Raw genomic sequence first — 67550 nt, forward strand, 5'->3', positions numbered from 1 at the left:
TGTGTACGAGGGAGAGTGAGACCAAGCCTCTGTGTGTGGGTGTGTGAGAGAGTGAGACTGTGTGTGTGAGAGAGAGTGAGACCAAGCCTCTGTGTGTGGGTATGTGAGAGAGTGAGACTGTGTGTGTGAGAGAGAGTGAGACCAAGCCTCTATGTGTGGGTATGTGAGAGAGTGGGACTGTGTGTGTGAGAGAGAGTGAGACCAAGCCTCTGTGTGTGTGTGTGAGAGAGTGAGACTGTGTTTGTGAGAGAGAGTGAGACCAAGCCTCTGCTTGTGTGAGAGAGAGAGTGAGACTGTGTGTGTGAGAGAGAGTGAGACCAAGCCTCTGTGTGGGTATGTGAGAGAGTGAGACTGTGTGTGTGAGAGAGAGTGAGACCAAGCCTCTGTGTGGGTGTGTGAGAGAGTGAGACTGTGTGTGTGAGAGAGAGTGAGACCAAGCCTCTGTGTGTGGGTATGTGAGAGAGTGAGACTGTGTGTGTGAGAGAGAGTGAGACCAAGCCTCTGTGTCGGTGTGTGAGAGAGTGAGACTGTGTGTGTGAGAGAGAGTGAGACCAAGCCTCTGTGTGGGTATGTGAGAGAGTGAGACTGTGTGTGTGTGAGAGTGAGACCAAGCCTCTGTGTGTGGGTGTGTGAGAGTGAGACTGTGTGTGTGAGAGAGAGTGAGACCAAGCATCTGTGTGGGTATGTGAGAGAGTGAGACTGTGTGTTTGAGAGAGAGTGAGACTAAGCCTCTGTGTGGGTATGTGAGAGAGTGAGACTGTGTGTACGAGGGAGAGTGAGACCAAGCCTCTGTGTGTGGGTGTGTGAGAGAGTGAGACTGTGTGTGTGAGAGAGAGTGAGACCAAGCCTCTGTGTGTGGGTATGTGAGAGAGTGAGACTGTGTGTGTGAGAGAGAGTGAGACCAAGCCTCTATGTGTGGGTATGTGAGAGAGTGGGACTGTGTGTGTGAGAGAGAGTGAGACCAAGCCTCTGTGTGTGTGTGTGAGAGAGTGAGACTGTGTTTGTGAGAGAGAGTGAGACCAAGCCTCTGCTTGTGTGAGAGAGAGAGTGAGACTGTGTGTGTGAGAGAGAGTGAGACCAAGCCTCTGTGTGGGTATGTGAGAGAGTGAGACTGTGTGTGTGAGAGAGAGTGAGACCAAGCCTCTGTGTGGGTGTGTGAGAGAGTGAGACTGTGTGTGTGAGAGAGAGTGAGACCAAGCCTCTGTGTGTGGGTATGTGAGAGAGTGAGACTGTGTGTGTGAGAGAGAGTGAGACCAAGCCTCTGTGTCGGTGTGTGAGAGAGTGAGACTGTGTGTGTGAGAGAGAGTGAGACCAAGCCTCTGTGTGTGGGTATGTGAGACAGTGAGACTGTGTGTGTGTGTGAGAGTGAGACCAGCCTCTGTGTGTGGGTATGTGAGAGAGTGAGACTGTGTGTGTGAGAGAGAGTGATACCAAGCCTCTGTGTGTGGGTATGTGAGAGAGTGAGACTGTGTGTGTGAGAGAGAGAATGAGAACAAGCCTCTGTGTGTGGGTATGTGAGAGAGTGAGACTGTGTGTGTGAGAGTGAGTGAGACCAAGCCTCTGTGTGGGTGTGTGTGAGAGAGTGAGACTGTGTGTGTGAGAGAGAGTGAGACCAAGCCTCTGTGTGTGGGTATGTGAGAGAGTGAGACTGTGTGTGTGAGAGAGAGAGACCAAGCCTCTGTGTGGGTATTTGAGAGAGTGAGACTGTGTGTGTGAGAGAGAGTGAGACCAAGCCTCTGTGTGGGTATGTGAGAGAGTGAGACTGTGTGTGTGAGAGAGAGTGAGACCAAGCCTCTGTGTGTGTGTGTGAGAGAGAGTGAGACTGTGTGTGTGAGAGAGAGTGGACCAAGCCTCTGTGTGTGGGTATGTGAGAGAGTGAGACTGTGTGTGTGAGAGAGAGTGAGACCAAGCCTCTGCGTGTGTGTGTGTGAGAGAGTGAGACTGTGTGTGTGAGAGAGAGTGGACCAAGCCTCTGTGTGTGGGTATGTGAGAGAGTGAGACTGTGTGTGTGAGAGAGAGTGAGACCAAGCCTCTGTGTAGGTGTGTGAGAGAGTGAGACTGTGTGTGTGAGAGAGAGTGAGACCAAGCCTCTGTGTGTGGGTATGTGAGACAGTGAGACTGTGTGTGTGTGTGAGAGTGAGACCAAGCCTCTGTGTGGGGGTATGTGAGAGAGTGAGACTGTGTGTGTGAGAGAGAGTGAGACCAAGCCTCTGTGTGTGGGTATGTGAGAGAGTGAGACTGTGTGTGTGAGAGAGAGTGAGACCAAGCCTCTGTGTGTGGGTATGTGAGAGAGTGAGACTGTGTGTCTGAGAGAGAGTGAGACGAAGCCTCTGTTTGTGGGTATGTGAGAGAGTGAGACTGTGTGTGTGAGAGAGTGAGACCAAGCCTCTGTGTGTGGGTATGTGAGAGAGTGAGACTGTGTGTGTGTGAGAGAGAATGAGAACAAGCCTCTGTGTGTGGGTATGTGAGAGAGTGAGACTGTGTGTGTGAGAGAGAGTGAGACCAAGCCTCTGTGTGGGTGTGTGTGAGAGAGTGAGACTGTGTGTGTGAGAGAGAGTGAGACCAAGCCTCTGTGTGTGGGTATGTGAGAGAGTGAGACTGTGTGTGTGAGAGAGAGAGACCAAGCCTCTGTGTGGGTATTTGAGAGAGTGAGACTGTGTGTGTGAGAGAGAGTGAGACCAAGCCTCTGTGTGGGTATGTGAGAGAGTGAGACTGTGTGTGTGCGAGAGAGTGAGACCAAGCCTCCGTGTGTGGGTGTGTGAGAGTGAGACTGTGTGTGAGAGCGAGAGTGAGACCTAGCCTCTGTGTGGGTGTGTGAGAGAGTGAGACTGTGTGTGTGAGAGAGAGTGAGACCAAGCCTCTGTGTGGGTATGTGAGAGAGTGAGACTGTGTGTGTGTGAGAGTGAGACCAAGCCTCTGTGTGTGGGTGTGTGAGAGTGAGACTGTGTGTGTGAGAGAGAGTGAGACCAAGCATCTGTGTGGGTATGTGAGAGAGTGAGACTGTGTGTGTGAGAGAGAGTGAGACTAAGCCTCTGTGTGGGTATGTGAGAGAGTGAGACTGTGTGTACGAGAGAGAGTGAGACCAAGCCTCTGTGTGTGGGTGTGTGAGAGATTGAGACTGTGTGTGTGAGAGAGAGTGAGACCAAGCCTCTGTGTGTGGGTATGTGAGAGAGTGAGACTGTGTGTGTGAGAGAGAGTGAGACCAAGCCTCTGTGTGTGGGTATGTGAGAGAGTGGGACTGTGTGTGTGAGAGAGAGTGAGACCAAGCCTCTGTGTGTGTGTGTGAGAGAGTGAGACTGTGTGTGTGAGAGAGAGTGAGACCAAGCCTCTGTGTGTGTGAGAGAGAGAGTGAGACTGTGTGTGTGAGAGAGAGTGAGACCAAGCCTCTGTGTGGGTATGTGAGAGAGTGAGACTGTGTGTGTGAGAGAGAGTGAGACCAAGCCTCTGTGTGGGTGTGTGAGAGAGTGAGACTGTGTGTGTGAGAGAGAGTGAGACCAAGCCTCTGTGTGTGGGTGTGTGAGAGAGTGAGACTGTGTGCGTGAGATAGAGTGAGACCAAGCCTCTGTGTGTGGGTATGTGAGAGAGTGAGACTGTGTGTGTGAGAGAGAGTGAGACCAAGCCTCTGTGTCGGTGTGTGAGAGAGTGAGACTGTGTGTGTGAGAGAGAGTGAGACCAAGCCTCTGTGTGTGGGTATGTGAGAAAGTGAGACTGTGTGTGTGTGTGAGAGTTAGACCAAGCCTCTGTGTGTGGGTATGTGAGAGAGTGAGACTGTGTGTGTGAGAGAGAGTGATACCAAGCCTCTGTGTGTGGGTATGTGAGAGAGTGAGACTGTGTGTGTGAGAGAGAGTGAGACCAAGCCTCAGTGTGTGGGTATGTGAGAGAGTGAGACTGTGTGTGTGAGAGAGAGAATGAGAACAAGCCTCTGTGTGTGGGTATGTGAGAGAGTGAGACTGTGTGTGTGAGAGTGAGTGAGACCAAGCCTCTGTGTGGGTGTGTGTGAGAGAGTGAGACTGTGTGTGTGAGAGAGAGTGAGACCAAGCCTCTGTGTGTGGGTATGTGAGAGAGTGAGACTGTGTGTGTGAGAGAGAGAATGAGAACAAGCCTCTGTGTGTGGGTATGTGAGAAAGTGAGACTGTGTGTGTGAGAGTGAGTGAGACCAAGCCTCTGTGTGGGTGTGTGTGAGAGAGTGAGACTGTGTGTGTGAGAGAGAGTGAGACCAAGCCTCTGTGTGAGGGTATGTGAGAGAGTGAGACTGTGTGTGTGAGAAAGAGAGACCAAGCCTCTGTGTGGGTATTTGAGAGAGTGAGACTGTGTGTGTGAGAGAGAGTGAGACCAAGCCTCTGTGTTGGTATGTGGGAGAGTGAGACTGTGTGTGTGAGAGAGAGTGAGACCAAGCCTCTGTGTGTGTGTGTGTGAGAGTGAGACTGCGTGTGAGAGAGAGAGTGAGACCAAGCCTCTGTGTGGGTGTGTGAGAGAGTGAGACTGTGTGTGTGAGAGAGAGTGAGACCAAGCCTCTGTGTGGGTATGTGAGAGAGTGAGACTGCGTGTGTGAGAGAGTGAGACCAAGCCTCTGTGTGTGGGTGTGTGAGAGTGAGACTGTGTGTGTGAGAGAGAGTGAGACAAAGCCTCTGTGTGGGTATGTGAGAGAGTGAGACTGTGTGTGTGAGAGAGAGTGAGACCAAGCCTCTGTGTGTGGGTATGTGAGAGAGTGAGACTGTGTGTGTGAGAGAGAGTGAGACCAAGCCTCTGTGTGTGGGTGTGTGAGAGAGTGAGACTGTGTGTGTGAGAGAGAGTGAGACCAAACCTCTGTGTGTGGGTATGTGAGAGAGTGAGACTGTGTGTGTGAGAGAGAGTGAGACCAAGCCTCTGTGTGTGGGTATGTGAGACAGTGAGACTGTGTGTGTGAGAGAGAGTGAGACCAAGCCTCTGTGTGTGGGTGTGTGAGAGAGTGAGACTGTGTGTGTGAGAGAGAGTGAGACCAAACCTCTGTGTGTGGGTATGTGAGAGAGTGAGACTGTGTGTGTGAGAGAGAGTGAGACCAAGCCTCTGTGTGTGGGTATGTGAGACAGTGAGACTGTGTGTGTGTGTGAGAGTGAGACCAAGCCTCTGTGTGTGGGTATGTGAGAGAGTGAGACTGTGTGTGTGAGAGAGAGTGAGACCAAGCCTCTGTGTGTGGGTATGTGAGAGAGTGAGACTGTGTGTGTGAGAGAGAGTGAGACCAAGCCTCTGTGTGTGGGTATGTGAGAGAGTGAGACTGTGTGTGTGAGAGAGGGTGAGACCAAGCCTCTGTGTGTGGGTATGTGAGAGAGTGAGACTGTGTGTGTGAGAGAGGGTGAGACCAAGCCTCTGTGTGTGGGTATGTGAGAGAGTGAGACTGTGTGTGTGAGAGAGAGAATGAGAACAAGCCTCTGTGTGTGGGTATGTGAGAGAGTGAGACTGTGTGTGTGAGAGAGAGTGAGACCAAGCCTCTGTGTGGGTGTGTGTGAGAGAGTGAGACTGTGTGTGTGAGAGAGAGAGACCAAGCCTCTGTGTGGGTATTTGAGAGAGTGAGACTGTGTGTGTGAGAGAGAGTGAGACCAAGCCTCTGTGTGGGTATGTGAGAGAGTGAGACTGTGTGTGTGAGAGAGAGTGAGACCAAGCCTCTGTGTGTGCGTGTGTGAGAGTGAGACTGTGTGTGAGAGAGAGAGTGAGACCAAGCCTCTGTGTGGGTGTGTGAGAGAGTGAGACTGTGTGTACGAGAGAGAGTGAGACCAAGCCTCTGTGTGTGGGTGTGTGAGAGTGAGACTGTGTGTGTGAGAGAGAGTGAGACCAAGCCTCTGTGTGGGTGTGTGAGAGACTGAGACTGTGTGTGTGAGAGAGAGTGAGACTAAGCCTCTGTGTGGGTATGTGAGAGAGTGAGACTGTGTGTACGAGAGAGAGTGAGACCAAGCCTCTGTGTGTGGGTGTGTGAGAGAGTGAGACTGTGTGTGTGAGAGAGAGTGAGACCAAGCCTCTGTGTGTGGGTGTGTGAGAGTGAGACTGTGTGTGTGAGAGAGAGTGAGACCAAGCCTCTGTGTGTGGGTGTGTGAGAGAGTGAGACTGTGTGTGTGTGTGAGAGTGAGACCAAGCCTCTGTGTGTGGGTATGTGAGAGAGTGAGACTGTGTGTGTGAGAGAGAGTGAGACCAAAGCTCTGTGTGTGGGTATGTGAGAGAGTGAGACTGTGTGTGTGAGAGAGAGTGAGACCAAGCCTCTGTGTGTGTGTGTGAGAGAGTGAGACTGTGTGTGTGAGAGAGAGTGAGACCAAGCCTCTGTGTGTGTGTGAGAGAGAGTGAGACTGTGTGTGTGAGAGAGAGTGAGACCAAGCCTCTGTGTGGGTATGTGAGAGAGTGAGACTGTGTGTGTGAGAGAGAGTGAGACCAAGCCTCTGTGTGGGTGTGTGAGAGAGTGAGACTGTGTGTGTGAGAGAGAGTGAGACCAAGCCTCTGTGTGTGGGTATGTGAGAGAGTGAGACAGTGTGTGTGAGATAGAGTGAGACCAAGCCTCTGTGTGTGGGTATGTGAGAGAGTGAGACTGTGTGTGTGAGAGAGAGTGAGACCAAGCCTCTGTGTCGGTGTGTTAGAGAGTGAGAGTGTGTGTGTGAGAGAGAGTGAGACCAAGCCTCTGTGTGTGGGTATGTGAGAGAGTGAGACTGTGTGTGTGAGATAGAGTGAGACCAAGCCTCTGTGTGTGGGTATGTGAGAGAGTGAGACTGTGTGTGTGAGAGAGAGTGAGACCAAGCCTCTGTGTGGGTGTGTGAGAGAGTGAGACTGTGTGTGTGAGAGAGAGTGAGACCAAGCCTCTGTGTGTGGGTATGTGAGACAGTGAGACTGTGTGTGTGTGTGAGAGTGAGACCAAACCTCTGTGTGTGGGTATGTGAGAGAGTGAGACTGTGTGTGTGAGAGAGAGTGAGACCAAGCCTCTGTGTGTGGGTATGTGAGAGAGTGAGAATGTGTGTGTGAGAGAGAGTGAGACCAAGCCTCTGTGTGTGGGTATGTGAGAGAGTGAGACTGTGTGTGTGAGAGAGAGTGAGTCCAAGCCTCTGTGTGTGGGTATGTGAGAGAGTGAGACTGTGTGTGTGAGAGAGGGTGAGACCAAGCCTCTGTGTGTGGGTATGTGAGAGAGTGAGACTGTGTGTGTGAGAGAGAGTGAGACCAAGCCTCTGTGTGTGGGTATGTGAGACAGTGAGACTGTGTGTGTGTGTGAGAGTGAGACCAAATCTCTGTGTGTGGGTATGTGAGAGAGTGAGACTGTGTGTGTGAGAGAGAGTGAGACCAAGCCTCTGTGTGTCGGTATGTGAGAGAGTGAGACTGTGTGTGTGAGAGAGAGTGAGACCAAGCCTCTGTGTGTGGGTATGTGAGAGAGTGAGACTGTGTGTGTGAGAGAGAGTGAGACCAAGCCTCTGTGTGTGGGTATGTGAGAGAGTGAGACTGTGTGTGTGAGAGAGAGTGAGACCAAGCCTCTGTGTGTGTGTGTGAGAGAGTGAGACTGTGTGTGTGAGAGAGAGTGGACCAAGCCTCTGTGTGTGGGTATGTGAGAGAGTGAGACTGTGTGTGTGAGAGAGAGTGAGACCAAGCCTCTGTGTGGGTGTGTGTGAGAGAGTGAGACTGTGTGTGTGAGAGAGAGTGGACCAAGCCTCTGTGTGTGGGTATGTGAGAGAGTGAGACTGTGTGTGTGAGAGAGAGTGAGACCAAGCCTCTGTGTAGGTGTGTGAGAGAGTGAGACTGTGTGTGTGAGAGAGAGTGAGACCAAGCCTCTGTGTGTGGGTATGTGAGACAGTGAGACTGTGTGTGTGTGTGAGAGTGAGACCAAGCCTCTGTGTGGGGGTATGTGAGAGAGTGAGACTGTGTGTGTGAGAGAGAGTGAGACCAAGCCTCTGTGTGTGGGTATGTGAGAGAGTGAGACTGTGTGTGTGAGAGAGAGTGAGACCAAGCCTCTGTGTGTGGGTATGTGAGAGAGTGAGACTGTGTGTCTGAGAGAGAGTGAGACCAAGCCTCTGTGTGTGGGTATGTGAGAGAGTGAGACTGTGTGTGTGAGAGAGAGTGAGACCAAGCCTCTGTGTGTGGGTATGTGAGAGAGTGAGACTGTGTGTGTGAGAGAGAGAATGAGAACAAGCCTCTGTGTGTGGGTATGTGAGAGAGTGAGACTGTGTGTGAGAGAGAGAGACCAAGCCTCTGTGTGGGTATTTGAGAGAGTGAGACTGTGTGTGTGAGAGAGAGTGAGACCAAGCCTCTGTGTGGGTATGTGAGAGAGTGAGAGTGTGTGTGCGAGAGAGTGAGACCAAGCCTCCGTGTGTGGGTGTGTGAGAGTGAGACTGTGTGTGAGAGCGAGAGTGAGACCTAGCCTCTGTGTGGGTGTGTGAGAGAGTGAGACTGTGTGTGTGTGAGAGAGTGAGACCAAGCCTCTGTGTGGGTATGTGAGAGAGTGAGACTGTGTGTGTGTGAGAGTGAGACCAAGCCTCTGTGTGTGGGTGTGTGAGAGTGAGACTGTGTGTGTGAGAGAGAGTGAGACCAAGCATCTGTGTGGGTATGTGAGAGAGTGAGACTGTGTGTGTGAGAGAGAGTGAGACTAAGCCTCTGTGTGGGTATGTGAGAGAGTGAGACTGTGTGTACGAGAGAGAGTGAGACCAAGCCTCTGTGTGTGGGTGTGTGAGAGAGTGAGACTGTGTGTGTGAGAGAGAGTGAGACCAAGCCTCTGTGTGTGGGTATGTGAGAGAGTGAGACTGTGTGTGTGAGAGAGAGTGAGACCAAGCCTCTGTGTGTGGGTATGTGAGAGAGTGGGACTGTGTGTGTGAGAGAGAGTGAGACCAAGCCTCTGTGTGTGTGTGTGAGAGAGTGAGACTGTGTGTGTGAGAGAGAGTGAGACCAAGCCTCTGTGTGTGTGTGAGAGAGAGTGAGACTGTGTGTGAGAGAGAGAGTGAGACCAAGCCTCTGTGTGGGTATGTGAGAGAGTGAGACTGTGTGTGTGAGAGAGAGTGAGACCAAGCCTCTGTGTGGGTGTGTTAGAGAGTGAGACTGTGTGTGTGAGAGAGAGTGAGACCAAGCCTCTGTGTGTGGGTATGTGAGAGAGTGAGACTGTGTGTGTGAGATAGAGTGAGACCAAGCCTCTGTGTGTGGGTATGTGAGAGAGTGAGACTGTGTGTGTGAGAGAGAGTGAGACCAAGCCTCTGTGTCGGTGTGTGAGAGAGTGAGACTGTGTGTGTGAGAGAGAGTGAGACCAAGCCTCTGTGTGTGGGTATGTGAGACAGTGAGACTGTGTGTGTGTGTGAGAGTGAGACCAAGCCTCTGTGTGTGGGTATGTGAGAGAGTGAGACTGTGTGTGTGAGAGAGAGTGATACCAAGCCTCTGTGTGTGGGTATGTGAGAGAGTGAGACTGTGTGTGTGAGAGAGAGTGAGACCAAGCCTCAGTGTGTGGGTATGTGAGAGAGTGAGACTGTGTGTGTGAGAGAGAGAATGAGAACAAGCCACTGTGTGTGGGTATGTGAGAGAGTGAGACTGTGTGTGTGAGAGTGAGTGAGACCAAGCCTCTGTGTGGGTGTGTGTGAGAGAGTGAGACTGTGTGTGTGAGAGAGAGTGAGACCAAGCCTCTGTGTGTGGGTATGTGAGAGAGTGAGACTGTGTGTGTGAGAGAGAGAATGAGAACAAGCCTCTGTGTGTGGGTATGTGAGAAAGTGAGACTGTGTGTGTGAGAGTGAGTGAGACCAAGCCTCTGTGTGTGGGTATGTGAGAGAGTGAGACTGTGTGTGTGAGAGAGAGTGAGACCAAGCCTCAGTGTGTGGGTATGTGAGAGAGTGAGACTGTGTGTGTGAGAGAGAGTGAGACCAAGCCTCTGTGTGTGGGTATGTGAGACAGTGAGACTGTGTGTGTGTGTGAGAGTGAGACCAAACCTCTGTGTGTGGGTATGTGAGAGAGTGAGACTGTGTGTGTGAGAGAGAGTGAGACCAAGCCTCTGTGTGTGGGTATGTGAGAGAGTGAGACTGTGTGTGTGAGAGAGAGTGAGACCAAGCCTCTGTGTGTGGGTATGTGAGAGAGTGAGACTGTGTGTGTGAGAGAGAGTGAGTCCAAGCCTCTGTGTGTGGGTATGTGAGAGAGTGAGACTGTGTGTGTGAGAGAGGGTGAGACCAAGCCTCTGTGTGTGGGTATGTGAGAGAGTGAGACTGTGTGTGTGAGAGAGAGTGAGACCAAGCCTCTGTGTGTGGGTATGTGAGACAGTGAGACTGTGTGTGTGTGTGAGAGTGAGACCAAACCTCTGTGTGTGGGTATGTGAGAGAGTGAGACTGTGTGTGTGAGAGAGAGTGAGACCAAGCCTCTGTGTGTCGGTATGTGAGAGAGTGAGACTGTGTGTGTGAGAGAGAGTGAGACCAAGCCTCTGTGTGTGGGTATGTGAGAGAGTGAGACTGTGTGTGTGAGAGAGAGTGAGACCAAGCCTCTGTGTGTGGGTATGTGAGAGAGTGAGACTGTGTGTGTGAGAGAGAGTGAGACCAAGCCTCTGTGTGTGTGTGTGAGAGAGTGAGACTGTGTGTGTGAGAGAGAGTGGACCAAGCCTCTGTGTGTGGGTATGTGAGAGAGTGAGACTGTGTGTGTGAGAGAGAGTGAGACCAAGCCTCTGTGTGGGTGTGTGTGAGAGAGTGAGACTGTGTGTGTGAGAGAGAGTGGACCAAGCCTCTGTGTGTGGGTATGTGAGAGAGTGAGACTGTGTGTGTGAGAGAGAGTGAGACCAAGCCTCTGTGTAGGTGTGTGAGAGAGTGAGACTGTGTGTGTGAGAGAGAGTGAGACCAAGCCTCTGTGTGTGGGTATGTGAGACAGTGAGACTGTGTGTGTGTGTGAGAGTGAGACCAAGCCTCTGTGTGGGGGTATGTGAGAGAGTGAGACTGTGTGTGTGAGAGAGAGTGAGACCAAGCCTCTGTGTGTGGGTATGTGAGAGAGTGAGACTGTGTGTGTGAGAGAGAGTGAGACCAAGCCTCTGTGTGTGGGTATGTGAGAGAGTGAGACTGTGTGTCTGAGAGAGAGTGAGACCAAGCCTCTGTGTGTGGGTATGTGAGAGAGTGAGACTGTGTGTGTGAGAGAGTGAGACCAAGCCTCTGTGTGTGGGTATGTGAGAGAGTGAGACTGTGTGTGTGAGAGAGAGAATGAGAACAAGCCTCTGTGTGTGGGTATGTGAGAGAGTGAGACTGTGTGTGTGAGAGAGAGTGAGACCAAGCCTCTGTGTGGGTGTGTGTGAGAGAGTGAGACTGTGTGTGTGAGAGAGAGTGAGACCAAGCCTCTGTGTGTGGGTATGTGAGAGAGTGAGACTGTGTGTGTGAGAGAGAGAGACCAAGCCTCTGTGTGGGTATTTGAGAGAGTGAGACTGTGTGTGTGAGAGAGAGTGAAACCAAGCCTCTGTGTGGGTATGTGAGAGAGTGAGACTGTGTGTGTGAGAGAGAGTGAGACCAAGCCTCTGTGTGTGGGCATGTGAGACAGTGAGACTGTGTGTGTGTGTGAGAGTGAGACCAAACCTCTGTGTGTGGGTATGTGAGAGAGTGAGACTGTGTGTGTGAGAGAGAGTGAGACCAAGCCTCTGTGTGTGGGTATGTGAGAGAGTGAGTCTGTGTGTTTGAGAGAGAGTGAGACCAAGCCTCTGTGTGGGTATGTGAGAGATTGAGACTGTGTGTGTGAGAGAGGGTGAGACCAAGCCTCTGTGTGTGGGTATGTGAGAGAGTGAGACTGTGTGTGTGAGAGAGAGTGAGACCAAGCCTCTGTGTGTGGGTATGTGAGAGAGTGAGACTGTGTGTGTGAGAGAGAGTGAGTCCAAGCCTCTGTGTGTGGGTATGTGAGAGAGTGAGACTGTGTGTGTGAGAGAGGGTGAGACCAAGCCTCTGTGTGTGGGTATGTGAGAGAGTGAGACTGTGTGTGTGAGAGAGAGTGAGACCAAGCCTCTGTGTGTGGGCATGTGAGACAGTGAGACTGTGTGTGTGTGTGAGAGTGAGACCAAACCTCTGTGTGTGGGTATGTGAGAGAGTGAGACTGTGTGTGTGAGAGAGAGTGAGACCAAGCCTCTGTGTGTGGGTATGTGAGAGAGTGAGTCTGTGTGTTTGAGAGAGAGTGAGACCAAGCCTCTGTGTGGGTATGTGAGAGATTGAGACTGTGTGTGTGAGAGAGAGTGAGACCAAGCCTCTGTGTGTGGGTGTGTGAGAGAGTGAGACTGTGTGTGTGAGAGAGAGTGAGACCAAGCCTCTGTGTGTGGGTATGTGAGAGAGTGAGACTGTGTGTGTGAGAGAGTGTGAGACCAAGCCTCTGTGTGTGGGTATGTGAGAGAGTGAGACTGTGTGTGTGAGAGAGAGTGAGACCAAGCCTCTGTGTGGGTGTGTGAGAGAGTGAGACTGTGTGTGTGAGTGAGAGTGAGACCAAGCCTCTGTGTGTGGGTATGTGAGAGAGTGAGACTGTGTGTGTGTGTGAGAGTGAGACCAAGCCTCTGTGTGTGGGTATGTGAGAGAGTGAGACTGTGTGTGTGAGAGAGAGTGAGACCAAGCCTCTGTGTGTGGGTATGTGAGAGAGTGAGACTGTGTGTGTGAGAGAGAGTGAGACCAAGCCTCTGTGTGTGTGTGTGAGAGAGTGAGACTGTGTGTGTGAGAGAGAGTGAGACCAAGCCTCTGTGTGTGTGTGAGAGAGAGTGAGACTGTGTGTGTGAGAGAGAGTGAGACCAAGCCTCTGTGTGGGTATGTGAGAGAGTGAGACTGTGTGTGTGAGAGAGAGTGAGACCAAGCCTCTGTGTGGGTTTGTGAGAGAGTGAGACTGTGTGTGTGAGAGAGAGTGAGACCAAGCCTCTGTGTGTGGGTATGTGAGAGAGTGAGACTGTGTGTGTGAGATAGAGTGAGACCAAGCCTCTGTGTGTGGGTATGTGAGAGCGTGAGACTGTGTGTGTGAGAGAGAGTGAGACCAAGCCTCTGTGTGGGTGTGTGAGAGAGTGAGACTGTGTGTGAGAGAGAGAGTGAGACCAAGCCTCTGTGTGTGGGTATGTGAGACAGTGAGACTGTGTGTGTGTGTGAGAGTGAGACCAAGCCTCTGTGTGTGGGTATGTGAGAGAGTGAGACTGTGTGTGTGAGAGAGAGTGAGACCAAGCCTCTGTGTGTGGGTATGTGAGAGAGTGAGACTGTGTGTGTGAGAGAGAGTGAGACCAAGCCTCTGTGTGTGGGTATGTGAGAGAGTGAGACTGTGTGTGTGAGAGAGAGTGAGACCAAGCCTCTGTGTGTGGGTATGTGAGAGAGTGAGACTGTGTGTGTGAGAGAGGGTGAGACCAAGCCTCTGTGTGTGGGTATGTGAGAGAGTGAGACTGTGTGTGTGAGAGAGAGAATGAGAACAAGCCTCTGTGTGTGGGTATGTGAGAGAGTGAGACTGTGTGTGTGAGAGAGAGTGAGACCAAGCCTCTGTGTGTGGGTATGTGAGAGAGTGAGACTGTGTGTGTGAGAGAGAGAGACCAAGCCTCTGTGTGGGTATTTGAGAGAGTGAGACTGTGTGTGTGAGAGAGAGTGAGACCAAGCCTCTGTGTGGGTATGTGAGAGAGTGAGACTGTGTGTGTGAGAGAGAGTGAGACCAAGCCTCCCTGTGTGGGTGTGTGAGAGTGAGACTGTGTGTGAGAGCGAGAGTGAGACCAAGCCTCTGTGTGGGTGTGTGAGAGAGTGAAACTGTGTGTGTGAGATAGAGTGAGACCAAGCCTCTGTGTGGGTATGTGAGAGAGTGAGACTGTGTGTGTGTGAGAGTGAGACCAAGCCTCTGTGTGTGGGTGTGTGAGAGTGAGACTGTGTGTGTGAGAGAGAGTGAGACCAAGCATCTGTGTGTGGGTATGTGAGAGAGTGAGACTGTGTGTGTGAGAGAGAGAATGAGAACAAGCCTCTGTGTGTGGGTATGTGAGAGAGTGAGACTGTGTGTGTGAGAGAGAGTGAGACCAAGCCTCTGTGTGTGGGTATATGAGAGAGTGAGACTGTGTGTGTGAGAGAGAGAGACCAAGCCTCTGTGTGGGTATTTGAGAGAGTGAGACTGTGTGTGTGAGAGAGAGTGAGACCAAGCCTCTGTGTGGGTATGTGAGAGAGTGAGACTGTGTGTGTGCGAGAGAGTGAGACCAAGCCTCCGTGTGTGGGTGTGTGAGAGTGAGACTGTGTGTGAGAGCGAGAGTGAGACCAAGCCTCTGTGTGGGTGTGTGAGAGAGTGAAACTGTGTGTGTGAGATAGAGTGAGACCAAACCTCTGTGTGGGTATGTGAGAGAGTGAGACTGTGTGTGTGTGAGAGTGAGACCAAGCCTCTGTGTGTGGGTGTGTGAGAGTGAGACTGTGTGTGTGAGAGAGAGTGAGACCAAGCATCTGTGTGGGTATGTGAGAGAGTGAGACTGTGTGTTTGAGATAGAGTGAGACTGAGCCTCTGTGTGGGTATGTGAGAGAGTGAGACTGTGTGTACGAGGGAGAGTGAGACCAAGCCTCTGTGTGTGGGTGTGTGAGAGAGTGAGACTGTGTGTGTGAGAGAGAGTGAGACCAAGCCTCTGTGTGTGGGTATGTGAGAGAGTGAGACTGTGTGTGTGAGAGAGAGTGAGACCAAGCCTCTTTGTGTGGGTATGTGAGAGAGTGGGACTGTGTGTGTGAGAGAGAGTGAGACCAAGCCTCTGTGTGTGTGTGTGAGAGAGTGAGACTGTGTTTGTGAGAGAGAGTGAGACCAAGCCTCTGCTTGTGTGAGAGAGAGAGTGAGACTGTGTGTGTGAGAGAGAGTGAGACCAAGCCTCTGTGTGGGTATGTGAGAGAGTGAGACTGTGTGTGTGAGAGAGAGTGAGACCAAGCCTCTGTGTGGGTGTGTGAGAGAGTGAGACTGTGTGTGTGAGAGAGAGTGAGACCAAGCCTCTGTGTGTGGGTATGTGAGAGAGTGAGACTGTGTGTGTGAGATAGAGTGAGACCAAGCCTCTGTGTGTGGGTATGTGAGAGAGTGAGACTGTGTGTGTGAGAGAGAGTGAGACCAAGCCTCTGTGTCGGTGTGTGAGAGAGTGAGACTGTGTGTGTGAGAGAGAGTGAGACCAAGCCTCTGTGTGTGGGTATGTGAGACAGTGAGACTGTGTGTGTGTGTGAGAGTGAGACCAAGCCTCTGTGTGTGGGTATGTGAGAGAGTGAGACTGTGTGTGTGAGAGAGAGTGATACCAAGCCTCTGTGTGTGGGTATGTGAGAGAGTGAGACTGTGTGTGTGAGAGAGAGAATGAGAACAAGCCTCTGTGTGTGGGTATGTGAGAGAGTGAGACTGTGTGTGTGAGAGTGAGTGAGACCAAGCCTCTGTGTGGGTGTGTGTGAGAGAGTGAGACTGTGTGTGTGAGAGAGAGTGAGACCAAGCCTCTGTGTGTGGGTATGTGAGAGAGTGAGACTGTGTGTGTGAGAGAGAGAGACCAAGCCTCTGTGTGGGTATTTGAGAGAGTGAGACTGTGTGTGTGAGAGAGAGTGAGACCAAGCCTCTGTGTGGGTATGTGAGAGAGTGAGACTGTGTATGTGAGAGAGAGTGAGACCAAGCCTCTGTGTGTGTGTGTGAGAGAGAGTGAGACTGTGTGTGTGAGAGAGAGTGGACCAAGCCTCTGTGTGTGGGTATGTGAGAGAGTGAGACTGTGTGTGTGAGAGAGAGTGAGACCAAGCCTCTGCGTGGGTGTGTGTGAGAGAGTGAGACTGTGTGTGTGAGAGAGAGTGGACCAAGCCTCTGTGTGTGGGTATGTGAGAGAGTGAGACTGTGTGTGTGAGAGAGAGTGAGACCAAGCCTCTGTGTAGGTGTGTGAGAGAGTGAGACTGTGTGTGTGAGAGAGAGTGAGACCAAGCCACTGTGTGTGGGTATGTGAGACAGTGAGACTGTGTGTGTGTGTGAGAGTGAGACCAAGCCTCTGTGTGGGGGTATGTGAGAGAGTGAGACTGTGTGTGTGAGAGAGAGTGAGACCAAGCCTCTGTGTGTGGGTATGTGAGAGAGTGAGACTGTGTGTGTGAGAGAGAGTGAGACCAAGCCTCTGTGTGTGGGTATGTGAGAGAGTGAGACTGTGTGTCTGAGAGAGAGAGAGACCAAGCCTCTGTGTGTGGGTATGTGAGAGAGTGAGACTGTGTGTGTGAGAGAGTGAGACCAAGCCTCTGTGTGTGGGTATGTGAGAGAGTGAGACTGTGTGTGTGAGAGAGAGAATGAGAACAAGCCTCTGTGTGTGGGTATGTGAGAGAGTGAGACTGTGTGTGTGAGAGAGTGAGACCAAGCCTCTGTGTGTGGGTATGTGAGAGAGTGAGACTGTGTGTGTGAGAGAGAGAGACCAAGCCTCTGTGTGGGTATTTGAGAGAGTGAGACTGTGTGTGTGAGAGAGAGTGAGACCAAGCCTCTGTGTGGGTATGTGAGAGAGTGAGACTGTGTGTGTGCGAGAGAGTGAGACCAAGCCTCCGTGTGTGGGTGTGTGAGAGTGAGACTGTGTGTGAGAGCGAGAGTGAGACCTAGCCTCTGTATGGGTGTGTGAGAGAGTGAGACTGTGTGTGTGAGAGAGAGTGAGACCAAGCCTCTGTGTGGGTATGTGAGAGAGTGAGACTGTGTGTGTGTGAGAGTGAGACCAAGCCTCTGTGTGTGGGTGTGTGAGAGTGAGACTGTGTGTGTGAGAGAGAGTGAGACCAAGCATCTGTGTGGGTATGTGAGAGAGTGAGACTGTGTGTGTGAGAGAGAGTGAGACTAAGCCTCTGTGTGGGTATGTGAGAGAGTGAGACTGTGTGTACGAGAGAGAGTGAGACCAAGCCTCTGTGTGTGGGTGTGTGAGAGAGTGAGACTGTGTGTGTGAGAGTGAGTGAGACCAAGCCTCTGTGTGTGGGTATGTGAGAGAGTGAGACTGTGTGTGTGAGAGAGAGTGAGACCAAGCCTCTGTGTGTGGGTATGTGAGAGAGTGGGACTGTGTGTGTGAGAGAGAGTGAGACCAAGCCTCTGTGTGGGGGTATGTGAGAGAGTGAGACTGTGTGTGTGAGAGAGAGTGAGACCAAGCCTCTGTGTGTGGGTATGTGAGAGAGTGAGACTGTGTGTGTGAGAGAGAGTGAGACCAAGCCTCTGTGTGTGGGTATGTGAGAGAGTGAGACTGTGTGTCTGAGAGAGAGAGAGACCAAGCCTCTGTGTGTGGGTATGTGAGAGAGTGAGACTGTGTGTGTGAGAGAGTGAGACCAAGCCTCTGTGTGTGGGTATGTGAGAGAGTGAGACTGTGTGTGTGTGAGAGAGAATGAGAACAAGCCTCTGTGTGTGGGTATGTGAGAGAGTGAGACTGTGTGTGTGAGAGAGTGAGACCAAGCCTCTGTGTGTGGGTATGTGAGAGAGTGAGACTGTGTGTGTGAGAGAGAGAGACCAAGCCTCTGTGTGGGTATTTGAGAGAGTGAGACTGTGTGTGTGAGAGAGAGTGAGACCAAGCCTCTGTGTGGGTATGTGAGAGAGTGAGACTGTGTGTGTGCGAGAGAGTGAGACCAAGCCTCCGTGTGTGGGTGTGTGAGAGTGAGACTGTGTGTGAGAGCGAGAGTGAGACCTAGCCTCTGTATGGGTGTGTGAGAGAGTGAGACTGTGTGTGTGAGAGAGAGTGAGACCAAGCCTCTGTGTGGGTATGTGAGAGAGTGAGACTGTGTGTGTGTGAGAGTGAGACCAAGCCTCTGTGTGTGGGTGTGTGAGAGTGAGACTGTGTGTGTGAGAGAGAGTGAGACCAAGCATCTGTGTGGGTATGTGAGAGAGTGAGACTGTGTGTGTGAGAGAGAGTGAGACTAAGCCTCTGTGTGGGTATGTGAGAGAGTGAGACTGTGTGTACGAGAGAGAGTGAGACCAAGCCTCTGTGTGTGGGTGTGTGAGAGAGTGAGACTGTGTGTGTGAGAGAGAGTGAGACCAAGCCTCTGTGTGTGGGTATGTGAGAGAGTGAGACTGTGTGTGTGAGAGAGAGTGAGACCAAGCCTCTGTGTGTGGGTATGTGAGAGAGTGGGACTGTGTGTGTGAGAGAGAGTGAGACCAAGCCTCTGTGTGTGTGTGTGAGAGAGTGAGACTGTGTGTGTGAGAGAGAGTGAGACCAAGCCTCTGTGTGTGTGAGAGAGAGAGTGAGACTGTGTGTGTGAGAGAGAGTGAGACCAAGCCTCTGTGTGGGTATGTGAGAGAGTGAGACTGTGTGTGTGAGAGAGAGTGAGACCAAGCCTCTGTGTGGGTGTGTGAGAGAGTGAGACTGTGTGTGTGAGAGAGAGTGAGACCAAGCCTCTGTGTGTGGGTGTGTGAGAGAGTGAGACTGTGTGCGTGAGATAGAGTGAGACCAAGCCTCTGTGTGTGGGTATGTGAGAGAGTGAGACTGTGTGTGTGAGAGAGAGTGAGACCAAGCCTCTGTGTCGGTGTGTGAGAGAGTGAGACTGTGTGTGTGAGAGAGAGTGAGACCAAGCCTCTGTGTGTGGGTATGTGAGAAAGTGAGACTGTGTGTGTGTGTGAGAGTTAGACCAAGCCTCTGTGTGTGGGTATGTGAGAGAGTGAGACTGTGTGTGTGAGAGAGAGTGATACCAAGCCTCTGTGTGTGGGTATGTGAGAGAGTGAGACTGTGTGTGTGAGAGAGAGTGAGACCAAGCCTCAGTGTGTGGGTATGTGAGAGAGTGAGACTGTGTGTGTGAGAGAGAGAATGAGAACAAGCCTCTGTGTGTGGGTATGTGAGAGAGTGAGACTGTGTGTGTGAGAGTGAGTGAGACCAAGCCTCTGTGTGGGTGTGTGTGAGAGAGTGAGACTGTGTGTGTGAGAGAGAGTGAGACCAAGCCTCTGTGTGTGGGTATGTGAGAGAGTGAGACTGTGTGTGTGAGAGAGCGAATGAGAACAAGCCTCTGTGTGTGGGTATGTGAGAAAGTGACACTGTGTGTGTGAGAGTGAGTGAGACCAAGCCTCTGTGTGGGTGTGTGTGAGAGAGTGAGACTGTGTGTGTGAGAGAGAGTGAGACCAAGCCTCTGTGTGTGGGTATGTGAGAGAGTGAGACTGTGTGTGTGAGAAAGAGAGACCAAGCCTCTGTGTGGGTATTTGAGAGAGTGAGACTGTGTGTGTGAGAGAGAGTGAGACCAAGCCTCTGTGTTGGTATGTGGGAGAGTGAGACTGTGTGTGTGAGAGAGAGTGAGACCAAGCCTCTGTGTGTGTGTGTGTGAGAGTGAGACTGCGTGTGAGAGAGAGAGTGAGACCAAGCCTCTGTGTGGGTGTGTGAGAGAGTGAGACTGTGTGTGTGAGAGAGAGTGAGACCAAGCCTCTGTGTGGGTATGTGAGAGAGTGAGACTGCGTGTTTGAGAGAGTGAGACCAAGCCTCTGTGTGTGGGTGTGTGAGAGTGAGACTGTGTGTGTGAGAGAGAGTGAGACAAAGCCTCTGTGTGGGTATGTGAGAGAGTGAGACTGTGTGTGTGAGAGAGAGTGAGACCAAGCCTCTGTGTGTGGGTATGTGAGAGAGTGAGACTGTGTGTGTGAGAGAGAGTGAGACCAAGCCTCTGTGTGTGGGTGTGTGAGAGAGTGAGACTGTGTGTGTGAGAGAGAGTGAGACCAAACCTCTGTGTGTGGGTATGTGAGAGAGTGAGACTGTGTGTGTGAGAGAGAGTGAGAGCAAGCCTCTGTGTGTGGGTATGTGAGACAGTGAGACTGTGTGTGTGAGAGAGAGTGAGACCAAGCCTCTGTGTGTGGGTGTGTGAGAGAGTGAGACTGTGTGTGTGAGAGAGAGTGAGACCAAACCTCTGTGTGTGGGTATGTGAGAGAGTGAGACTGTGTGTGTGAGAGAGAGTGAGACCAAGCCTCTGTGTGTGGGTATGTGAGACAGTGAGACTGTGTGTGTGTGTGAGAGTGAGACCAAGCCTCTGTGTGTGGGTATGTGAGAGAGTGAGACTGTGTGTGTGAGAGAGAGTGAGACCAAGCCTCTGTGTGTGGGTATGTGAGAGAGTGAGACTGTGTGTGTGAGAGAGAGTGAGACCAAGCCTCTGTGTGTGGGTATGTGAGAGAGTGAGACTGTGTGTGTGAGAGAGGGTGAGACCAAGCCTCTGTGTGTGGGTATGTGAGAGAGTGAGACTGTGTGTGTGAGAGAGGGTGAGACCAAGCCTCTGTGTGTGGGTATGTGAGAGAGTGAGACTGTGTGTGTGAGAGAGAGAATGAGAACAAGCCTCTGTGTGTGGGTATGTGAGAGAGTGAGACTGTGTGTGTGAGAGAGAGTGAGACCAAGCCTCTGTGTGGGTGTGTGTGAGAGAGTGAGACTGTGTGTGTGAGAGAGAGAGACCAAGCCTCTGTGTGGGTATTTGAGAGAGTGAGACTGTGTGTGTGAGAGAGAGTGAGACCAAGCCTCAGTGTGGGTATGTGAGAGAGTGAGACTGTGTGTGTGAGAGAGAGTGAGACCAAGCCTCTGTGTGTGCGTGTGTGAGAGTGAGACTGTGTGTGAGAGAGAGAGTGAGACCAAGCCTCTGTGTGGGTGTGTGAGAGAGTGAGACTGTGTGTACGAGAGAGAGTGAGACCAAGCCTCTGTGTGTGGGTGTGTGAGAGTGAGACTGTGTGTGTGAGAGAGAGTGAGACCAAGCCTCTGTGTGGGTGTGTGAGAGAGTGAGACTGTGTGTGTGAGAGAGAGTGAGACCAAGCCTCTGTGTGTGGGTATGTGAGAGAGTGAGACTGTGTGTGTGAGAGAGAGTGAGACCAAGCCTCTGCGTGGGTGTGTGTGAGAGAGTGAGACTGTGTGTGTGAGAGAGAGTGGACCAAGCCTCTGTGTGTGGGTATGTGAGAGAGTGAGACTGTGTGTGTGAGAGAGAGTGAGACCAAGCCTCTGTGTGTGTGTGTGTGAGAGTGAGACTGCGTGTGAGAGAGAGAGTGAGACAAAGCCTCTGTGTGGGTGTGTGAGAGAGTGAGACTGTGTGTGTGAGAGAGAGTGAGACCAAGCCTCTGTGTGGGTATGTGAGAGAGTGAGACTGCGTGTGTGAGAGAGTGAGACCAAGCCTCTGTGTGTGGGTGTGTGAGAGTGAGACTGTGTGTGTGAGAGAGAGTGAGACAAAGCCTCTGTGTGGGTATGTGAGAGAGTGAGACTGTGTGTGTGAGAGAGAGTGAGACCAAGCCTCTGTGTGTGGGTATGTGAGAGAGTGAGACTGTGTGTGTGAGAGAGAGTGAGACCAAGCCTCTGTGTGTGGGTGTGTGAGAGAGTGAGACTGTGTGTGTGAGAGAGAGTGAGACCAAACCTCCGTGTGTGGGTATGTGAGAGAGTGAGACTGTGTGCGTGAGAGAGAGTGAGACCAAGCCTCTGTGTGTGGGTATGTGAGACAGTGAGACTGTGTGTGTGAGAGAGAGTGAGACCAAGCCTCTGTGTGTGGGTGTGTGAGAGAGTGAGACTGTGTGTGTGAGAGAGAGTGAGACCAAACCTCTGTGTGTGGGTATGTGAGAGAGTGAGACTGTGTGTGTGAGAGAGAGTGAGACCAAGCCTCTGTGTGTGGGTATGTGAGACAGTGAGACTGTGTGTGTGTGTGAGAGTGAGACCAAGCCTCTGTGTGTGGGTATGTGAGAGAGTGAGACTGTGTGTGTGAGAGAGAGTGAGACCAAGCCTCTGTGTGTGGGTATGTGAGAGAGTGAGACTGTGTGTGTGAGAGAGAGTGAGACCAAGCCTCTGTGTGTGGGTATGTGAGAGAGTGAGACTGTGTGTGTGAGAGAGGGTGAGACCAAGCCTCTGTGTGTGGGTATGTGAGAGAGTGAGACTGTGTGTGTGAGAGAGGGTGAGACCAAGCCTCTGTGTGTGGGTATGTGAGAGAGTGAGACTGTGTGTGTGAGAGAGAGAATGAGAACAAGCCTCTGTGTGTGGGTATGTGAGAGAGTGAGACTGTGTGTGTGAGAGAGAGTGAGACCAAGCCTCTGTGTGGGTGTGTGTGAGAGAGTGAGACTGTGTGTGTGAGAGAGAGAGACCAAGCCTCTGTGTGGGTATTTGAGAGAGTGAGACTGTGTGTGTGAGAGAGAGTGAGACCAAGCCTCTGTGTGGGTATGTGAGAGAGTGAGACTGTGTGTGTGAGAGAGAGTGAGACCAAGCCTCTGTGTGTGCGTGTGTGAGAGTGAGACTGTGTGTGAGAGAGAGAGTGAGACCAAGCCTCTGTGTGGGTGTGTGAGAGAGTGAGACTGTGTGTACGAGAGAGAGTGAGACCAAGCCTCTGTGTGTGGGTGTGTGAGAGTGAGACTGTGTGTGTCAGAGAGAGTGAGACCAAGCCTCTGTGTGGGTGTGTGAGAGAGTGAGACTGTGTGTGTGAGAGAGAGTGAGACCAAGCCTCTGTGTGTGGGTATGTGAGAGAGTGAGACTGTGTGTGTGAGAGAGAGTGAGACCAAGCCTCTGCGTGGGTGTGTGTGAGAGAGTGAGACTGTGTGTGTGAGAGAGAGTGGACCAAGCCTCTGTGTGTGGGTATGTGAGAGAGTGAGACTGTGTGTGTGAGAGAGAGTGAGACCAAGCCTCTGTGTAGGTGTGTGAGAGAGTGAGACTGTGTGTGTGAGAGAGAGTGAGACCAAGCCTCTGTGTGTGGGTATGTGAGACAGTGAGACTGTGTGTGTGTGTGAGAGTGAGACCAAGCCTCTGTGTGGGGGTATGTGAGAGAGTGAGACTGTGTGTGTGAGAGAGAGTGAGACCAAGCCTCTGTGTGTGGGTATGTGAGAGAGTGAGACTGTGTGTGTGAGAGAGAGTGAGACCAAGCCTCTGTGTGTGGGTATGTGAGAGAGTGAGACTGTGTGTCTGAGAGAGAGTGAGACCATGCCTCTGTGTGTGGGTATGTGAGAGAGTGAGACTGTGTGTGTGAGAGAGTGAGACCAAGCCTCTGTGTGTGGGTATGTGAGAGAGTGAGACTGTGTGTGTGAGAGAGAGAATGAGAACAAGCCTCTGTGTGTGGGTATGTGAGAGAGTGAGACTGTGTGTGTGAGAGAGAGTGAGACCAAGCCTCTGTGTGGGTGTGTGTGAGAGAGTGAGACTGTGTGTGTGAGAGAGAGTGAGACCAAGCCTCTGTGTGTGGGTATGTGAGAGAGTGAGACTGTGTGTGTGAGAGAGAGAGACCAAGCCTCTGTGTGGGTATTTGAGAGAGTGAGACTGTGTGTGTGAGAGAGAGTGAGACCAAGCCTCTGTGTGGGTATGTGAGAGAGTGAGACTGTGTGTGTGCGAGAGAGTGAGACCAAGCCTCCGTGTGTGGGTGTGTGAGAGTGAGACTGTGTGTGAGAGCGAGAGTGAGACCTAGCCTCTGTGTGGGTGTGTGAGAGAGTGAGACTGTGTGTGTGAGAGAGAGTGAGACCAAGCCTCTGTGTGGGTATGTGAGAGAGTGAGACTGTGTGTGTGTGAGAGTGAGACCAAGCCTCTGTGTGTGGGTGTGTGAGAGTGAGACTGTGTGTGTGAGAGAGAGTGAGACCAAGCATCTGTGTGGGTATGTGAGAGAGTGAGACTGTGTGTGTGAGAGAGAGTGAGACTAAGCCTCTGTGTGGGTATGTGAGAGAGTGAGACTGTGTGTACGAGAGAGAGTGAGACCAAGCCTCTGTGTGTGGGTGTGTGAGAGAGTGAGACTGTGTGTGTGAGAGAGAGTGAGACCAAGCCTCTGTGTGTGGGTATGTGAGAGAGTGAGACTGTGTGTGTGAGAGAGAGAGACCAAGCCTCTGTGTGGGTATTTGAGAGAGTGAGACTGTGTGTGTGAGAGAGAGTGAGACCAAGCCTCTGTGTGTGGGTATGTGAGAGAGTGAGACTGTGTGTGTGAGAGAGAGAGACCAAGCCTCTGTGTGGGTATTTGAGAGAGTGAGACTGTGTGTGTGAGAGAGAGTGAGACCAAGCCTCTGTGTGGGTATGTGAGAGAGTGAGACTGTGTGTGTGCGAGAGAGTGAGACCAAGCCTCTGTGTGTGGGTATGTGAGAGAGTGAGACTGTGTGTGTGAGAGAGAGAGACCAAGCCTCTGTGTGGGTATTTGAGAGAGTGAGACTGTGTGTGTGAGAGAGAGTGAGACCAAGCCTCTGCGTGGGTGTGTGTGAGAGAGTGAGACTGTGTGTGTGAGAGAGAGTGGACCAAGCCTCTGTGTGTGGGTATGTGAGAGAGTGAGACTGTGTGTGTGAGAGAGAGTGAGACCAAGCCTCTGTGTAGGTGTGTGAGAGAGTGAGACTGTGTGTGTGAGAGAGAGTGAGACCAAGCCTCTGTGTGTGGGTATGTGAGACAGTGAGACTGTGTGTGTGTGTGAGAGTGAGACCAAGCCTCTGTGTGGGGGTATGTGAGAGAGTGAGACTGTGTGTGTGAGAGAGAATGAGACCAAGCCTCTGTGTGTGGGTATGTGAGAGAGTGAGACTGTGTGTGTGAGAGAGAGTGAGACCAAGCCTCTGTGTGTGGGTATGTGAGAGAGTGAGACTGTGTGTCTGAGAGAGAGTGAGACCAAGCCTCTGTGTGTGGGTATGTGAGAGAGTGAGACTGTGTGTGTGAGAGAGTGAGACCAAGCCTCTGTGTGTGGGTATGTGAGAGAGTGAGACTGTGTGTGTGAGAGAGAGAATGAGAACAAGCCTCTGTGTGTGGGTGTGTGAGAGTGAGACTGTGTGTGTGAGAGAGAGTGAGACAAAGCCTCTGTGTGGGTATGTGAGAGAGTGAGACTGTGTGTGTGAGAGAGAGTGAGACCAAGCCTCTGTGTGTGGGTATGTGAGAGAGTGAGACTGTGTGTGTGAGAGAGAGTGAGACCAAGCCTCTGTGTGTGGGTGTGTGAGAGAGTGAGACTGTGTGTGTGAGAGAGAGTGAGACCAAACCTCTGTGTGTGGGTATGTGAGAGAGTGAGACTGTGTGTGTGAGAGAGAGTGAGACCAAGCCTCTGTGTGTGGGTATGTGAGACAGTGAGACTGTGTGTGTGAGAGAGAGTGAGACCAAGCCTCTGTGTGTGGGTGTGTGAGAGAGTGAGACTGTGTGTGTGAGAGAGAGTGAGACCAAACCTCTGTGTGTGGGTATGTGAGAGAGTGAGACTGTGTGTGTGAGAGAGAGTGAGACCAAGCCTCTGTGTGTGGGTATGTGAGACAGTGAGACTGTGTGTGTGTGTGAGAGTGAGACCAAGCCTCTGTGTGTGGGTATGTGAGAGAGTGAGACTGTGTGTGTGAGAGAGAGTGAGACCAAGCCTCTGTGTGTGGGTATGTGAGAGAGTGAGACTGTGTGTGTGAGAGAGAGTGAGACCAAGCCTCTGTGTGTGGGTATGTGAGAGAGTGAGACTGTGTGTGTGAGAGAGGGTGAGACCAAGCCTCTGTGTGTGGGTATGTGAGAGAGTGAGACTGTGTGTGTGAGAGAGGGTGAGACCAAGCCTCTGTGTGTGGGTATGTGAGAGAGTGAGACTGTGTGTGTGAGAGAGAGAATGAGAACAAGCCTCTGTGTGTGGGTATGTGAGAGAGTGAGACTGTGTGTGTGAGAGAGAGTGAGACCAAGCCTCTGTGTGGGTGTGTGTGAGAGAGTGAGACTGTGTGTGTGAGAGAGAGAGACCAAGCCTCTGTGTGGGTATTTGAGAGAGTGAGACTGTGTGTGTGAGAGAGAGTGAGACCAAGCCTCTGTGTGGGTATGTGAGAGAGTGAGACTGTGTGTGTGAGAGAGAGTGAGACCAAGCCTCTGTGTGTGCGTGTGTGAGAGTGAGACTGTGTGTGAGAGAGAGAGTGAGACCAAGCCTCTGTGTGGGTGTGTGAGAGAGTGAGACTGTGTGTACGAGAGAGAGTGAGACCAAGCCTCTGTGTGTGGGTGTGTGAGAGTGAGACTGTGTGTGTGAGAGAGAGTGAGACCAAGCCTCTGTGTGGGTGTGTGAGAGAGTGAGACTGTGTGTGTGAGAGAGAGTGAGACCAAGCCTCTGTGTGTGGGTATGTGAGAGAGTGAGACTGTGTGTGTGAGAGAGAGTGAGACCAAGCCTCTGCGTGGGTGTGTGTGAGAGAGTGAGACTGTGTGTGTGAGAGAGAGTGGACCAAGCCTCTGTGTGTGGGTATGTGAGAGAGTGAGACTGTGTGTGTGAGAGAGAGTGAGACCAAGCCTCTGTGTGTGTGTGTGTGAGAGTGAGACTGCGTGTGAGAGAGAGAGTGAGACCAAGCCTCTGTGTGGGTGTGTGAGAGAGTGAGACTGTGTGTGTGAGAGAGAGTGAGACCAAGCCTCTGTGTGGGTATGTGAGAGAGTGAGACTGCGTGTGTGAGAGAGTGAGACCAAGCCTCTGTGTGTGGGTGTGTGAGAGTGAGACTGTGTGTGTGAGAGAGAGTGAGACAAAGCCTCTGTGTGGGTATGTGAGAGAGTGAGACTGTGTGTGTGAGAGAGAGTGAGACCAAACCTCTGTGTGTGGGTATGTGAGAGAGTGAGACTGTGTGTGTGAGAGAGAGTGAGACCAAGCCTCTGTGTGTGGGTGTGTGAGAGAGTGAGACTGTGTGTGTGAGAGAGAGTGAGACCAAACCTCTGTGTGTGGGTATGTGAGAGAGTGAGACTGTGTGTGTGAGAGAGAGTGAGACCAAGCCTCTGTGTGTGGGTATGTGAGACAGTGAGACTGTGTGTGTGAGAGAGAGTGAGACCAAGCCTCTGTGTGTGGGTGTGTGAGAGAGTGAGACTGTGTGTGTGAGAGAGAGTGAGACCAAACCTCTGTGTGTGGGTATGTGAGAGAGTGAGACTGTGTGTGTGAGAGAGAGTGAGACCAAGCCTCTGTGTGTGGGTATGTGAGACAGTGAGACTGTGTGTGTGTGTGAGAGTGAGACCAAGCCTCTGTGTGTGGGTATGTGAGAGAGTGAGACTGTGTGTGTGAGAGAGAGTGAGACCAAGCCTCTGTGTGTGGGTATGTGAGAGAGTGAGACTGTGTGTGTGAGAGAGAGTGAGACCAAGCCTCTGTGTGTGGGTATGTGAGAGAGTGAGACTGTGTGTGTGAGAGAGGGTGAGACCAAGCCTCTGTGTGTGGGTATGTGAGAGAGTGAGACTGTGTGTGTGAGAGAGGGTGAGACCAAGCCTCTGTGTGTGGGTATGTGAGAGAGTGAGACTGTGTGTGTGAGAGAGAGAATGAGAACAAGCCTCTGTGTGTGGGTATGTGAGAGAGTGAGACTGTGTGTGTGAGAGAGAGTGAGACCAAGCCTCTGTGTGGGTGTGTGTGAGAGAGTGAGACTGTGTGTGTGAGAGAGAGAGACCAAGCCTCTGTGTGGGTATTTGAGAAAGTGAGACTGTGTGTGTGAGAGAGAGTGAGACCAAGCCTCTGTGTGGGTATGTGAGAGAGTGAGACTGTGTGTGTGAGAGAGAGTGAGACCAAGCCTCTGTGTGTGCGTGTGTGAGAGTGAGACTGTGTGTGAGAGAGAGAGTGAGACCAAGCCTCTGTGTGGGTGTGTGAGAGAGTGAGACTGTGTGTACGAGAGAGAGTGAGACCAAGCCTCTGTGTGTGGGTGTGTGAGAGTGAGACTGTGTGTGTGAGAGAGAGTGAGACCAAGCCTCTGTGTGGGTGTGTGAGAGAGTGAGACTGTGTGTGTGAGAGAGAGTGAGACCAAGCCTCTGTGTGTGGGTATGTGAGAGAGTGAGACTGTGTGTGTGAGAGAGAGTGAGACCAAGCCTCTGCGTGGGTGTGTGTGAGAGAGTGAGACTGTGTGTGTGAGAGAGAGTGGACCAAGCCTCTGTGTGTGGGTATGTGAGAGAGTGAGACTGTGTGTGTGAGAGAGAGTGAGACCAAGCCTCTGTGTGTGGGTGTGTGAGAGTGAGACTGTGTGTGTGAGAGAGAGTGAGACCAAGCCTCTGTGTGGGTGTGTGAGAGAGTGAGACTGTGTGTGTGAGAGAGAGTGAGACCAAGCCTCTGTGTGTGGGTATGTGAGAGAGTGAGACTGTGTGTGTGAGAGAGAGTGAGACCAAGCCTCTGCGTGGGTGTGTGTGAGAGAGTGAGACTGTGTGTGTGAGAGAGAGTGGACCAAGCCTCTGTGTGTGGGTATGTGAGAGAGTGAGACTGTGTGTGTGAGAGAGAGTGAGACCAAGCCTCTGTGTAGGTGTGTGAGAGAGTGAGACTGTGTGTGTGAGAGAGAGTGAGACCAAGCCTCTGTGTGTGGGTATGTGAGACAGTGAGACTGTGTGTGTGTGTGAGAGTGAGACCAAGCCTCTGTGTGGGGGTATGTGAGAGAGTGAGACTGTGTGTGTGAGAGAGAGTGAGACCAAGCCTCTGTGTGTGGGTATGTGAGAGAGTGAGACTGTGTGTGTGAGAGAGAGTGAGACCAAGCCTCTGTGTGTGGGTATGTGAGAGAGTGAGACTGTGTGTCTGAGAGAGAGTGAGACCAAGCCTCTGTGTGTGGGTATGTGAGAGAGTGAGACTGTGTGTGTGAGAGAGTGAGACCAAGCCTCTGTGTGTGGGTATGTGAGAGAGTGAGACTGTGTGTGTGAGAGAGAGAATGAGAACAAGCCTCTGTGTGTGGGTATGTGAGAGAGTGAGACTGTGTGTGTGAGAGAGAGTGAGACCAAGCCTCTGTGTGGGTGTGTGTGAGAGAGTGAGACTGTGTGTGTGAGAGAGAGTGAGACCAAGCCTCTGTGTGTGGGTATGTGAGAGAGTGAGACTGTGTGTGAGAGGGAGAGAACAAGCCTCTGTGTGGGTATTTGAGAGAGTGAGACTGTGTGTGTGAGAGAGAGTGAGACCAAGCCTCTGTGTGGGTATGTGAGAGAGTGAGAGTGTGTGTGCGAGAGAGTGAGACCAAGCCTCCGTGTGTGGGTGTGTGAGAGTGAGACTGTGTGTGTGAGAGAGAGTGAGACCAAGCCTCTGTGTGGGTGTGTGAGAGAGTGAGACTGTGTGTGTGAGAGAGAGTGAGACCAAGCCTCTGTGTGTGGGTATGTGAGAGAGTGAGACTGTGTGTGTGAGAGAGAGTGAGACCAAGCCTCTGCGTGGGTGTGTGTGAGAGAGTGAGACTGTGTGTGTGAGAGAGAGTGGACCAAGCCTCTGTGTGTGGGTATGTGAGAGAGTGAGACTGTGTGTGTGAGAGAGAGTGAGACCAAGCCTCTGTGTAGGTGTGTGAGAGAGTGAGACTGTGTGTGTGAGAGAGAGTGAGACCAAGCCTCTGTGTGTGGGTATGTGAGAGAGTGAGACTGTGTGTGTGAGAGAGGGTGAGACCAAGCCTCTGTGTGTGGGTATGTGAGAGAGTGAGACTGTGTGTGTGAGAGAGGGTGAGACCAAGCCTCTGTGTGTGGGTATGTGAGAGAGTGAGACTGTGTGTGTGAGAGAGAGAATGAGAACAAGCCTCTGTGTGTGGGTATGTGAGAGAGTGAGACTGTGTGTGTGAGAGAGAGTGAGACCAAGCCTCTGTGTGGGTGTGTGTGAGAGAGTGAGACTGTGTGTGTGAGAGAGAGAGACCAAGCCTCTGTGTGGGTATTTGAGAAAGTGAGACTGTGTGTGTGAGAGAGAGTGAGACCAAGCCTCTGTGTGGGTATGTGAGAGAGTGAGACTGTGTGTGTGAGAGAGAGTGAGACCAAGCCTCTGTGTGTGCGTGTGTGAGAGTGAGACTGTGTGTGAGAGAGAGAGTGAGACCAAGCCTCTGTGTGGGTGTGTGAGAGAGTGAGACTGTGTGTACGAGAGAGAGTGAGACCAAGCCTCTGTGTGTGGGTGTGTGAGAGTGAGACTGTGTGTGTGAGAGAGAGTGAGACCAAGCCTCTGTGTGGGTGTGTGAGAGAGTGAGACTGTGTGTGTGAGAGAGAGTGAGACCAAGCCTCTGTGTGTGGGTATGTGAGAGAGTGAGACTGTGTGTGTGAGAGAGAGTGAGACCAAGCCTCTGCGTGGGTGTGTGTGAGAGAGTGAGACTGTGTGTGTGAGAGAGAGTGGACCAAGCCTCTGTGTGTGGGTATGTGAGAGAGTGAGACTGTGTGTGTGAGAGAGAGTGAGACCAAGCCTCTGTGTGTGGGTGTGTGAGAGTGAGACTGTGTGTGTGAGAGAGAGTGAGACCAAGCCTCTGTGTGGGTGTGTGAGAGAGTGAGACTGTGTGTGTGAGAGAGAGTGAGACCAAGCCTCTGTGTGTGGGTATGTGAGAGAGTGAGACTGTGTGTGTGAGAGAGAGTGAGACCAAGCCTCTGCGTGGGTGTGTGTGAGAGAGTGAGACTGTGTGTGTGAGAGAGAGTGGACCAAGCCTCTGTGTGTGGGTATGTGAGAGAGTGAGACTGTGTGTGTGAGAGAGAGTGAGACCAAGCCTCTGTGTAGGTGTGTGAGAGAGTGAGACTGTGTGTGTGAGAGAGAGTGAGACCAAGCCTCTGTGTGTGGGTATGTGAGACAGTGAGACTGTGTGTGTGTGTGAGAGTGAGACCAAGCCTCTGTGTGGGGGTATGTGAGAGAGTGAGACTGTGTGTGTGAGAGAGAGTGAGACCAAGCCTCTGTGTGTGGGTATGTGAGAGAGTGAGACTGTGTGTGTGAGAGAGAGTGAGACCAAGCCTCTGTGTGTGGGTATGTGAGAGAGTGAGACTGTGTGTCTGAGAGAGAGTGAGACCAAGCCTCTGTGTGTGGGTATGTGAGAGAGTGAGACTGTGTGTGTGAGAGAGTGAGACCAAGCCTCTGTGTGTGGGTATGTGAGAGAGTGAGACTGTGTGTGTGAGAGAGAGAATGAGAACAAGCCTCTGTGTGTGGGTATGTGAGAGAGTGAGACTGTGTGTGTGAGAGAGAGTGAGACCAAGCCTCTGTGTGGGTGTGTGTGAGAGAGTGAGACTGTGTGTGTGAGAGAGAGTGAGACCAAGCCTCTGTGTGTGGGTATGTGAGAGAGTGAGACTGTGTGTGAGAGGGAGAGAACAAGCCTCTGTGTGGGTATTTGAGAGAGTGAGACTGTGTGTGTGAGAGAGAGTGAGACCAAGCCTCTGTGTGGGTATGTGAGAGAGTGAGAGTGTGTGTGCGAGAGAGTGAGACCAAGCCTCCGTGTGTGGGTGTGTGAGAGTGAGACTGTGTGTGTGAGAGAGAGTGAGACCAAGCCTCTGTGTGGGTGTGTGAGAGAGTGAGACTGTGTGTGTGAGAGAGAGTGAGACCAAGCCTCTGTGTGTGGGTATGTGAGAGAGTGAGACTGTGTGTGTGAGAGAGAGTGAGACCAAGCCTCTGCGTGGGTGTGTGTGAGAGAGTGAGACTGTGTGTGTGAGAGAGAGTGGACCAAGCCTCTGTGTGTGGGTATGTGAGAGAGTGAGACTGTGTGTGTGAGAGAGAGTGAGACCAAGCCTCTGTGTAGGTGTGTGAGAGAGTGAGACTGTGTGTGTGAGAGAGAGTGAGACCAAGCCTCTGTGTGTGGGTATGTGAGACAGTGAGACTGTGTGTGTGTGTGAGAGTGAGACCAAGCCTCTGTGTGGGGGTATGTGAGAGAGTGAGACTGTGTGTGTGAGAGAGAGTGAGACCAAGCCTCTGTGTGTGGGTATGTGAGAGAGTGAGACTGTGTGTGTGAGAGAGAGTGAGACCAAGCCTCTGTGTGTGGGTATGTGAGAGAGTGAGACTGTGTGTCTGAGAGAGAGTGAGACCAAGCCTCTGTGTGTGGGTATGTGAGAGAGTGAGACTGTGTGTGTGAGAGAGTGAGACCAAGCCTCTGTGTGTGGGTATGTGAGAGAGTGAGACTGTGTGTGTGAGAGAGAGAATGAGAACAAGCCTCTGTGTGTGGGTATGTGAGAGAGTGAGACTGTGTGTGTGAGAGAGAGTGAGACCAAGCCTCTGTGTGGGTGTGTGTGAGAGAGTGAGACTGTGTGTGTGAGAGAGAGTGAGACCAAGCCTCTGTGTGTGGGTATGTGAGAGAGTGAGACTGTGTGTGAGAGGGAGAGAACAAGCCTCTGTGTGGGTATTTGAGAGAGTGAGACTGTGTGTGTGAGAGAGAGTGAGACCAAGCCTCTGTGTGGGTATGTGAGAGAGTGAGAGTGTGTGTGCGAGAGAGTGAGACCAAGCCTCCGTGTGTGGGTGTGTGAGAGTGAGACTGTGTGTGAGAGCGAGAGTGAGACCTAGCCTCTGTGTGGGTGTGTGAGAGAGTGAGACTGTGTGTGTGTGAGAGAGTGAGACCAAGCCTCTGTGTGGGTATGTGAGAGAGTGAGACTGTGTGTGTGAGAGAGTGAGACCAAGCCTCTGTGTGTGGGTGTGTGAGAGTGAGACTGTGTGTGTGAGAGAGAGTGAGACCAAGCATCTGTGTGGGTATGTGAGAGAGTGAGACTGTGTGTGTGAGAGAGAGTGAGACTAAGCCTCTGTGTGGGTATGTGAGAGAGTGAGACTGTGTGTACGAGAGAGAGTGAGACCAAGCCTCTGTGTGTGGGTGTGTGAGAGAGTGAGACTGTGTGTGTGAGAGAGAGTGAGACCAAGCCTCTGTGTGTGGGTATGTGAGAGAGTGAGACTGTGTGTGTGAGAGAGAGTGAGACCAAGCCTCTGTGTGTGGGTATGTGAGAGAGTGGGACTGTGTGTGTGAGAGAGAGTGAGACCAAGCCTCTGTGTGTGTGTGTGAGAGAGTGAGACTGTGTGTGTGAGAGAGAGTGAGACCAAGCCTCTGTGTGTGTGTGAGAGAGAGTGAGACTGTGTGTGAGAGAGAGAGTGAGACCAAGCCTCTGTGTGGGTATGTGAGAGAGTGAGACTGTGTGTGTGAGAGAGAGTGAGACCAAGCCTCTGTGTGGGTGTGTGAGAGAGTGAGACTGTGTGTGTGAGAGAGAGTGAGACCAAGCCTCTGTGTGTGGGTATGTGAGAGAGTGAGACTGTGTGTGTGAGATAGAGTGAGACCAAGCCTCTGTGTGTGGGTATGTGAGAGAGTGAGACTGTGTGTGTGAGAGAGAGTGAGACCAAGCCTCTGTGTCGGTGTGTGAGAGAGTCAGACTGTGTGTGTGAGAGAGAGTGAGACCAAGCCTCTGTGTGTGGGTATGTGAGACAGTGAGACTGTGTGTGTGTGTGAGAGTGAGACCAAGCCTCTGTGTGTGGGTATGTGAGAGAGTGAGACTGTGTGTGTGAGAGAGAGTGATACCAAGCCTCTGTGTGTGGGTATGTGAGAGAGTGAGACTGTGTGTGTGAGAGAGAGTGAGACCAAGCCTCAGTGTGTGGGTATGTGAGAGAGTGAGACTGTGTGTGTGAGAGAGAGAATGAGAACAAGCCACTGTGTGTGGGTATGTGAGAGAGTGAGACTGTGTGTGTGAGAGTGAGTGAGACCAAGCCTCTGTGTGGGTGTGTGTGAGAGAGTGAGACTGTGTGTGTGAGAGAGAGTGAGACCAAGCCTCTGTGTGTGGGTATGTGAGAGAGTGAGACTGTGTGTGTGAGAGAGAGAATGAGAACAAGCCTCTGTGTGTGGGTATGTGAGAAAGTGAGACTGTGTGTGTGAGAGTGAGTGAGACCAAGCCTCTGTGTGTGGGTATGTGAGAGAGTGAGACTGTGTGTGTGAGAGAGAGTGAGACCAAGCCTCTGTGTGGGTGTGTGAGAGAGTGAGACTGTGTGTGTGAGAGAGAGTGAGACCAAGCCTCTGTGTGTGGGTATGTGAGACAGTGAGACTGTGTGTGTGTGTGAGAGTGAGACCAAACCTCTGTGTGTGGGTATGTGAGAGAGTGAGACTGTGTGTGTGAGAGAGAGTGAGACCAAGCCTCTGTGTGTGGGTATGTGAGAGAGTGAGACTGTGTGTGTGAGAGAGAGTGAGACCAAGCCTCTGTGTGTGGGTATGTGAGAGAGTGAGACTGTGTGTGTGAGAGAGAGTGAGTCCAAGCCTCTGTGTGTGGGTATGTGAGAGAGTGAGACTGTGTGTGTGAGAGAGGGTGAGACCAAGCCTCTGTGTGTGGGTATGTGAGAGAGTGAGACTGTGTGTGTGAGAGAGAGTGAGACCAAGCCTCTGTGTGTGGGTATGTGAGACAGTGAGACTGTGTGTGTGTGTGAGAGTGAGACCAAACCTCTGTGTGTGGGTATGTGAGAGAGTGAGACTGTGTGTGTGAGAGAGAGTGAGACCAAGCCTCTGTGTGTCGGTATGTGAGAGAGTGAGACTGTGTGTGTGAGAGAGAGTGAGACCAAGCCTCTGTGTGTGGGTATGTGAGAGAGTGAGACTGTGTGTGTGAGAGAGAGTGAGACCAAGCCTCTGTGTGTGGGTATGTGAGAGAGTGAGACTGTGTGTGTGAGAGAGAGTGAGACCAAGCCTCTGTGTGTGTGTGTGAGAGAGTGAGACTGTGTGTGTGAGAGAGAGTGGACCAAGCCTCTGTGTGTGGGTATGTGAGAGAGTGAGACTGTGTGTGTGAGAGAGAGTGAGACCAAGCCTCTGTGTGGGTGTGTGTGAGAGAGTGAGACTGTGTGTGTGAGAGAGAGTGGACCAAGCCTCTGTGTGTGGGTATGTGAGAGAGTGAGACTGTGTGTGTGAGAGAGAGTGAGACCAAGCCTCTGTGTAGGTGTGTGAGAGAGTGAGACTGTGTGTGTGAGAGAGAGTGAGACCAAGCCTCTGTGTGTGGGTATGTGAGACAGTGAGACTGTGTGTGTGTGTGAGAGTGAGACCAAGCCTCTGTGTGGGGGTATGTGAGAGAGTGAGACTGTGTGTGTGAGAGAGAGTGAGACCAAGCCTCTGTGTGTGGGTATGTGAGAGAGTGAGACTGTGTGTGTGAGAGAGAGTGAGACCAAGCCTCTGTGTGTGGGTATGTGAGAGAGTGAGACTGTGTGTCTGAGAGAGAGTGAGACCAAGCCTCTGTGTGTGGGTATGTGAGAGAGTGAGACTGTGTGTGTGAGAGAGTGAGACCAAGCCTCTGTGTGTGGGTATGTGAGAGAGTGAGACTGTGTGTGTGAGAGAGAGAATGAGAACAAGCCTCTGTGTGTGGGTATGTGAGAGAGTGAGACTGTGTGTGTGAGAGAGAGTGAGACCAAGCCTCTGTGTGGGTGTGTGTGAGAGAGTGAGACTGTGTGTGTGAGAGAGAGTGAGACCAAGCCTCTGTGTGTGGGTATGTGAGAGAGTGAGACTGTGTGTGTGAGAGAGAGAGACCAAGCCTCTGTGTGGGTATTTGAGAGAGTGAGACTGTGTGTGTGAGAGAGAGTGAAACCAAGCCTCTGTGTGGGTATGTGAGAGAGTGAGACTGTGTGTGTGCGAGAGAGTGAGACCAAGCCTCCGTGTGTGGGTGTGTGAGAGTGAGACTGTGTGTGAGAGCGAGAGTGAGACCTAGCCTCTGTGTGGGTGTGTGAGAGAGTGAGACTGTGTGTGTGTGAGAGAGTGAGACCAAGCCTCTGTGTGGGTATGTGAGAGAGTGAGACTGTGTGTGTGTGAGAGTGAGACCAAGCCTCTGTGTGTGGGTGTGTGAGAGTGAGACTGTGTGTGTGAGAGAGAGTGAGACCAAGCATCTGTGTGGGTATGTGAGAGAGTGAGACTGTGTGTGTGAGAGAGAGTGAGACTAAGCCTCTCTGTGGGTATGTGAGAGAGTGAGACTGTGTGTACGAGAGAGAATGAGACCAAGCCTCTGTGTGTGGGTGTGTGAGAGAGTGAGACTGTGTGTGTGAGAGAGAGTGAGACCAAGCCTCTGTGTGTGGGTATGTGAGAGAGTGAGACTGTGTGTGTGAGAGAGAGTGAGACCAAGCCTCTGTGTGTGGGTATGTGAGAGAGTGGGACTGTGTGTGTGAGAGAGAGTGAGACCAAGCCTCTGTGTGTGTGTGAGAGAGAGTGAGACTGTGTGTGTGAGAGAGAGTGAGACCAAGCCTCTGTGTGTGTGAGAGAGAGAGTGAGACTGTGTGTGAGAGAGAGAGTGAGACCAAGCCTCTGTGTGGGTATGTGAGAGAGTGAGACTGTGTGTGTGAGAGAGAGTGAGACCAAGCCTCTGTGTGGGTGTGTGAGAGAGTGAGACTGTGTGTGTGAGAGAGAGTGAGACCAAGCCTCTGTGTGTGGGGATGTGAGAGAGTGAGACTGTGTGTGTGAGATAGAGTGAGACCAAGCCTCTGTGTGTGGGTATGTGAGAGAGTGAGACTGTGTGTGTGAGAGAGAGTGAGACCAAGCCTCTGTGTCGGTGTGTGAGAGAGTGAGACTGTGTGTGTGAGAGAGAGTGAGACCAAGCCTCTGTGTGTGGGTATGTGAGAGAGTGAGACTGTGTGTGTGAGAGAGAGTGAGACCAAGCCTCAGTGTGTGGGTATGTGAGAGAGTGAGACTGTGTGTGTGAGAGAGAGAATGAGAACAAGCCTCTGTGTGTGGGTATGTGAGAGAGTGAGACTGTGTGTGTGAGAGTGAGTGAGACCAAGCCTCTGTGTGGGTGTGTGTGAGAGAGTGAGACTGTGTGTGTGAGAGAGAGTGAGACCAAGCCTCTGTGTGTGGGTATGTGAGAGAGTGAGACTGTGTGTGTGAGAGAGAGAATGAGAACAAGCCTCTGTGTGTGGGTATGTGAGAAAGTGAGACTGTGTGTGTGAGAGTGAGTGAGACCAAGCCTCTGTGTGGGTGTGTGTGAGAGAGTGAGACTGTGTGTGTGAGAGAGAGTGAGACCAAGCCTCTGTGTGTGGGTATGTGAGAGAGTGAGACTGTGTGTGTGAGAAAGAGAGACCAAGCCTCTGTGTGGGTATGTGAGAGAGTGAGACTGTGTGTGTGAGAGAGAGTGAGACCAAGCCTCTGTGTGTGTGTGTGTGAGAGTGAGACTGCGTGTGAGAGAGAGAGTGAGACCAAGCCTCTGTGTGGGTGTGTGAGAGAGTGAGACTGTGTGTGTGAGAGAGAGTGAGACCAAGCCTCTGTGTGGGTATGTGAGAGAGTGAGACTGCGTGTGTGAGAGAGTGAGACCAAGCCTCTGTGTGTGCGTGTGTGAGAGTGAGACTGTGTGTGTGAGAGAGAGTGAGACAAAGCCTCTGTGTGGGTATGTGAGAGAGTGAGACTGTGTGTGTGAGAGAGAGTGAGACCAAGCCTCTGTGTGTGGGTATGTGAGAGAGTGAGACTGTGTGTGTGAGAGAGAGTGAGACCAAGCCTCTGTGTGTGGGTGTGTGAGAGAGTGAGACTGTGTGTGTGAGAGAGAGTGAGACCAAACCTCTGTGTGTGGGTATGTGAGAGAGTGAGACTGTGTGTGTGAGAGAGAGTGAGACCAAGCCTCTGTGTGTGGGTATGTGAGACAGTGAGACTGTGTGTGTGTGTGAGAGTGAGACCAAGCCTCTGTGTGTGGGTATGTGAGAGAGTGAGACTGTGTGTGTGAGAGAGAGTGAGACCAAGCCTCTGTGTGTGGTATGTGAGAGAGTGAGACTGTGTGTGTGAGAGAGAGTGAGACCAAGCCTCTGTGTGTGGGTATGTGAGAGAGTGAGACTGTGTGTGTGAGAGAGGGTGAGACCAAGCCTCTGTGTGTGGGTATGTGAGAGAGTGAGACTGTGTGTGTGAGAGAGGGTGAGACCAAGCCTCTGTGTGTGGGTATGTGAGAGAGTGAGACTGTGTGTGTGAGATAGAGTGAGACCAAGCCTCTGTGTGTGGGTATGTGAGAGAGTGAGACTGTGTGTGTGAGAGAGAGTGAGACCAAGCCTCTGTGTCGGTGTGTGAGAGAGTGAGACTGTGTGTGTGAGAGAGAGTGAGACCATGCCTCTGTGTGTGGGTATGTGAGACAGTGAGACTGTGTGTGTGTGTGAGAGTGAGACCAAGCCTCTGTGTGTGGGTATGTGAGAGAGTGAGACTGTGTGTGTGAGAGAGAGTGATACCAAGCCTCTGTGTGTGCGTATGTGAGAGAGTGAGACTGTGTGTGTGAGAGAGAGTGAGACCAAGCCTCAGTGTGTGGGTATGTGAGAGAGTGAGACTGTGTGTGTGAGAGAGAGAATGAGAACAAGCCTCTGTGTGTGGGTATGTGAGAGAGTGAGACTGTGTGTGTGAGAGTGAGTGAGACCAAGCCTCTGTGTGGGTGTGTGTGAGAGAGTGAGACTGTGTGTGTGAGAGAGAGTGAGACCAAGCCTCTGTGTGTGGGTATGTGAGAGAGTGAGACTGTGTGTGTGTGAGAGAGAATGAGAACAAGCCTCTGTGTGTGGGTATGTGAGAAAGTGAGACTGTGTGTGTGAGAGTGAGTGAGACCAAGCCTCTGTGTGGGTGTGTGTGAGAGAGTGAGACTGTGTGTGTGAGAGAGAGTGAGACCAAGCCTCTGTGTGTGGGTATGTGAGAGAGTGAGACTGTGTGTGTGAGAAAGAGAGACCAAGCCTCTGTGTGGGCATTTGAGAGAGTGAGACTGTGTGTGTGAGAGAGAGTGAGACCAAGCCTCTGTGTTGGTATGTGAGAGAGTGAGACTGTGTGTGTGAGAGAGAGTGAGACCAAGCCTCTGTGTGTGTGTGTGTGAGAGTGAGACTGCGTGTGAGAGAGAGAGTGAGACCAAGCCTCTGTGTGGGTGTGTGAGAGAGTGAGACTGTGTGTGTGAGAGAGAGTGAGACCAAGCCTCTGTGTGGGTATGTGAGAGAGTGAGACTGCGTGTGTGAGAGAGTGAGACCAAGCCTCTGTGTGTGGGTGTGTGAGAGTGAGACTGTGTGTGTGAGAGAGAGTGAGACAAAGCCTCTGTGTGGGTATGTGAGAGAGTGAGACTGTGTGTGTGAGAGAGAGTGAGACCAAGCCTCTGTGTGTGGGTATGTGAGAGAGTGAGACTGTGTGTGTGAGAGAGAGTGAGACCAAGCCTCTGTGTGTGGGTGTGTGAGAGAGTGAGACTGTGTGTGTGAGAGAGAGTGAGACCAAACCTCTGTGTGTGGGTATGTGAGAGAGTGAGACTGTGTGTGTGAGAGAGAGTGAGACCAAGCCTCTGTGTGTGGGTATGTGAGACAGTGAGACTGTGTGTGTGTGTGAGAGTGAGACCAAGCCTCTGTGTGTGGGTATGTGAGAGAGTGAGACTGTGTGTGTGAGAGAGAGTGAGACCAAGCCTCTGTGTGTGGGTATGTGAGAGAGTGAGACTGTGTGTGTGAGAGAGAGTGAGACCAAGCCTCTGTGTGTGGGTATGTGAGAGAGTGAGACTGTGTGTGTGAGAGAGGGTGAGACCAAGCCTCTGTGTGTGGGTATGTGAGAGAGTGAGACTGTGTGTGTGAGAGAGGGTGAGACCAAGCCTCTGTGTGTGGGTATGTGAGAGAGTGAGACTGTGTGTGTGAGAGAGAGAATGAGAACAAGCCTCTGTGTGTGGGTATGTGAGAGAGTGAGACTGTGTGTGTGAGAGAGAGTGAGACCAAGCCTCTGTGTGGGTGTGTGTGAGAGAGTGAGACTGTGTGTGTGAGAGAGAGAGACCAAGCCTCTGTGTGGGTATTTGAGAGAGTGAGACTGTGTGTGTGAGAGAGAGTGAGACCAAGCCTCTGTGTGGGTATGTGAGAGAGTGAGACTGTGTGTGTGAGAGAGAGTGAGACCAAGCCTCTGTGTGTGCGTGTGTGAGAGTGAGACTGTGTGTGAGAGAGAGAGTGAGACCAAGCCTCTGTGTGGGTGTGTGAGAGAGTGAGACTGTGTGTACGAGAGAGAGTGAGACCAAGCCTCTGTGTGTGGGTGTGTGAGAGTGAGACTGTGTGTGTGAGAGAGAGTGAGACTAAGCCTCTGTGTGGGTATGTGAGAGAGTGAGACTGTGTGTACGAGAGAGAGTGAGACCAAGCCTCTGTGTGTGGGTGTGTGAGAGAGTGAGACTGTGTGTGTGAGAGAGAGTGAGACCAAGCCTCTGTGTGTGGGTGTGTGAGAGTGAGACTGTGTGTGTGAGAGAGAGTGAGACCAAGCCTCTGTGTGTGGGTGTGTGCGAGAGTGAGACTGTGTGTGTGTGTGAGAGTGAGACCAAGCCTCTGTGTGTGGGTATGTGAGAGAGTGAGACTGTGTGTGTGAGAGAGAGTGAGACCAAACTTCTGTGTGTGGGTATGTGAGAGAGTGAGACTGTGTGTGTGAGAGAGAGTGAGACCAAGCCTCTGTGTGTGTGTGTGAGAGAGTGAGACTGTGTGTGTGAGAGAGAGTGAGACCAAGCCTCTGTGTGTGTGTGAGAGAGAGTGAGACTGTGTGTGTGAGAGAGAGTGAGACCAAGCCTCTGTGTGGGTATGTGAGAGAGTGAGACTGTGTGTGTGAGAGAGAGTGAGACCAAGCCTCTGTGTGGGTGTGTGAGAGAGTGAGACTGTGTGTGTGAGAGAGAGTGAGACCAAGCCTCTGTGTGTGGGTATGTGAGAGAGTGAGACTGTGTGTGTGAGATAGAGTGAGACCAAGCCTCTGTGTGTGGGTATGTGAGAGAGTGAGACTGTGTGTGTGAGAGAGAGTGAGACCAAGCCTCTGTGTCGGTGTGTGAGAGAGTGAGAGTGTGTGTGTGAGAGAGAGTGAGACCAAGCCTCTGTGTGTGGGTATGTGAGAGAGTGAGACTGTGTGTGTGAGATAGAGTGAGACCAAGCCTCTGTGTGTGGGTATGTGAGAGAGTGAGACTGTGTGTGTGAGAGAGAGTGAGACCAAGCCTCTGTGTGGGTGTGTGAGAGAGTGAGACTGTGTGTGTGAGAGAGAGTGAGACCAAGCCTCTGTGTGTGGGTAAATGAGAGAGTGAGACTGTGTGTGTGAGAGAGAGTGAGACCAAGCCTCTGTGTGTGGGTATGTGAGAGAGTGAGACTGTGTGTGTGAGAGAGAGTGAGTCCAAGCCTCTGTGTGTGGGTATGTGAGAGAGTGAGACTGTGTGTGTGAGAGAGGGTGAGACCAAGCCTCTGTGTGTGGGTATGTGAGAGAGTGAGACTGTGTGTGTGAGAGAGAGTGAGACCAAGCCTCTGTGTGTGGGTATGTGAGACAGTGAGACTGTGTGTGTGTGTGAGAGTGAGACCAAACCTCTGTGTGTGGGTATGTGAGAGAGTGAGACTGTGTGTGTGAGAGAGAGTGAGACCAAGCCTCTGTGTGTCGGTATGTGAGAGAGTGAGACTGTGTGTGTGAGAGAGAGTGAGACCAAGCCTCTGTGTGTGGGTATGTGAGAGAGTGAGACTGTGTGTGTGAGAGAGAGTGAGACCAAGCCTCTGTGTGTGGGTATGTGAGAGAGTGAGACTGTGTGTGTGAGAGAGGGTTTGACCAAGCCTCTGTGTGTGGGTATGTGAGAGAGTGAGACTGTGTGTGTGAGAGAGAGAATGAGACCAAGCCTCTGTGTGTGGGTATGTGAGAGAGTGAGATTGTGTGTGTGAGAGAGAGTGAGACCAAGCCTCTGTGTGGGTGTGTGTGAGAGAGTGAGACTGTGTGTGTGAGAGAGAGTGAGACCAAGCCTCTGTGCGTGGGTATGTGAGAGAGTGAGACTGTGTGTGTGAGAGAGAGAGACCAAGCCTCTGTGTGGGTATTTGAGAGAGTGAGATTGTGTGTGTGAGAGAGAGTGAGACCAAGCCTCTGTGTGGGTATGTGAGAGAGTGAGACTGTGTGTGTGCGAGAGAGTGAGACCAAGCCTCCGTGTGTGGGTGTGTGAGAGTGTGGCTGTGTGTGAGAGAGAGAGTGAGACCAAGCCTCTGTGTGGGTGTGTGTGAGAGTGAGACTGTGTGTGTGAGGGAGAGTGAGACCAAGCCTCTGTGTGGGTATGTGAGAGAGTGAAACTGTGTGTGTGTGAGAGTGAGACCAAGCCTCTGTGTGTGGGTGTGTGAGAGTGAGACTGTGTGTGTGAGAGAGAGTGAGACCAAGCCTCTGTGTGGGTATGTGAGAGAGTGAGACTGTGTGTGTGAGAGAGAGTGAGACTAAGCCTCTGCGTGGGTATGTGAGAGAGTGAGACTGTGTGTACGAGAGAGAGTGAGACCAAGCCTCTGTGTGTGGGTGTGTGAGAGAGTGAGACTGTGTGTGTGAGAGAGAGTGAGACCAAGCCTCTGTGTGTGGGTATGTGAGAGAGTGAGACTGTGTGTGTGAGAGAGAGTGAGACCAAGCCTCTGTGTGTGGGTATGTGAGAGAGTGGGACTGTGTGTGTGAGAGAGAGTGAGACCAAGCCTCTGTGTGTGTGTGTGAGAGAGTGAGACTGTGTGTGTAAGAGAGAGTGAGACCAAGCCTCTGTGTGTGTGTGAGAGAGAGTGAGACTGTGTGTGTGAGAGAGAGTGAGACCAAGCCTATGTGTGGATATGTGAGAGAGTGAGACTGTGTGTGTGAGAGAGAGTGAGACCAAGCCTCTGTGTGGGTGTGTGAGAGAGTGAGACTGTGTGTGTGAGAGAGAGTGAGACCAAGCCTCTGTGTGTGGGTATGTGAGAGAGTGAGACTGTGTGTGTGAGATAGAGTGAGACCAAGCCTCTGTGTGTGGGTATGTGAGAGAGTGAGACTGTGTGTGTGAGAGACAGTGAGACCAAGCCTCTGTGTCGGTGTGTGAGAGAGTGAGACTGTGTGTGTGAGAGAGAGTGAGACCAAGCCTCTGTGTGTGGGTATGTGAGACAGTGAGACTGTGTGTGTGTGTGAGAGGGAGACCAAGCCTCTGTGTGTGGGTATGTGAGAGAGTGAGACTGTGTGTGTGAGAGAGAGTGATACCAAGCCTCTGTGTGTGGGTATGTGAGAGAGTGAGACTGTGTGTGTGAGAGAGAGTGAGACCAAGCCTCAGTGTGTGGGTATGTGAGAGAGTGAGACTGTGTGTGTGAGAGAGAGTGAGACCAAGCCTCTGTGTGTGGGTATGTGAGAGAGTGAGACTGTGTGTGTGAGAGAGAGAATGAGAACAAGCCTGTGTGTGTGGGTATGTGAGAGAGTGAGACTGTGTGTGTGAGAGTGAGTGAGACCAAGCCTCTGTGCGGGTGTGTGTGAGAGTGTGAGACTGTGTGTGTGAGAGAGAGTGAGACCAAGCCTCTGTGTGTGGGTATGTGAGAGAGTGAGACTGTGTGTGTGAGAGAGAGAGACCAAGCCTCTGTGTGTGGGTGTGTGAGAGTGAGACTGCGTGTGAGAGAGAGAGTGAGACCAAGCCTCTGTGTGGGTGTGTGAGAGAGTGAGACTGTGTGTGTGAGAGAGAGAGAGACCAAGCCTCTGTGTGGGTATGTGAGAGAGTGAGACTGTGTGTGTGTGAGAATGAGACCAAGTCTCTGTGTGTGGGTGTGTGAGAGTGAGACGGTGTGTGAGAGAGGGTGAGACCAAGCCTCTGTGTGGGTATGTGAGAGAGTGAGACTGTGTGTGTGAGAGAGAGTGAGACCAAGGCTCTGTGTGTGGGTATGTGAGAGAGTGAGACTGTGTGTGTGAGAGAGAGTGAGACCAAGCCTCTGTGTGTGGGTGTGTGAGAGAGTGAGACTGTGTGTGTGAGAGAGAGTGAGACCAAGCCTCTGTGTGTGGGTATGTGAGAGAGTGAGACTGTGTGTGTGAGAGAGAGTGAGACAAAGCCTCTGTGTGTGGGTATGTGTGACAGTGAGACTGTGTGTGTGTGTGAGAGTGAGACCAAGCCTCTGTGTGTGGGTATGTGAGAGAGTGAGACTGTGTGTGTGAGAGAGAGTGAGACCAAGCCTCTGTGTGTGGGTATGTGAGAGAGTGAGACTGTGTGTCTGAGAGAGAGTGAGACCAAGCCTCTGTGTGTGGGTATGTGAGAGAGTGAGACTGTGTGTGTGAGAGAGGGTGAGACCAAGCCTCTGTGTGTGGGTATGTGAGAGAGTGAGACTGTGTGTGTGAGAGAGAGAATGAGAACAAGCCTCTGTGTGTGGGTATGTGAGAGAGTGAGACTGTGTGTGTGAGAGAGAGTGAGACCAAGCCTCTGTGTGGGTGTGTGTGAGAGAGTGAGACTGTGTGTGTGAGAGAGAGTAAGACCAAGCCTCTGTGTGTGGGTATGTGAGAGAGTGAGTCTGTGTGTGTGAGAGAGAGAGACCAAGCCTCTGTGTGGGTATTTGAGAGAGTGAGACTGTGTGTGTGAGAGAGAGTGAGACCAAGCCTCTGTATGGGTATGTGAGAGAGTGAGACTGTGTGTGTGAGAGAGAGTGAGACCAAGCCTCTGTGTGTGTGTGTGTGAGAGTGAGACTGCGTGTGAGAAAGAGAGTGAGACCAAGCCTCTGTGTGGGTGTGTGAGAGAGTGAGACTGTGTGTGTGAGAGAGAGTGAGACCAAGCCTCTGTGTGGGTATGTGAGAGAGTGAGACTGTGTGTGTGTGTGAGAGTGAGACCAAGCCTCTGTGTGTGGGTATGTGAGACAGTGAGACTGTGTGTGTGTGTGAGAGTGAGACCAAGCCTCTGTGTGTGGGTATGTGAGAGAGTGAGACTGTGTGTGTGAGAGAGAGTGAGACCAAGCCTCTGTGTGTGGGTATGTGAGAGAGTGAGACTGTGTGTGTGAGAGAGAGTGAGACCAAGCCTCTGTGTGTGGGTATGTGAGAGAGTGAGACTGTGTGTGTGAATGAGGGTGAGACCAAGCCTCTGTGTGTGGGTATGTGAGAGAGTGAGACTGTGTGTGTGAGAGAGGGTGAGACCAAGCCTCTGTGTGTGGGTATGTGAGAGAGTGAGACTGTGTGTGTGAGAGAGATAATGAGAACAAGCCTCTGTGTGTGGGTATGTGAGAGAGTGAGACTGTGTGTGTGAGAGAGAGTGAGACCAAGCCTCTGTGTGGGTGTGTGTGAGAGAGTGAGACTGTGTGTGTGAGAGAGAGAGACCAAGCCTCTGTGTGGGTATTTGAGAGAGTGAGACTGTGTGTGTGAGAGAGAGTGAGACCAAGCCTCTGTGTGTGGGTGTGTGAGAGTGAGACTGTGTGTGAGAGAGAGAGTGAGACCAAGCCTCTGTGTGGGTGTGTGAGAGAGTGAGACTGTGTGTGTGAGAGAGAGTGAGACCAAGCCTCTGTGTGGGTATGTGAGAGAGTGTGACTGTGTGTGTGTGAGAGTGAGACCAAGCCTCTGTGTGTGGGTGTGTGAGAGTGAGACTGTGTGTGTGAGAGAGAGTGAGACCAAGCCTCTGTGTGGGTATGTGAGAGAGTGACACTGTGTGTACGAGAGAGAGTGAGACCAAGCCTCTGTGTGTGGGTGTGTGAGAGAGAGAGACTGTGTGTGTGAGAGAGAGTGAGACCAAGCCTCTGTGTGTGGGTGTGTGAGAGTGAGACTGTGTGTGTGAGAGAGAGTGAGACCAAGCCTCTGTGTGTGGGTGTGTGAGAGAGTGAGACTGTGTGTGTGTGTGAGAGTGAGACCAAGCCTCTGTGTGTGGGTATGTGAGAGAGTGAGACTGTGTGTGTGAGAGAGAGTGAGACCAAACCTCTGTGTGTGGGTATGTGAGAGAGTGAGACTGTGTGTGTGAGAGAGAGTGAGACCAAGCCTCTGTGTGTGTGTGAGAGAGAGTGAGACTGTGTGTGTGAGAGAGAGTGAGACCAAGCCTCTGTGTGTGTGTGAGAAAGAGTGAGACTGTGTGTGTGAGAGAGAGTGAGACCAAGCCTCTGTGTGGGTATGTGAGAGAGTGAGACTGTGTGTGTGAGAGAGAGTGAGACCAAGCCTCTGTGTGGGTGTGTGAGAGAGTGAGACTGTGTGTGTGAGAGAGAGTGAGACCAAGCCTCTGTGTGTGGGTATGTGAGAGAGTGAGACTGTGTGTGTGAGATAGAGTGAGACCAAGCCTCTGTGTGTGGGTATGTGAGAGAGTGAGACTCTTTGTGTGAGAGAGAGTGAGACCAAGACTCTGTGTCGGTGTGTGAGAGAGTGAGAGTGTGTGTGTGAGAGAGAGTGAGACCAAGCCTCTGTGTGTGGGTATGTGAGAGAGTGAGACTGTGTGTGTGAGATAGAGTGAGACCAAGCCTCTGTGTGTGGGTATGTGAGAGAGTGAGACTGTGTGTGTGAGAGAGAGTGAGACCAAGCCTCTGTGTGGGTGTGTGAGAGAGTGAGACTGTGTGTGTGAGAGAGAGTGAGACCAAGCCTCTGTGTGTGGGTATGTGAGACAGTGAGACTGTGTGTGTGTGTGAGAGTGAGACCAAACCTCTGTGTGTGGGTATGTGAGAGAGTGAGACTGTGTGTGTGAGAGAGAGTGAGACCAAGCCTCTGTGTGTGGGTATGTGAGAGAGTGAGACTGTGTGTGTGAGAGAGAGTGAGACCAAGCCTCTGTGTGTGGGTATGTGAGAGAGTGAGACTGTGTGTGTGAGAGAGAGTGAGACCAAGCCTCTGTGTGTTGGTATGTGAGAGAGTGAGACTGTGTGTGTGAGAGAGTGTGAGACCAAGCCTCTGTGTGAGGGTATGTGAGAGAGTGAGACTGTGTGTGTGAGAGAGAGAATGAGAACAAGCCTCTGTGTGTGGGTATGTGAGAGAGTGAGATTGTGTGTGTGAGAGAGAGTGAGACCAAGCCTCTGTGTGGGTGTGTGTGAGAGAGTGAGACTGTGTGTGTGAGTGAGAGTGAGACCAAGCCTCTGTGTGGGTATGTGAGAGAGTGGGACTGTGTGTGTGAGAGAGAGTGAGACCAAGCCTCTGTGTGTGTGTGTGAGAGAGTGAGACTGTGTGTGTAAGAGAGAGTGAGACCAAGCCTCTGTGTGTGTGTGAGAGAGAGTGAGACTGTGTGTGTGAGAGAGAGTGAGACCAAGCCTCTGTGTGTGGGTATGTGAGAGAGTGAGACTGTGTGTGTGAGATAGAGTGAGACCAAGCCTCTGTGTGTGGGTATGTGAGAGAGTGAGACTGTGTGTGTGAGAGACAGTGAGACCAAGCCTCTGTGTCGGTGTGTGAGAGAGTGAGACTGTGTGTGTGAGAGAGAGTGAGACCAAGCCTCTGTGTGTGGGTATGTGAGACAGTGAGACTGTGTGTGTGTGTGAGAGGGAGACCAAGCCTCTGTGTGTGGGTATGTGAGAGAGTGAGACTGTGTGTGTGAGAGAGAGTGATACCAAGCCTCTGTGTGTGGGTATGTGAGAGAGTGAGACTGTGTGTGTGAGAGAGAGTGAGACCAAGCCTCAGTGTGTGGGTATGTGAGAGAGTGAGACTGTGTGTGTGAGAGAGAGTGAGACCAAGCCTCTGAGTGTGGGTATGTGAGAGAGTGAGACTGTGTGTGTGAGAGAGAGAATGAGAACAAGCCTGTGTGTGTGGGTATGTGAGAGAGTGAGACTGTGTGTGTGAGAGTGAGTGAGACCAAGCCTCTGTGCGGGTGTGTGTGAGAGTGTGAGACTGTGTGTGTGAGAGAGAGTGAGACCAAGCCTCTGTGTGTGGGTATGTGAGAGAGTGAGACTGTGTGTGTGAGAGAGAGAGACCAAGCCTCTGTGTGTGGGTGTGTGAGAGTGAGACTGCGTGTGAGAGAGAGAGTGAGACCAAGCCTCTGTGTGGGTGTGTGAGAGAGTGAGACTGTGTGTGTGAGAGAGAGAGAGACCAAGCCTCTGTGTGGGTATGTGAGAGAGTGAGACTGTGTGTGTGTGAGAATGAGACCAAGTCTCTGTGTGTGGGTGTGTGAGAGTGAGACGGTGTGTGAGAGAGGGTGAGACCAAGCCTCTGTGTGGGTATGTGAGAGAGTGAGACTGTGTGTGTGAGAGAGAGTGAGACCAAGGCTCTGTGTGTGGGTATGTGAGAGAGTGAGACTGTGTGTGTGAGAGAGAGTGAGACCAAGCCTCTGTGTGTGGGTGTGTGAGAGAGTGAGACTGTGTGTGTGAGAGAGAGTGAGACCAAGCCTCTGTGTGTGGGTATGTGAGAGAGTGAGACTGTGTGTGTGAGAGAGAGTGAGACAAAGCCTCTGTGTGTGGGTATGTGTGACAGTGAGACTGTGTGTGTGTGTGAGAGTGAGACCAAGCCTCTGTGTGTGGGTATGTGAGAGAGTGAGACTGTGTGTGTGAGAGAGAGTGAGACCAAGCCTCTGTGTGTGGGTATGTGAGAGAGTGAGACTGTGTGTCTGAGAGAGAGTGAGACCAAGCCTCTGTGTGTGGGTATGTGAGAGAGTGAGACTGTGTGTGTGAGAGAGGGTGAGACCAAGCCTCTGTGTGTGGGTATGTGAGAGAGTGAGACTGTGTGTGTGAGAGAGAGAATGAGAACAAGCCTCTGTGTGTGGGTATGTGAGAGAGTGAGACTGTGTGTGTGAGAGAGAGTGAGACCAAGCCTCTGTGTGGGTGTGTGTGAGAGAGTGAGACTGTGTGTGTGAGAGAGAGTAAGACCAAGCCTCTGTGTGTGGGTATGTGAGAGAGTGAGTCTGTGTGTGTGAGAGAGAGAGACCAAGCCTCTGTGTGGGTATTTGAGAGAGTGAGACTGTGTGTGTGAGAGAGAGTGAGACCAAGCCTCTGTATGGGTATGTGAGAGAGTGAGACTGTGTGTGTGAGAGAGAGTGAGACCAAGCCTCTGTGTGTGTGTGTGTGAGAGTGAGACTGCGTGTGAGAAAGAGAGTGAGACCAAGCCTCTGTGTGGGTGTGTGAGAGAGTGAGACTGTGTGTGTGAGAGAGAGTGAGACCAAGCCTCTGTGTGGGTATGTGAGAGAGTGAGACTGTGTGTGTGTGTGAGAGTGAGACCAAGCCTCTGTGTGTGGGTATGTGAGACAGTGAGACTGTGTGTGTGTGTGAGAGTGAGACCAAGCCTCTGTGTGTGAGTATGTGAGAGAGTGAGACTGTGTGTGTGAGAGAGAGTGAGACCAAGCCTCTGTGTGTGGGTATGTGAGAGAGTGAGACTGTGTGTGTGAGAGAGAGTGAGACCAAGCCTCTGTGTGTGGGTATGTGAGAGAGTGAGACTGTGTGTGTGAATGAGGGTGAGACCAAGCCTCTGTGTGTGGGTATGTGAGAGAGTGAGACTGTGTGTGTGAGAGAGGGTGAGACCAAGCCTCTGTGTGTGGGTATGTGAGAGAGTGAGACTGTGTGTGTGAGAGAGATAATGAGAACAAGCCTCTGTGTGTGGGTATGTGAGAGAGTGAGACTGTGTGTGTGAGAGAGAGTGAGACCAAGCCTCTGTGTGGGTGTGTGTGAGAGAGTGAGACTGTGTGTGTGAGAGAGAGAGACCAAGCCTCTGTGTGGGTATTTGAGAGAGTGAGACTGTGTGTGTGAGAGAGAGTGAGACCAAGCCTCTGTGTGTGGGTGTGTGAGAGTGAGACTGTGTGTGAGAGAGAGAGTGAGACCAAGCCTCTGTGTGGGTGTGTGAGAGAGTGAGACTGTGTGTGTGAGAGAGAGTGAGACCAAGCCTCTGTGTGGGTATGTGAGAGAGTGTGACTGTGTGTGTGTGAGAGTGAGACCAAGCCTCTGTGTGTGGGTGTGTGAGAGTGAGACTGTGTGTGTGAGAGAGAGTGAGACCAAGCCTCTGTGTGGGTATGTGAGAGAGTGACACTGTGTGTACGAGAGAGAGTGAGACCAAGCCTCTGTGTGTGGGTGTGTGAGAGTGAGACTGTGTGTGTGAGAGAGAGTGAGACCAAGCCTCTGTGTGTGGGTGTGTGAGAGAGTGAGACTGTGTGTGTGTGTGAGAGTGAGACCAAGCCTCTGTGTGTGGGTATGTGAGAGAGTGAGACTGTGTGTGTGAGAGAGAGTGAGACCAAACCTCTGTGTGTGGGTATGTGAGAGAGTGAGACTGTGTGTGTGAGAGAGAGTGAGACCAAGCCTCTGTGTGTGTGTGAGAGAGAGTGAGACTGTGTGTGAGAGAGAGTGAGACCAAGCCTCTGTGTGTGTGTGAGAAAGAGTGAGACTGTGTGTGTGAGAGAGAGTGAGACCAAGCCTCTGTGTGGGTATGTGAGAGAGTGAGACTGTGTGTGTGAGAGAGAGTGAGACCAAGCCTCTGTGTGGGTGTGTGAGAGAGTGAGACTGTGTGTGTGAGAGAGAGTGAGACCAAGCCTCTGTGTGTGGGTATGTGAGAGAGTGAGACTGTGTGTGTGAGATAGAGTGAGACCAAGCCTCTGTGTGTGGGTATGTGAGAGAGTGAGACTCTTTGTGTGAGAGAGAGTGAGACCAAGACTCTGTGTCGGTGTGTGAGAGAGTGAGAGTGTGTGTGTGAGAGAGAGTGAGACCAAGCCTCTGTGTGTGGGTATGTGAGAGAGTGAGACTGTGTGTGTGAGATAGAGTGAGACCAAGCCTCTGTGTGTGGGTATGTGAGAGAGTGAGACTGTGTGTGTGAGAGAGAGTGAGACCAAGCCTCTGTGTGGGTGTGTGAGAGAGTGAGACTGTGTGTGTGAGAGAGAGTGAGACCAAGCCTCTGTGTGTGGGTATGTGAGACAGTGAGACTGTGTGTGTGTGTGAGAGTGAGACCAAACCTCTGTGTGTGGGTATGTGAGAGAGTGAGACTGTGTGTGTGAGAGAGAGTGAGACCAAGCCTCTGTGTGTGGGTATGTGAGAGAGTGAGACTGTGTGTGTGAGAGAGAGTGAGACCAAGCCTCTGTGTGTGGGTATGTGAGAGAGTGAGACTGTGTGTGTGAGAGAGAGTGAGACCAAGCCTCTGTGTGTTGGTATGTGAGAGAGTGAGACTGTGTGTGTGAGAGAGTGTGAGACCAAGCCTCTGTGTGAGGGTATGTGAGAGAGTGAGACTGTGTGTGTGAGAGAGAGAATGAGAACAAGCCTCTGTGTGTGGGTATGTGAGAGAGTGAGATTGTGTGTGTGAGAGAGAGTGAGACCAAGCCTCTGTGTGGGTGTGTGTGAGAGAGTGAGACTGTGTGTGTGAGAGAGAGTGAGACCAAGCCTCTGTGTGGGTATGTGAGAGTGTGAGACTGTGTGTGTGAGAGAGAGTGAGACCAAGCCTCTGTGTGTGGGTGTGTGAGAGTGAGACTGCGTGTGAGAGAGAGAGTGAGACCAAGCCTCTGTGTGGGTGTGTGAGAGAGTGAGACTGTGTGTGTGAGAGAGAGAGAGACCAAGCCTCTGTGTGGGTATGTGAGAGAGTGAGACTGTGTGTGTGTGAGAATGAGACCAAGTCTCTGTGTGTGGGTGTGTGAGAGTGAGACGGTGTGTGAGAGAGAGTGAGACCAAGACTCTGTGTGGGTATGTGAGAGAGTGAGACTGTGTGTGTGAGAGAGAGTGAGACCAAGCCTCTGTGTGTGGGTATGTGAGAGAGTGAGACTGTGTGTGTGAGAGAGAGTGAGACCAAGCCTCTGTGTGTGGGTGTGTGAGAGAGTGAGACTGTGTGTGTGAGAGAGAGTGAGACCAAGCCTCTGTGTGTGGGTATGTGAGAGAGTGAGACTGTGTGTGTGAGAGAGAGTGAGACCAAGCCTCTGTGTGTGGGTATGTGTGACAGTGAGACTGTGTGTGTGTGTGAGAGTGAGACCAAGCCTCTGTGTGTGGGTATGTGAGAGAGTGAGACTGTGTGTGTGAGAGAGAGTGAGACCAAGCCTCTGTGTGTGGGTATGTGAGAGAGTGAGACTGTGTGTCTGAGAGAGAGTGAGACCAAGCCTCTTGTGTGGGTATGTGAGAGAGTGAGACTGTGTGTGTGAGACAGGGTGAGACCAAGCCTCTGTGTGTGGGTATGTGAGAGAGTGAGACTGTGTGTGTGAGAGAGAGTGAGACCAAGCCTCTGTGTGGGTGTGTGTGAGAGAGTGAGACTGTGTGTGAGGGAGAGAGTAAGACCAAGCCTCTGTGTGTGGGTATGTGAGAGAGTGAGACTGTGTGTGTGAGAGAGAGAGACCAAGCCTCTGTGTGGGTATTTGAGAGAGTGAGACTGTGTGTGTGAGAGAGAGTGAGACCAAGCCTCTGTGTGGGTATGTGAGAGAGTGAGACTGTGTGTGTGAGAGAGAGTGAGACCAAGCCTCTGTGTGTGTGTGTGTGAGAGTGAAACTGCGTGTGAGAAAGAGAGTGAGACCAAGCCTCGTTGTGGGTGTGTGAGAGAGTGAGACTGTGTGTGTGAGAGAGAGTGAGACCAAGCCTCTGTGTGGGTATGTGAGAGAGTGAGACTGTGTGTCTGAGAGAGAGTGAGACCAAGCCTCTTGTGTGGGTATGTGAGAGAGTGAGACTGTGTGTGTGAGACAGGGTGAGACCAAGCCTCTGTGTGTGGGTATGTGAGAGAGTGAGACTGTGTGTGTGAGAGAGAGTGAGACCAAGCCTCTGTGTGGGTGTGTGTGAGAGAGTGAGACTGTGTGTGAGGGAGAGAGTAAGACCAAGCCTCTGTGTGTGGGTATGTGAGAGAGTGAGACTGTGTGTGTGAGAGAGAGAGACCAAGCCTCTGTGTGGGTATTTGAGAGAGTGAGACTGTGTGTGTGAGAGAGAGTGAGACCAAGCCTCTGTGTGGGTATGTGAGAGAGTGAGACTGTGTGTGTGAGAGAGAGTGAGACCAAGCCTCTGTGTGTGTGTGTGTGAGAGTGAAACTGCGTGTGAGAAAGAGAGTGAGACCAAGCCTCGGTGTGGGTGTGTGAGAGAGTGAGACTGTGTGTGTGAGAGAGAGTGAGACCAAGCCTCTGTGTGGGTATGTGAGAGAGTGAGACTGCGTGTGTGAGAGAGTGGGACCAAGCCTCTGTGTGTGGGTGTGTGAGAGTGAGACTTAGTGTGTGAGAGAGAGTGAGACAAAGCCTCTGTGTGGGTATGTGAGAGAGTGAGACTGTGTGTGTGTGTGAGAGTGAGACCAAGCCTCTGTGTGTGGGTATGTGAGACAGTGAGACTGTGTGTGTGTGTGAGAGTGAGACCAAGCCTCTGTGTGTGGGTATGTGAGAGAGTGAGACTGTGTGTGTGAGAGAGAGTGAGACCAAGCCTCTGTGTGTGGGTATGTGAGAGAGTGAGACTGTGTGTGTGAGAGAGAGTGAGACCAAGCCTCTGTGTGTGGGTATGTGAGAGAGTGAGACTGTGTCTGTGAGATAGAGTGAGACCAAGCCTCTGTGTGTGGGTATGTGAGAGAGTGAGACTGTGTGTGTGAGAGAGGGTGAGACCAAGCCTCTGTGTGTGGGTATGTGAGAGAGTGAGACTGTGTGTGTGTGAGAGAGAATGAGAACAAGCCTCTGTGTGTGGGTATGTGAGAGAGTGAGACTGTGTGTGTGAGAGAGAGTGAGACCAAGCCTCTGTGTGGGTGTGTGTGAGAGAGTGAGACTGTGTGTGTGAGAGAGAGAGACCAAGCCTCTGTGTGGGTATTTGAGAGAGTGAGACTGTGTGTGTGAGAGAGAGTGAGACCAAGCCTCTGTGTGGGTATGTGAGAGAGTGAGACTGTGTGTGAGAGAGAGAGTGAGACCAAGCCTCTGTGTGGGTGTGTGAGAGAGTGAGACTGTGTGTGTGAGAGAGAGTGAGACCAAGCCTCTGTGTGGGTATGTGAGAGAGTGTGACTGTGTGTGTGTGAGAGTGAGTCCAAGCCTCTGTGTGTGGGTGTGTGAGAGTGAGACTGTGTGTGTGAGAGAGAGTGAGACCAAGCCTCTGTGTGGGTATGTGAGAGAGTGAGACTGTGTGTACGAGAGAGAGTGAGACCAAGCCTCTGTGTGTGGGTGTGTGAGAGAGTGAGACTGTGTGTGTGAGAGAGAGTGAGACCAAGCCTCTGTGTGTGGGTGTGTGAGAGTGAGACTGTGTGTGTGAGAGAGAGTGAGACCAAGCCTCTGTGTGTGGGTGTGTGAGAGAGTGAGACTGTGTGTGTGTGTGAGAGTGAGACCAAGCCTCTGTGTGTGGGGATGTGAGAGAGTGAGACTGTGTGTGTGAGAGAGAGTGAGACCAAACCTCTGTGTGTGGGTATGTGAGAGAGTGAGACTGTGTGTGTGAGAGAGAGTGAGACCAAGCCTCTGTGTGTGTGTGAGAGAGAGTGAGACTGTGTGTGTGTGTGAGAGTGAGACCAAGCCTCTGTGTGTGGGTATGTGAGAGAGTGAGACTGTGTGTGTGAGAGAGAGTGAGACCAAACCTCTGTGTGTGGGTATGTGAGAGAGTGAGACTGTGTGTGTGAGAGAGAGTGAGACCAAGCCTCTGTGTGTGTGTGAGAGAGAGTGAGACTGTGTGTGAGAGAGAGTGAGACCAAGCCTCTGTGTGTGTGTGAGAAAGAGTGAGACTGTGTGTGTGAGAGAGAGTGAGACCAAGCCTCTGTGTGGGTATGTGAGAGAGTGAGACTGTGTGTGTGAGAGAGAGTGAGACCAAGCCTCTGTGTGGGTGTGTGAGAGAGTGAGACTGTGTGTGTGAGAGAGAGTGAGACCAAGCCTCTGTGTGTGGGTATGTGAGAGAGTGAGACTGTGTGTGTGAGATAGAGTGAGACCAAGCCTCTGTGTGTGGGTATGTGAGAGAGTGAGACTCTTTGTGTGAGAGAGAGTGAGACCAAGACTCTGTGTCGGTGTGTGAGAGAGTGAGAGTGTGTGTGTGAGAGAGAGTGAGACCAAGCCTCTGTGTGTGGGTATGTGAGAGAGTGAGACTGTGTGTGTGAGATAGAGTGAGACCAAGCCTCTGTGTGTGGGTATGTGAGAGAGTGAGACTGTGTGTGTGAGAGAGAGTGAGACCAAGCCTCTGTGTGGGTGTGTGAGAGAGTGAGACTGTGTGTGTGAGAGAGAGTGAGACCAAGCCTCTGTGTGTGGGTATGTGAGACAGTGAGACTGTGTGTGTGTGTGAGAGTGAGACCAAACCTCTGTGTGTGGGTATGTGAGAGAGTGAGACTGTGTGTGTGAGAGAGAGTGAGACCAAGCCTCTGTGTGTGGGTATGTGAGAGAGTGAGACTGTGTGTGTGAGAGAGAGTGAGACCAAGCCTCTGTGTGTGGGTATGTGAGAGAGTGAGACTGTGTGTGTGAGAGAGAGTGAGACCAAGCCTCTGTGTGTTGGTATGTGAGAGAGTGAGACTGTGTGTGTGAGAGAGTGTGAGACCAAGCCTCTGTGTGAGGGTATGTGAGAGAGTGAGACTGTGTGTGTGAGAGAGAGAATGAGAACAAGCCTCTGTGTGTGGGTATGTGAGAGAGTGAGATTGTGTGTGTGAGAGAGAGTGAGACCAAGCCTCTGTGTGGGTGTGTGTGAGAGAGTGAGACTGTGTGTGTGAGAGAGAGTGAGACCAAGCCTCTGTGTGGGTATGTGAGAGTGTGAGACTGTGTGTGTGAGAGAGAGTGAGACCAAGCCTCTGTGTGTGGGTGTGTGAGAGTGAGACTGCGTGTGAGAGAGAGAGTGAGACCAAGCCTCTGTGTGGGTGTGTGAGAGAGTGAGACTGTGTGTGTGAGAGAGAGAGAGACCAAGCCTCTGTGTGGGTATGTGAGAGAGTGAGACTGTGTGTGTGTGAGAATGAGACCAAGTCTCTGTGTGTGGGTGTGTGAGAGTGAGACGGTGTGTGAGAGAGAGTGAGACCAAGACTCTGTGTGGGTATGTGAGAGAGTGAGACTGTGTGTGTGAGAGAGAGTGAGACCAAGCCTCTGTGTGTGGGTATGTGAGAGAGTGAGACTGTGTGTGTGAGAGAGAGTGAGACCAAGCCTCTGTGTGTGGGTGTGTGAGAGAGTGAGACTGTGTGTGTGAGAGAGAGTGAGACCAAGCCTCTGTGTGTGGGTATGTGAGAGAGTGAGACTGTGTGTGTGAGAGAGAGTGAGACCAAGCCTCTGTGTGTGGGTATGTGTGACAGTGAGACTGTGTGTGTGTGTGAGAGTGAGACCAAGCCTCTGTGTGTGGGTATGTGAGAGAGTGAGACTGTGTGTGTGAGAGAGAGTGAGACCAAGCCTCTGTGTGTGGGTATGTGAGAGAGTGAGACTGTGTGTCTGAGAGAGAGTGAGACCAAGCCTCTTGTGTGGGTATGTGAGAGAGTGAGACTGTGTGTGTGAGACAGGGTGAGACCAAGCCTCTGTGTGTGGGTATGTGAGAGAGTGAGACTGTGTGTGTGAGAGAGAGTGAGACCAAGCCTCTGTGTGGGTGTGTGTGAGAGAGTGAGACTGTGTGTGAGGGAGAGAGTAAGACCAAGCCTCTGTGTGTGGGTATGTGAGAGAGTGAGACTGTGTGTGTGAGAGAGAGAGACCAAGCCTCTGTGTGGGTATTTGAGAGAGTGAGACTGTGTGTGTGAGAGAGAGTGAGACCAAGCCTCTGTGTGGGTATGTGAGAGAGTGAGACTGTGTGTGTGAGAGAGAGTGAGACCAAGCCTCTGTGTGTGTGTGTGTGAGAGTGAAACTGCGTGTGAGAAAGAGAGTGAGACCAAGCCTCGTTGTGGGTGTGTGAGAGAGTGAGACTGTGTGTGTGAGAGAGAGTGAGACCAAGCCTCTGTGTGGGTATGTGAGAGAGTGAGACTGTGTGTCTGAGAGAGAGTGAGACCAAGCCTCTTGTGTGGGTATGTGAGAGAGTGAGACTGTGTGTGTGAGACAGGGTGAGACCAAGCCTCTGTGTGTGGGTATGTGAGAGAGTGAGACTGTGTGTGTGAGAGAGAGTGAGACCAAGCCTCTGTGTGGGTGTGTGTGAGAGAGTGAGACTGTGTGTGAGGGAGAGAGTAAGACCAAGCCTCTGTGTGTGGGTATGTGAGAGAGTGAGACTGTGTGTGTGAGAGAGAGAGACCAAGCCTCTGTGTGGGTATTTGAGAGAGTGAGACTGTGTGTGTGAGAGAGAGTGAGACCAAGCCTCTGTGTGGGTATGTGAGAGAGTGAGACTGTGTGTGTGAGAGAGAGTGAGACCAAGCCTCTGTGTGTGTGTGTGTGAGAGTGAAACTGCGTGTGAGAAAGAGAGTGAGACCAAGCCTCGGTGTGGGTGTGTGAGAGAGTGAGACTGTGTGTGTGAGAGAGAGTGAGACCAAGCCTCTGTGTGGGTATGTGAGAGAGTGAGACTGCGTGTGTGAGAGAGTGGGACCAAGCCTCTGTGTGTGGGTGTGTGAGAGTGAGACTTAGTGTGTGAGAGAGAGTGAGACAAAGCCTCTGTGTGGGTATGTGAGAGAGTGAGACTGTGTGTGTGTGTGAGAGTGAGACCAAGCCTCTGTGTGTGGGTATGTGAGACAGTGAGACTGTGTGTGTGTGTGAGAGTGAGACCAAGCCTCTGTGTGTGGGTATGTGAGAGAGTGAGACTGTGTGTGTGAGAGAGAGTGAGACCAAGCCTCTGTGTGTGGGTATGTGAGAGAGTGAGACTGTGTGTGTGAGAGAGAGTGAGACCAAGCCTCTGTGTGTGGGTATGTGAGAGAGTGAGACTGTGTCTGTGAGATAGAGTGAGACCAAGCCTCTGTGTGTGGGTATGTGAGAGAGTGAGACTGTGTGTGTGAGAGAGGGTGAGACCAAGCCTCTGTGTGTGGGTATGTGAGAGAGTGAGACTGTGTGTGTGAGAGAGAGAATGAGAACAAGCCTCTGTGTGTGGGTATGTGAGAGAGTGAGACTGTGTGTGTGAGAGAGAGTGAGACCAAGCCTCTGTGTGGGTGTGTGTGAGAGAGTGAGACTGTGTGTGTGAGAGAGAGAGACCAAGCCTCTGTGTGGGTATTTGAGAGAGTGAGACTGTGTGTGTGAGAGAGAGTGAGACCAAGCCTCTGTGTGGGTATGTGAGAGAGTGAGACTGTGTGTGAGAGAGAGAGTGAGACCAAGCCTCTGTGTGGGTGTGTGAGAGAGTGAGACTGTGTGTGTGAGAGAGAGTGAGACCAAGCCTCTGTGTGGGTATGTGAGAGAGTGTGACTGTGTGTGTGTGAGAGTGAGTCCAAGCCTCTGTGTGTGGGTGTGTGAGAGTGAGACTGTGTGTGTGAGAGAGAGTGAGACCAAGCCTCTGTGTGGGTATGTGAGAGAGTGAGACTGTGTGTACGAGAGAGAGTGAGACCAAGCCTCTGTGTGTGGGTGTGTGAGAGAGTGAGACTGTGTGTGTGAGAGAGAGTGAGACCAAGCCTCTGTGTGTGGGTGTGTGAGAGTGAGACTGTGTGTGTGAGAGAGAGTGAGACCAAGCCTCTGTGTGTGGGTGTGTGAGAGAGTGAGACTGTGTGTGTGTGTGAGAGTGAGACCAAGCCTCTGTGTGTGGGGATGTGAGAGAGTGAGACTGTGTGTGTGAGAGAGAGTGAGACCAAACCTCTGTGTGTGGGTATGTGAGAGAGTGAGACTGTGTGTGTGAGAGAGAGTGAGACCAAGCCTCTGTGTGTGTGTGAGAGAGAGTGAGACTGTGTGTGTGAGAGAGAGTGAGACCAAGCCTCTGTGTGTGTGTGTGAAAGAGTGAGACTGTGTGTGTGAGAGAGAGTGAGACCAAGCCTCTGTGTGGGTATGTGAGAGAGTGAGACTGTGTGTGTGAGAGAGAGTGAGACCAAGCCTCTGTGTGGGTGTGTGAGAGAGTGAGACTGTGTGTGTGAGAGAGAGTGAGACCAAGCCTCTGTGTCGGTGTGTGAGAGAGTGAGAGTGTGTGTGTGAGAGAGAGTGAGACCAAGCCTCTGTGTGTGGGTATGTGAGAGAGTGTATGTGAGACAGTGAGACTGTGTGTGTGTGTGAGAGTGAGACCAAACCTCTGTGTGTGGGTATGTGAGAGAGTGAGACTGTGTGTGTGAGAGAGAGTGAGACCAAGCCTCTGTGTGTGGGTATGTGAGAGAGTGAGACTGTGTGTGTGAGAGAGAGTGAGACCAAGCCTCTGTGTGTGGGTATGTGAGAGAGTGAGACTGTGTGTGTGAGAGAGAGTGAGACCAAGCCTCTGTGTGTGGGTATGTGAGAGAGTGAGACTGTGTGTGTGAGAGAGTGTGAGACCAAGCCTCTGTGTGAGGGTATGTGAGAGAGTGAGTCTGTGTGTGTGAGAGAGAGAATGAGAACAAGCCTCTGTGTGTGGGTATGTGAGAGAGTGAGACTGTGTGTGTGAGAGAGAGTGAGACCAAGCCTCTGTGTGGGTGTGTGTAAGAGAGTGAGACTGTGTGTGTGAGAGAGAGTGAGACCAAGCCTCTGTGTGTGGGTATGTGAGAGAGTGCGACTGTGTGTGTGAGAGAGAGAGACCAAGCCTCTGTGTGGGTATTTGAGAGAGTGAGACTGTGTGTGTGAGAGAGAGTGAGACCAAGCCTCTGTGTGTGGGTATGTGAGAGAGTGAGACTGTGTGTGTGAGAGATAGTGAGACCACGCCTCTGTGTGTGGGTGTGTGAGAGTGAGACTGTGTGTGTGAGAGAGAGTGAGACCAAGCCTCTGTGTGTGGGTGTGAGAGAGAGTGAGACCAAGCCTCTGTGTCTGGGTGTGTGAGTGTGAGACTGTGTGTGTGAGAGAGAGTGAGACCAAGATTCTTTGTGGGTGTGTGTGTGAGTGTGTGTGAGATCGAGTGAGACCAAGCCTCTGTGTGGGTGAGAGAGAGTGAGACTGTGTGTGTGTGAGAGAGTGAGACTGTGTGTGTGTGAGAGAGTGAGACTGTGTGTGTGAGAGAGAGTGAGACCAAGCCTCTGTGTGTGGGTGTGTGAGAGTGAGACTGTGTGTGTGAGAGAGAGTGAGACCTAGCCTCTGTGTGTGGGTGTGTGAGAGAGTGAGACTGTGTGTGTGAGAGAGAGTGAGACCAAGCCTCTGTGTCTGGGTGTGTGAGCGTGAGACTGTGTTTGTGAGAGAGAGTGAGACCAATCCTCTGTGTGTGTGTGCGTGGGTGTCTCTCTGTGTGTGTGTGTGTGTGTTGGTGTGTGAGTGTGTGTGTGTGTGGGTGTGTGTGTGTGTGTGTGTGAGAGAGAGAGAGAGTGAGACCAAGCCTCTGTGTGTGTGTTTGTGAGAGAGTGAGACTGTGCGTGTGAGAGAGAGTGAGACCAAGCCTCTGTGTGTGTGTATGTGTGAGTGTGTGTGAGAGAGAGTGAGACCAAGCCTGTGTATGTGTGAGAGAGAGAGTGAGACTGTGTGTGTGTGAGAGAGTGAGACTGTGTGTGTGAGAGAGAGTGAAACTGTGTGTGTGGGAGTCAGTGAGACTAAGCCTCTGTGTGTGGGTGTGTGAGAGTGAGACTGTGTGTGTGAGAGAGAGTGAGACCAAGCCTCTGTGTCGGTGTGTGAGAGAGTGAGAGTGTGTGTGTGAGAGAGAGTGAGACCAAGCCTCTGTGTGGGTGTGTGAGAGAGTGAGACTGTGTGTGTGAGAGAGAGTGAGACCAAGCCTCTGTGTCGGTGTGTGAGAGAGTGAGAGTGTGTGTGTGAGAGAGTGAGACTGTGTGTGTGAGAGAGAGTGACACTGTGTGTGTGGGAGTGAGTGAGACTAAGCCTCTATGTGTGGGTGTGTGAGAGTGAGACTGTGTGTGTGAGAGATAGTGAGACCAAGCCTCTGTGTGTGGGTATGTGAGAGAGTGAGACTGTGTGTGTGAGAGAGAGTGAGACCAAGCCTCTGTGTGGGTGTGTGAGAGAGTGAGACTGTGTGTGTGAGAGAGAGTGAGACCAAGCCTCTGTGTCGGTGTGTGAGAGAGTGAGACTGTGTGTGTGAGAGAGAGTGAGACCAAGCCTCTGTGTGTGGGTGTGTGAGAGAGTGAGACTGTGTGTGTGATAGAGAGTGAGACCAAGCCTCTGTGTGTGGTATGTGAGAGAGTGAGACTGTGTGTGTGAGAGAGAGTGAGACCAAGCCTCTGTGTGTGGGTATGTGAGAGAGTGAGACTGTGTGTTTGAGAGAGAGTGAGACCAAGCCTCTGTGTGGGTATGTGAGAGAGTGAGACTGTGTGTGTGAGAGAGAGTGAGACCAAGCCTCTGTGTGTGGTTGTGTGAGAGAGTGAGACTGTGTGTGTGAGAGAGAGTGAGACCAAGCCTCTGTGTGTGGGTATGTGAGATAGTGAGACTGTGTGTGTGAGAGAGAGTGAGACCAAGCCTCTGTGTGTGGGTATGTGAGAGCTTGAGACTGTGTGTGTGAGAGAGAGTGAGACCAAGCCTCTGAGTGTGTGTGTGAGAGAGTGAGACTGTGTGTGTGAGAGAGAGTGAGACCAAGCCTCTGTGTGTGTGTGAGAGAGTGTGAGAATGTGTGTGTGAGAGAGAGTGAGACCAAGCCTCTGTGTGGGTATGTGAGAGTGTGAGACTGTGTGTGTGAGAGAGAGTGAGACCAAGCCTCTGTGTGGGTGTGTGTGAGAGTGAGACTGTGTGTGTGATAGAGAGTGAGACCAAGCCTCTGTGTGTGGGTATGTGAGAGAGTGAGACTGTGTGTGTGAGATAGGGTGAGACCAAGCCTCTGTGTGTGGGTATGTGAGAGAGTGAGACGATGTGTGTGAGGGAGAGTGAGACCAAGCCTCTGTGTGGGTGTGTGAGAGAGTGAGACTGTGTGTGTGAGAGAGAGTGAGACCAAGCCTCTGTGAGTGGGTATGTGAGAGAGTGAGACTGTGTGTGTGTGTGAGAGTGAGACCAAGCCTCTGTGTGTGGGTATGTGAGAGAGTGAGACTGTGTGTGTGAGAGAGAGTGAGACCAAGCCTCTGTGTGTGTATGTGAGAGAGTGAGACTGTGTGTGAGAGAGAGAGTGAGACCAAGCCTCTGTGTGTGGGTATGTGAGAGAGTGAGACTGTGTGTGTGAGAGAGAGAGACCAAGCCTCTGTGTGGGTAATTGAGAGAGTGAGACTGTGTGTGTGATAGAGAGTGAGACAAAGCCTCTGTGTGGGTATGTGAGAGAGTGAGACTGTGTGTGAGAGAGAGAGTGAGACCAAGCCTCTGTGTGTGGGTGTGTGAGAGTGAGACTGTGTGTGTGAGAGAGAGTGAGACCAAGCCTCTGTGTGGGTGTGTGAGAGAGTGAGACTGTGTGTGTGAGAGAGAGTGAGACCAAGCCTCTGTGAGGGTATGTGAGAGAGTGAGACTGTGTGTGTGTGAGAGTGAGACCAAGCCTCTGTGTGTGGGTGTGTGAGAGTGAGACTGTGTGTGTGAGAAGAGTGAGACCAAGCCTCTGTGTGGGTATGTGAGAGAGTGAGACTGTGTGGGTGAGAGAGAGTGACACCAAGCCTCTGTGTGTGGGTATGTGAGAGAGTGAGACTGTGTGTGAGAGAGAGTGAGACCAAGCCTGTGTGTGTGGGTGTGTGAGAGAGTGAGACTGTGTGTGTGAGAGAGAGTGAGACCAAGCCTCTGTGTGTGGGTATGTGAGAGAGTGAGACTGTGTGTGTGAGAGAGAGTGAGACCAAGCCTCTGTGTGTGGGTATGTGAGAGAGTGAGACTGTGTGTGTGAGAGAGAGTGAGACCAAGCCTCTGTGTGTGGGTATGTGAGAGAGTGAGACTGTGTGTGTGAAAGAGAGTTAGACCAAGCCTCTGTGTGTGGGTGTGTGAGAGAGTGAGACTCTGTGTGTGAGAGAGAGTGAGACCAAGCCTCTGTGTGTGGGTATGTGAGATAGTGAGACTGTGTGTGTGAGAGAGAGTGAGAGCAAGCCTCTGTGTGTGGGTATGTGAGAGAGTGAGACTGTGTGTGTGACAGAGAGTGAGACCAAGCCTCTGTGTGTGGGTGTGTGAGAGAGTGAGACTGTGTGTGTGATAGAGAGTGAGACCAAGCCTCTGTGTGTGGGTATGTGAGAGAGTGAGACTGTGTGTGTGAGAGAGAGTGAGACCAAGCCTCTGTGTGTGGGTATGTGAGAGAGTGAGACTGTGTGTTTGAGAGAGAGTGAGACCAAGCCTCTGTGTGGGTATGTGAGAGAGTGAGACTGTGTGTGTGAGAGAGAGTGAGACCAAGCCTCTGTGTGTGGTTGTGTGAGAGAGTGAGACTCTGTGTGTGAGAGAGAGTGAGACCAAGCCTCTGTGTGTGGGTATGTGAGATAGTGAGACTGTGTGTGTGAGAGAGAGTGAGACCAAGCCTCTGTGTGTGGGTATGTGAGAGCTTGAGACTGTGTGTGTGAGAGAGAGTGAGACCAAGCCTCTGAGTGTGTGTGTGAGAGAGTGAGACTGTGTGTGTGAGAGAGAGTGAGACCAAGCCTCTGTGTGTGTGTGAGAGAGAGTGAGAATGTGTGTGTGAGAGAGAGTGAGACCAAGCCTCTGTGTGGGTATGTGAGAGTGTGAGACTGTGTGTGTGAGAGAGAGTGAGACCAAGCCTCTGTGTGGGTGTGTGAGAGAGTGAGACTGTGTGTGTGAGAGAGAGTGAGACCAAGCCTCTGTGTGTGTGTGAGAGAGAGTGAGAATGTGTGTGTGAGAGAGAGTGAGAACAAGCCTCTGTGTGGGTATGTGAGAGTGTGAGACTGTGTGTGTGAGAGAGAGTGAGACCAAGCCTCTGTGTGGGTGTGTGAGAGAGTGAGACTGTGTGTGTGATAGAGAGTGAGACCAAGCCTCTGTGTGTGGGTATGTGAGAGAGTGAGACTGTGTGTGTGAGATAGGGTGAGACCAAGCCTCTGTGTGTGGGTATGTGAGAGAGTGAGACGATGTGTGTGAGGGAGAGTGAGACCAAGCCTCTGTGTGGGTGTGTGAGAGAGTGAGACTGTGTGTGTGAGAGAGAGTGAGACCAAGCCTCTGTGTGTGGGTATGTGAGAGAGTGAGACTGTGTGTGTGTGTGAGAGTGAGACCAAGCCTCTGTGTGTGGGTATGTGAGAGAGTGAGACTGTGTGTGTGAGAGAGAGTGAGACCAAGCCTCTGTGTGTGTATGTGAGAGAGTGAGACTGTGTGTGTGAGAGAGAGTGAGACCAAGCCTCTGTTTGTGGGTATGTGAGAGAGTGAGAATGTGTGTGTGAGAGAGAGAGACCAAGCCTCTGTGTGGGTATTTGAGAGAGTGAGACTGTGTGTGTGATAGAGAGTGAGACCAAGCCTCTGTGTGGGTATGTGAGAGAGTGAGACTGTGTGTGAGAGAGAGAGTGAGACCAAGCCTCTGTGTGTGGGTGTGTGAGAGTGAGACTGTGTGTGTGAGAGAGAGTGAGACCAAGCCTCTGTGTGGGTGTGTGAGAGAGTGAGACTGTGTGTGTGAGAGAGAGTGAGACCAAGCCTCTGTGAGGGTATGTGAGAGAGTGAGACTGTGTGTGTGTGAGAGTGAGACCAAGCCTCTGTGTGTGGGTGTGTGAGAGTGAGACTGTGTGTGTGAGAGAGAGTGAGACCAAGCCTCTGTGTGGGTATGTGAGAGAGTGAGACTGTGTGGGTGAGAGAGAGTGACACCAAGCCTCTGTGTGTGGGTATGTGAGAGAGTGAGACTGTGTGTGTGAGAGAGAGTGAGACCAAGCCTGTGTGTGTGGGTGTGTGAGAGAGTGAGACTGTGTGTGTGAGAGAGAGTGAGACCAAGCCTCTGTGTGTGGGTATGTGAGAGAGTGAGACTGTGTGTGTGAGAGAGAGTGAGACCAAGCCTCTGTGTGTGGGTATGTGAGAGAGTGAGACTGTGTGTGTGAGAGAGAGTGAGACCAAGCCTCTGTGTGTGGGTATGTGAGAGACTGAGACTGTGTGTGTGTGAGAGAGAGTGAGACCAAGCCTCTGTGTGGGTGTGTGTAAGAGAGTGAGACTGTGTGTGTGAGAGAGAGTGAGACCAAGCCTCTGTGTGTGGGTATGTGAGAGAGTGCGACTGTGTGTGTGAGAGAGAGAGACCAAGCCTCTGTGTGGGTATTTGAGAGAGTGAGACTGTGTGTGTGAGAGAGAGTGAGACCAAGCCTCTGTGTGTGGGTATGTGAGAGAGTGAGACTGTGTGTGTGAGAGATAGTGAGACCAAGCCTCTGTGTGTGGGTGTGTGAGAGTGAGACTGTGTGTGTGAGAGAGAGTGAGACCAAGCCTCTGTGTGTGGGTGTGAGAGAGAGTGATACCAAGCCTCTGTGTCTGGGTGTGTGAGTGTGAGACTGTGTGTGTGAGAGAGAGTGAGACCAAGATTCTTTGTGGGTGTGTGTGTGAGTGTGTGTGAGATCGAGTGAGACCAAGCCTCTGTGTGGGTGAGAGAGAGTGAGACTGTGTGTGTGTGAGAGAGTGAGACTGTGTGTGTGTGAGAGAGTGAGACTGTGTGTGTGAGAGAGAGTGAGACCAAGCCTCTGTGTGTGGGTGTGTGAGAGTGAGACTGTGTGTGTGAGAGAGAGTGAGACCTAGCCTCTGTGTGTGGGTGTGTGAGAGAGTGAGACTGTGTGTGTGAGAGAGAGTGAGACCAAGCCTCTGTGTCTGGGTGTGTGAGCGTGAGACTGTGTTTGTGAGAGAGAGTGAGACCAATCCTCTGTGTGTGTGTGCGTGGGTGTCTCTGTGTGTGTGTGTGTGTGTGTTGGTGTGTGAGTGTGTGTGTGTGTGGGTGTGTGTGTGTGTGTGTGTGAGAGAGAGAGAGAGTGAGACCAAGCCTCTGTGTGTGTGTGTGTGAGAGAGTGAGACTGTGCGTGTGAGAGAGAGTGAGACCAAGCCTCTGTGTGTGTGTATGTGTGAGTGTGTGTGAGAGAGAGTGAGACCAAGCCTGTGTATGTGTGAGAGAGAGAGTGAGACTGTGTGTGTGTGAGAGAGTGAGACTGTGTGTGTGAGAGAGAGTGAAACTGTGTGTGTGGGAGTCAGTGAGACTAAGCCTCTGTGTGTGGGTGTGTGAGAGTGAGACTGTGTGTGTGAGAGAGAGTGAGACCAAGCCTCTGTGTCGGTGTGTGAGAGAGTGAGAGTGTGTGTGTGAGAGAGAGTGAGACCAAGCCTCTGTGTGGGTGTGTGAGAGAGTGAGACTGTGTGTGTGAGAGAGAGTGAGACCAAGCCTCTGTGTCGGTGTGTGAGAGAGTGAGAGTGTGTGTGTGAGAGAGTGAGACTGTGTGTGTGAGAGAGAGTGACACTGTGTGTGTGGGAGTGAGTGAGACTAAGCCTCTGTGTGTGGGTGTGTGAGAGTGAGACTGTGTGTGTGAGAGATAGTGAGACCAAGCCTCTGTGTGTGGGTATGTGAGAGAGTGAGACAGTGTGTGTGAGAGAGAGTGAGACCAAGCCTCTGTGTGGGTGTGTGAGAGAGTGAGACTGTGTGTGTGAGAGAGAGTGAGACCAAGCCTCTGTGTCGGTGTGTGAGAGAGTGAGACTGTGTGTGTGAGAGAGAGTGAGACCAAGCCTCTGTGTGTGGGTGTGTGAGAGAGTGAGACTGTGTGTGTGATAGAGAGTGAGACCAAGCCTCTGTGTGTGGTATGTGAGAGAGTGAGACTGTGTGTGTGAGAGAGAGTGAGACCAAGCCTCTGTGTGTGGGTATGTGAGAGAGTGAGACTGTGTGTTTGAGAGAGAGTGAGACCAAGCCTCTGTGTGGGTATGTGAGAGAGTGAGACTGTGTGTGTGAGAGAGAGTGAGACCAAGCCTCTGTGTGTGGTTGTGTGAGAGAGTGAGACTGTGTGTGTGAGAGAGAGTGAGACCAAGCCTCTGTGTGTGGGTATGTGAGATAGTGAGACTGTGTGTGTGAGAGAGAGTGAGACCAAGCCTCTGTGTGTGGGTATGTGAGAGCTTGAGACTGTGTGTGTGAGAGAGAGTGAGACCAAGCCTCTGAGTGTGTGTGTGAGAGAGTGAGACTGTGTGTGTGAGAGAGAGTGAGACCAAGCCTCTGTGTGTGTGTGAGAGAGTGTGAGAATGTGTGTGTGAGAGAGAGTGAGACCAAGCCTCTGTGTGGGTATGTGAGAGTGTGAGACTGTGTGTGTGAGAGAGAGTGAGACCAAGCCTCTGTGTGGGTGTGTGTGAGAGTGAGACTGTGTGTGTGATAGAGAGTGAGACCAAGCCTCTGTGTGTGGGTATGTGAGAGAGTGAGACTGTGTGTGTGAGATAGGGTGAGACCAAGCCTCTGTGTGTGGGTATGTGAGAGAGTGAGACGATGTGTGTGAGGGAGAGTGAGACCAAGCCTCTGTGTGGGTGTGTGAGAGAGTGAGACTGTGTGTGTGAGAGAGAGTGAGACCAAGCCTCTGTGAGTGGGTATGTGAGAGAGTGAGACTGTGTGTGTGTGTGAGAGTGAGACCAAGCCTCTGTGTGTGGGTATGTGAGAGAGTGAGACTGTGTGTGTGAGAGAGAGTGAGACCAAGCCTCTGTGTGTGTATGTGAGAGAGTGAGACTGTGTGTGTGAGAGAGAGTGAGACCAAGCCTCTGTGTGTGGGTATGTGAGAGAGTGAGACTGTGTGTGTGAGAGAGAGAGACCAAGCCTCTGTGTGGGTAATTGAGAGAGTGAGACTGTGTGTGTGATAGAGAGTGAGACAAAGCCTCTGTGTGGGTATGTGAGAGAGTGAGACTGTGTGTGAGAGAGAGAGTGAGACCAAGCCTCTGTGTGTGGGTGTGTGAGAGTGAGACTGTGTGTGTGAGAGAGAGTGAGACCAAGCCTCTGTGTGGGTGTGTGAGAGAGTGAGACTGTGTGTGTGAGAGAGAGTGAGACCAAGCCTCTGTGAGGGTATGTGAGAGAGTGAGACTGTGTGTGTGTGAGAGTGAGACCAAGCCTCTGTGTGTGGGTGTGTGAGAGTGAGACTGTGTGTGTGAGAAGAGTGAGACCAAGCCTCTGTGTGGGTATGTGAGAGAGTGAGACTGTGTGGGTGAGAGAGAGTGACACCAAGCCTCTGTGTGTGGGTATGTGAGAGAGTGAGACTGTGTGTGTGAGAGAGAGTGAGACCAAGCCTGTGTGTGTGGGTGTGTGAGAGAGTGAGACTGTGTGTGTGAGAGAGAGTGAGACCAAGCCTCTGTGTGTGGGTATGTGAGAGAGTGAGACTGTGTGTGTGAGAGAGAGTGAGACCAAGCCTCTGTGTGTGGGTATGTGAGAGAGTGAGACTGTGTGTGTGAGAGAGAGTGAGACCAAGCCTCTGTGTGTGGGTATGTGAGAGAGTGAGACTGTGTGTGTGAGAGAGAGTGAGACCAAGCCTCTGTGTGTGGGTGTGTGAGAGAGTGAGACTCTGTGTGTGAGAGAGAGTGAGACCAAGCCTCTGTGTGTGGGTATGTGAGATAGTGAGACTGTGTGTGTGAGAGAGAGTGAGACCAAGCCTCTGTGTGTGGTTGTGTGAGAGAGTGAGACTCTGTGTGTGAGAGAGAGTGAGACTGTGTGTGTGATAGAGAGTGAGACCAAGCCTCTGTGTGTGGGTATGTGAGAGAGTGAGACTGTGTGTGTGAGAGAGAGTGAGACCAAGCCTCTGTGTGTGGGTATGTGAGAGAGTGAGACTGTGTGTTTGAGAGAGAGTGAGACCAAGCCTCTGTGTGGGTATGTGAGAGAGTGAGACTGTGTGTGTGAGAGAGAGTGAGACCAAGCCTCTGTGTGTGGTTGTGTGAGAGAGTGAGACTCTGTGTGTGAGAGAGAGTGAGACCAAGCCTCTGTGTGTGGGTATGTGAGATAGTGAGACTGTGTGTGTGAGTGAGAGTGAGACCAAGCCTCTGTGTGTGGGTATGTGAGAGCTTGAGACTGTGTGTGTGAGAGAGAGTGAGACCAATCCTC

This window comes from Chiloscyllium punctatum, unplaced genomic scaffold (genome assembly GCF_047496795.1).
Source record: "Chiloscyllium punctatum isolate Juve2018m unplaced genomic scaffold, sChiPun1.3 scaffold_123, whole genome shotgun sequence".
Lineage (NCBI taxonomy): Eukaryota > Metazoa > Chordata > Chondrichthyes > Orectolobiformes > Hemiscylliidae > Chiloscyllium > Chiloscyllium punctatum.